Here is a 69,973-nt window from a genome sequence, read left to right on the forward strand (position 1 = left end):
TGTGGATATGTGTGTTCTTGTTTTTTGTGTATGTGTGTTCTTGTGGTTTAGATATGTGTGTTCTTGTAGTGTGGATATGTGTGTTCTTGTAGTTTGGATATGTGTTATCTTGTAGGTTGGGTATGTGTGTTTTTGTAGTTTGGATATTTGTGTTCTTGTAGTGTGGATATGTGTGTTCTTGTAGTTTGGATATTTGTGTTGTTGTAGGTTGGGTATGTGTGTTCTTGTAGTTTGGATATGTGTGTTGTTGTAGGTTGGATATGTGTGTTCTTGTAGGTTGGATATGTGTGTTGTTGTAGTTTGGATATATGTGTTCTTGTAGTTTGGGTATGTGTGTTCTTGTAGTTTGGATAGTTGTGTTCTTGTAGTGTGGATATGTGTGTTCTTGTAGTTTGGATATTTGTGTTGTTGTAGGTTGGGTATATGTGTTCTTGTAGTTTGGATATGTGTGTTGTTGTAGGTTGGATATGTGTGTTCTTGTAGGTTGGATATGTGTGTTGTTGTAGTTTGGATATGTGTTGTTGTAGTTTAGATGTGTGTGTTCTTTGTAGTTTGGATATGTATGTTGTTGTAGTTTGGATGTGTGTGTTCTTTGTAGTTTGGATATGTGTGTTCTTGTAGGTTGGATATGTGTGCTGTTGTATGTTGGGTATGTGTGTTCTTGTAATTTGGATATATGTGTTGTTGTAGTTTGGATGTGTGTGTTCTTTGTAGTTTGAATATGTGTGTTCTTGTAGGTTGGATATGTGTGTTCTTGTAGGTTGGATATGTGTGTTCTTGTAATTTGGATATGTGTGTTCTCGTAGTTTGGATGTGTGTGTTCTTGTAATTTGGATATGTGTGTTCTCGTAGTTTGGATGTGTGTGTTCTTGTAATTTGGATATATGTGTTCTTGTAGTTTGGATATGTGTGTTCTTGTAGGTTGGGAATGTGTGTTTGTGGTTTGGATATGTGTGTTCTTGTAGTGAGGATATGTGTGTTCTTGTAGTTTGGATATTTGTGTTCTTGTAGTGAGGATATGTGTGTTCTTGTAGTTTGGATATTTGTGTTGTTGTAGGTTGGTATGTGTGTTCTTGTAGTTTGGATATGTGTGTTGTTGTAGTTTGGATATGTTTGTTCTTGTAGTTTGGATATGTGTGTTCTTGTAGTTTTGATATGTGTGTTGTTGTAGTTTGGATGTGTGTGTTGTTGTAGTTTGGATATGTGTGTTGTTGTAGTTTGGATGTGTGTGTTCTTTGTAGTTTGGACATGTGTGTTGTTGTAGTTTGGATGTGTGTGTTCTTTGTAGTTTGGATATGTGTGTTCTTGTAGGTTGGATATGTGTGTTCTTGTAGGTTGGATATGTGTGTTCTTGTAATTTGGATATGTGTGTTCTCGTAGTTTGGATGTGTGTGTTCTTGTAATTTGGATATGTGTGTTCTTGTAGTTTGGATGTGTGTGTTCTTGTAGTTTGGATGTGTGTGTTCTTGTAATTTGGATATGTGTGTTCTTGTAGTTTGGATATGTGTGTTCTTGTAGGTTGGGTATTTGTGTTCTTGTGGTTTGGATATGTGTGTTCTTGTGGGTTGGGTATGTGTGTTCTTGTCGTTTGGATATGTGTGTTCTTGTAGTGAGGATATGTGTGTTCTTGTAGTTTGGATATTTGTGTTCTTGTAGGTTGGTTATGTGTGTTCTTGTGGTTTGGATATGTGTGTTCTTGTAGTGTGGATATGTGTGTTCTTGTAGTTTGGATATGTGTGTTCTTGTAGGTTGGGTATGTGTGTTCTTGTAGTTTGAATATTTGTGTTCTTGTAGTGTGGATATGTGTGTTCTTGTAGTTTGAATATTTGTGTTCTTGTAGTGTGGGTATGTGTGTTCTTGTAGTTTGGATATGTGTGTTGTTGTAGGTTGGATATGTGTGTTGCTGTAGGTTGGATATGTGTGTTGTTGTAGTTTGGATATGTGTGTTGTTGTAAGTTGGATATGTGTGTTGTTGTAGTTTGGCTGTGTGTGTTCTTTGTAGTTTGGATATGTGTGTTGTTGTAGTTTGGATGTGTGTGTTCTTGTAGGTTGGATATGTGTGTTCTTGTAGGTTGGGTATGTGTATTCTTGTAATTTGGATATGTGTGCTTTTGTAGTTTGGATATGTGTGTTCTTGTAGGTTGGATATGTGTTGTTGTAGTTTGGATATTTGTGTTTTTGTAGGTTGGGTATGTGTGTTCTTGTAGTTTGGATATGTGTGTTGTTGTAGTTTGGATATGTGTGTTCTTGTAGGTTGGATATGTGTGTTGTTGTAGTTTGGGTATATGTGTTGTTGTAGTTTGGATATGTGTGTTCTTGTAGTTTGGATATGTGTGTTGTAGTTTGGATGTGTGTGTTCTTTGTAGTTTGGATATGTGTGTTGTTGTAGTTTGGATGTGTGTTCTTGTAGGTTGGATATGTGCGTTGTTGTAGTGTGGATATGTGTGTTCTTGTAGGTTGGGTATGTGTGTTCTTGTGGTTTGGATATGTGTGTTCTTGTAGTGTGGATATGTGTGTTCTTGTAGTGTGGATATGTGTGTTCTTGTAGTTTGGATATTTTTGTTGTTGTAGGTTGGGTATGTGTGTTGTTGTAGTTTGGATGTGTGTGTTCTTTGTAGTCTGGATATGTGTGTTGTTGTAGTTTGGATGTGTGTGTTCTTTGTAGTCTGGATATGTGTGTTGTTGTAGTTTGGATGTGTGTGTTCTTGTAGGTTGGATATGTGTGTTATTGTAGCGTGGATATGTGTGTTCTTGTAGGTTGGGTATGTGTGTTCTTGTCGTTTGCATATGTGTGTTCTTGTAGGTTGGGTATGTGTGTTCTTGTAGGTTGGGTATGTGTGTTCTTGTAGTTTGGATATGTGTGTTGTTGTAGTTTGGATGTGTGTTCTTGTAGGTTGGATATGTGTGTTCTTGTAGTGTGTACATGTGTGTTCTTGTAGGTTGGGTATTTGTGTTCTTGTGGTTTGGATATGTGTGCTCTTGTAGTGTGGATATGTTTGTTCTTGTAGTGTGTATATGTGTGTTCTTGTAGGTTGGGTATTTTTGTTCTTGTAGTTTGGATGTGTGTGTTCTTGTAATTTGGATATATGTGTTCTTGTAGTTTGGATGTGTGTGTTCTTGTAGTTTGGATGTGTGTGTTATTGTAATTTGGATATGTGTGTTCTTGTAGTTTGGATGTGTGTGTTCTTGTAATTTGGACATGTGTGTTCTTGTAGTTTGGATATGTGTTTTCTTGTAGGTTGGGAATGTGTGTTCTTGTGGTTTGGATATGTGTGTTCTTGTGGGTTGGGTATGTGTGTTCTTGTAGTTTGGATATGTGTGTTCTTGTAGTGAGGATATGTGTGTTCTTGTAGTTTGGATATTTGTGTTGTTGTAGGTTGGTATGTGTGTTCTTGTAGTTTGGATATGTGTGTTGTTGTAGTTTGGATATGTTTGTTCTTGTAGTTTGGATATGTGTGTTCTTGTAGTTTTGATATGTGTGTTGTTGTAGTTTGGATGTGTGTGTTGTTGTAGTTTGGATATGTGTGTTGTTGTAGTTTGGATGTGTGTGTTCTTTGTAGTTTGGATATGTGTGTTGTTGTAGTTTGGATGTGTGTGTTCTTTGTAGTTTGGATATGTGTGTTCTTGTAGGTTGGATATGTGTGTTCTTGTAGGTTGGATATGTGTGTTCTTGTAATTTGGATATGTGTGTTCTCGTAGTTTAGATGTGTGTGTTCTTGTAATTTGGATATGTGTGTTCTTGTAGTTTGGATGTGTGTGTTCTTGTAGTTTGGATGTGTGTGTTCTTGTAATTTGGATATGTGTGTTATGTAGTTTGGATATGTGTGTTTTTGTAGGTTGGGTATGTGTGTTCTTGTGGTTTGGATATGTGTGTTCTTGTGGGTTGGGTATGTGTGTTCTTGTAGTTTGGATATGTGTGTTCTTGTAGTGAGGATATGTGTGTTCTTGTAGTTTGGATATTTGTGTTGTTGTAGGTTGGTATGTGTGTTCTTGTAGTTTGGATATGTGTGTTGTTGTAGTTTGGATATGTGTGTTCTTGTAGTTTGGATTTAGGTGTTCTTGTAGTTTGGATATGTGTGTTCTTGTAGGTTGGGTATGTGTGTTCTTGTAGGTTGGATATGTGTGTTGTTGTAGTTTGGATATTTGTGTTCTTGTAGGTTGGATATGTGTGTTGTTGTAGTTTGGATGTGTGTGTTCTTTGTAGTTTGGATATGTGTGTTGTTGTAGTTTGGATGTGTGTGTTCTTGTAGGTTGGATATGTGTGCTCTTGTAGGTTGGGTATGTGTGTTCTTGTAGTTTGGATTTATGTGTTCTTGTAGTTTGGATATGTGTGTTCTTGTAGGTTGGGTATGTGTGTTCTTGTAGGTTGGATATGTGTGTTGTTGTAGTTTGGATATTTGTGTTCTTGTAGGTTGGATATGTGTGTTGCTGTAGGTTGGATATGTGTGTTGTTGTAGTTTGGATATGTGTGTTGTTGTAAGTTGGATATGCGTGTTGTTGTAGTTTGGCTGTGTGTGTTCTTTGTAGTTTGGATATGTGTGTTGTTGTAGTTTGGATATGTGTGTTCTTGTAGGTTGGATATGTGTGTTCTTGTAGGTTGGGTATGTGTATTCTTGTAATTTGGATATGTGTGCTTTTGTAGTTTGGATATGTGTTCTTGTAGGTTGGATATGTGTTGTTGTAGTTTGGATATTTGTGTTTTTGTAGGTTGGGTATGTGTGTTCTTGTAGTTTGGATATGTGTGTTGTTGTAGTTTGGATATGTGTGTTCTTGTAGGTTGGATATGTGTGTTGTTGTAGTTTGGGTATATGTGTTGTTGTAGTTTGGATATGTGTGTTCTTGTAGTTTGGATATGTGTGTTGTAGTTTGGATGTGTGTGTTCTTTGTAGTTTGGATATGTGTGTTGTTGTAGTTTGGATGTGTGTTGTTGTAGGTTGGATATGTGCGTTGTTGTAGTGTGGATATGTGTGTTCTTGTAGGTTGGGTATGTGTGTTCTTGTGGTTTGGATATGTGTGTTCTTGTAGTGTGGATATGTGTGTTCTTGTAGTGTGGATATGTGTGTTCTTGTAGTTTGGATATTTTTGTTGTTGTAGGTTGGGTATGTGTGTTGTTGTAGTTTGGATGTGTGTGTTCTTTGTAGTCTGGATATGTGTGTTGTTGTAGTTTGGATGTGTGTGTTCTTTGTAGTCTGGATATGTGTGTTGTTGTAGTTTGGATGTGTGTGTTCTTGTAGGTTGGGTATGTGTGTTCTTGTCGTTTGCATATGTGTGTTCTTGTAGGTTGGGTATGTGTGTTCTTGTAGGTTGGGTATGTGTGTTCTTGTAGTTTGGATATGTGTGTTGTTGTAGTTTGGATGTGTGTTCTTGTAGGTTGGATATGTGTGTTCTTGTAGTGTGTACATGTGTGTTCTTGTAGGTTGGGTATTTGTGTTCTTGTGGTTTGGATATGTGTGCTCTTGTAGTGTGGATATGTTTGTTCTTGTAGTGTGTACATGTGTGTTCTTGTAGGTTGGGTATTTTTGTTCTTGTAGTTTGGATGTGTGTGTTCTTGTAATTTGGATATATGTGTTCTTGTAGTTTGGATGTGTGTGTTCTTGTAGTTTGGATGTGTGTGTTATTGTAATTTGGATATGTGTGTTCTTGTAGTTTGGATGTGTGTGTTCTTGTAATTTGGACATGTGTGTTCTTGTAGTTTGGATATGTGTGTTCTTGTAGGTTGGGAATGTGTGTTCTTGTGGTTTGGATATGTGTGTTCTTGTGGGTTGGGTATGTGTGTTCTTGTAGTTTGGATATGTTTGTTCTTGTAGTGAGGATATGTGTGTTCTTGTAGTTTGGATATTTGTGTTGTTGTAGGTTGGTATGTGTGTTCTTGTAGTTTGGATATGTGTGTTGTTGTAGTTTGGATATGTTTGTTCTTGTAGTTTGGATATGTGTGTTCTTGTAGTTTTGATATGTGTGTTGTTGTAGTTTGGATGTGTGTGTTGTTGTAGTTTGGATATGTGTGTTGTTGTAGTTTGGATGTGTGTGTTCTTTGTAGTTTGGATATGTGTGTTGTTGTAGTTTGGATGTGTGTGTTCTTTGTAGTTTGGATATGTGTGTTCTTGTAGGTTGGATATGTGTGTTCTTGTAGGTTGGATATGTGTGTTCTTGTAATTTGGATATGTGTGTTCTCGTAGTTTAGATGTGTGTGTTCTTGTAATTTGGATATGTGTGTTCTTGTAGTTTGGATGTGTGTGTTCTTGTAGTTTGGATGTGTGTGTTCTTGTAATTTGGATATGTGTGTTATGTAGTTTGGATATGTGTGTTTTTGTAGGTTGGGTATGTGTGTTCTTGTGGTTTGGATATGTGTGTTCTTGTGGGTTGGGTATGTGTGTTCTTGTAGTTTGGATATGTGTGTTCTTGTAGTGAGGATATGTGTGTTCTTGTAGTTTGGATATTTGTGTTGTTGTAGGTTGGTATGTGTGTTCTTGTAGTTTGGATATGTGTGTTGTTGTAGTTTGGATATGTGTGTTCTTGTAGTTTGGATTTAGGTGTTCTTGTAGTTTGGATATGTGTGTTCTTGTAGGTTGGGTATGTGTGTTCTTGTAGGTTGGATATGTGTGTTGTTGTAGTTTGGATATTTGTGTTCTTGTAGGTTGGATATGTGTGTTGTTGTAGTTTGGATGTGTGTGTTCTTTGTAGTTTGGATATGTGTGTTGTTGCAGTTTGGATGTGTGTGTTCTTGTAGATTGGATATGTGTGCTCTTGTAGGTTGGGTATGTGTGTTCTTGTAGTTTGGATTTATGTGTTCTTGTAGTTTGGATATGTGTGTTCTTGTAGGTTGGGTATGTGTGTTCTTGTAGGTTGGATATGTGTGTTGTTGTAGTTTGGATATTTGTGTTCTTGTAGGTTGGATATGTGTGTTGTTGTAGTTTGGATGTGTGTGTTCTTTGTAGTTTGGATATGTGTGTTGTTGTAGTTTGGATGTGTGTGTTCTTGTAGGTTGGATATGTGTGTTCTTGTAGTTTGGATATGTGTGTTCTTGTAGGTTGGATATGTGTGTTCTTGTAGTTTGGATATGTGTGTTTTTGTAGTTTGGATATGTGTGTTCTTGTAGTTTGGATATGTGTGTTCTTGTAGTTTGGATGTGTGTGTTCTTTGTAGTTTGGATATGTGTGTTTTTGTAGTTTGGATGTGTGTGTTCTTGTAGTTTGGATATGTGTGTTCTTGTAGTGTGGATATGTGTGTTCTTGTTTTTTGTGTATGTGTGTTCTTGTGGTTTAGATATGTGTGTTCTTGTAGTGTGGATATGTGTGTTCTTGTAGTTTGGATATGTGTTATCTTGTAGGTTGGGTATGTGTGTTCTTGTAGTTTGGATATTTGTGTTCTTGTAGTGTGGATATGTGTGTTCTTGTAGTTTGGATATTTGTGTTGTTGTAGGTTGGGTATGTGTGTTCTTGTAGTTTGGATATGTGTGTTGTTGTAGGTTGGATATGTGTGTTCTTGTAGGTTGGATATGTGTGTTGTTGTAGTTTGGATATATGTGTTCTTGTAGTTTGGGTATGTGTGTTCTTGTAGTTTGGATAGTTGTGTTCTTGTAGTGTGGATATGTGTGTTCTTGTAGTTTGGACATGTGTGTTGTTGTAGTTTGGATGTGTGTGTTCTTTGTAGTTTGGATATGTGTGTTCTTGTAGGTTGGATATGTGTGTTCTTGTAGGTTGGATATGTGTGTTCTTGTAATTTGGATATGTGTGTTCTCGTAGTTTGGATGTGTGTGTTCTTGTAATTTGGATATGTGTGTTCTTGTAGTTTGGATGTGTGTGTTCTTGTAGTTTGGATGTGTGTGTTCTTGTAATTTGGATATGTGTGTTCTTGTAGTTTGGATATGTGTGTTCTTGTAGGTTGGGTATTTGTGTTCTTGTGGTTTGGATATGTGTGTTCTTGTGGGTTGGGTATGTGTGTTCTTGTCGTTTGGATATGTGTGTTCTTGTAGTGAGGATATGTGTGTTCTTGTAGTTTGGATATTTGTGTTCTTGTAGGTTGGTTATGTGTGTTCTTGTGGTTTGGATATGTGTGTTCTTGTAGTGTGGATATGTGTGTTCTTGTAGTTTGGATATGTGTGTTCTTGTAGGTTGGGTATGTGTGTTCTTGTAGTTTGGATATTTGTGTTCTTGTAGTGTGGATATGTGTGTTCTTGTAGTTTGTATATTTGTGTTGTTGTAGGTTGGGTATGTGTGTTCTTGTAGTTTGGATATGTGTGTTGTTGTAGGTTGGATATGTGTGTTCCTGTAGGTTGGATATGTGTGTTGTTGTAGTTTGGATATGTGTGTTGTTGTAAGTTGGATATGTGTGTTGTTGTAGTTTGGCTGTGTGTGTTCTTTGTAGTTTGGATATGTGTGTTGTTGTAGTTTGGATGTGTGTGTTCTTGTAGGTTGGATATGTGTGTTCTTGTAGGTTGGGTATGTGTATTCTTGTAATTTGGATATGTGTGCTTTTGTAGTTTGGATATGTGTGTTCTTGTAGGTTGGATATGTGTTGTTGTAGTTTGGATATTTGTGTTTTTGTAGGTTGGGTATGTGTGTTCTTGTAGTTTGGATATGTGTGTTGTTGTAGTTTGGATATGTGTGTTCTTGTAGGTTGGATATGTGTGTTGTTGTAGTTTGGGTATATGTGTTGTTGTAGTTTGGATATGTGTGTTCTTGTAGTTTGGATATGTGTGTTGTAGTTTGGATGTGTGTGTTCTTTGTAGTTTGGATATGTGTGTTGTTGTAGTTTGGATGTGTGTTCTTGTAGGTTGGATATGTGCGTTGTTGTAGTGTGGATATGTGTGTTCTTGTAGGTTGGGTATGTGTGTTCTTGTGGTTTGGATATGTGTGTTCTTGTAGTGTGGATATGTGTGTTCTTGTAGTGTGGATATGTGTGTTCTTGTAGTTTGGATATTTTTGTTGTTGTAGGTTGGGTATGTGTGTTGTTGTAGTTTGGATGTGTGTGTTCTTTGTAGTCTGGATATGTGTGTTGTTGTAGTTTGGATATTTGTGTTCTTGTAGGTTGGATATGTGTGTTGTTGTAGTTTGGATGTGTGTGTTCTTTGTAGTTTGGATATGTGTGTTGTTGTAGTTTGGATGTGTGTGTTCTTGTAGGTTGGATATGTGTGCTCTTGTAGGTTGGGTATGTGTGTTCTTGTAGTTTGGATTGATGTGTTCTTGTAGTTTGGATATGTGTGTTCTTGTAGGTTGGGTATGTGTGTTCTTGTAGGTTGGATATGTGTGTTGTTGTAGTTTGGATATTTGTGTTCTTGTAGGTTGGATATGTGTGTTGTTGTAGTTTGGATGTGTGTGTTCTTTGTAGTTTGGATATGTGTGTTGTTGTAGTTTGGATGTGTGTGTTCTTGTAGGTTGGATATGTGTGTTCTTGTAGTTTGGATATGTGTGTTCTTGTAGGTTGGATATGTGTGTTCTTGTAGATTGGATATGTGTGTTCTTGTAGTTTGGATATGTGTGTTCTTGTAGTTTGGATATGTGTGTTCTTGTAGTTTGGATGTGTGTGTTCTTTGTAGTTTGGATATGTGTGTTTTTGTAGTTTGGATGTGTGTGTTCTTGTAGTTTGGATATGTGTGTTCTTGTAGTGTGGATATGTGTGTTCTTGTTTTTTGTGTATGTGTGTTCTTGTGGTTTAGATATGTGTGTTCTTGTAGTGTGGATATGTGTGTTCTTGTAGTTTGGATATGTGTTATCCTGTAGGTTGGGTATGTGTGTTCTTGTAGTTTGGATATTTGTGTTCTTGTAGTGTGGATATGTGTGTTCTTGTAGTTTGGATATTTGTGTTGTTGTAGGTTGGGTATGTGTGTTCTTGTAGTTTGGATATGTGTGTTGTTGTAGGTTGGATATGTGTGTTCTTGTAGGTTGGATATGTGTGTTGTTGTAGTTTGGATATATGTGTTCTTGTAGTTTGGGTATGTGTGTTCTTGTAGTTTGGATAGTTGTGTTCTTGTAGTGTGGATATGTGTGTTCTTGTAGTTTGGACATGTGTGTTGTTGTAGTTTGGATGTGTGTGTTCTTTGTAGTTTGGATATGTGTGTTCTTGTAGGTTGGATATGTGTGTTCTTGTAGGTTGGATATGTGTGTTCTTGTAATTTGGATATGTGTGTTCTTGTAGGTTGGGTATGTGTGTTCTTGTAGTTTGGATATTTGTGTTCTTGTAGTGTGGATATGTGTGTTCTTGTAGTTTGTATATTTGTGTTGTTGTAGGTTGGGTATGTGTGTTCTTGTAGTTTGGATATGTGTGTTGTTGTAGGTTGGATATGTGTGTTCCTGTAGGTTGGATATGTGTGTTGTTGTAGTTTGGATATGTGTGTTGTTGTAAGTTGGATATGTGTGTTGTTGTAGTTTGGCTGTGTGTGTTCTTTGTAGTTTGGATATGTGTGTTGTTGTAGTTTGGATGTGTGTGTTCTTGTAGGTTGGATATGTGTGTTCTTGTAGGTTGGGTATGTGTATTCTTGTAATTTGGATATGTGTGCTTTTGTAGTTTGGATATGTGTGTTCTTGTAGGTTGGATATGTGTTGTTGTAGTTTGGATATTTGTGTTTTTGTAGGTTGGGTATGTGTGTTCTTGTAGTTTGGATATGTGTGTTGTTGTAGTTTGGATATGTGTGTTCTTGTAGGTTGGATATGTGTGTTGTTGTAGTTTGGGTATATGTGTTGTTGTAGTTTGGATATGTGTGTTCTTGTAGTTTGGATATGTGTGTTGTAGTTTGGATGTGTGTGTTCTTTGTAGTTTGGATATGTGTGTTGTTGTAGTTTGGATGTGTGTTCTTGTAGGTTGGATATGTGCGTTGTTGTAGTGTGGATATGTGTGTTCTTGTAGGTTGGGTATGTGTGTTCTTGTGGTTTGGATATGTGTGTTCTTGTAGTGTGGATATGTGTGTTCTTGTAGTGTGGATATGTGTGTTCTTGTAGTTTGGATATTTTTGTTGTTGTAGGTTGGGTATGTGTGTTGTTGTAGTTTGGATGTGTGTGTTCTTTGTAGTCTGGATATGTGTGTTGTTGTAGTTTGGATGTGTGTGTTCTTTGTAGTCTGGATATGTGTGTTGTTGTAGTTTGGATGTGTGTGTTCTTGTAGGTTGGATATGTGTGTTATTGTATCGTGGATATGTGTGTTCTTGTAGGTTGGGTATGTGTGTTCTTGTCGTTTGCATATGTGTGTTCTTGTAGGTTGGGTATGTGTGTTCTTGTAGGTTGGGTATGTGTGTTCTTGTAGTTTGGATATGTGTGTTGTTGTAGTTTGGATGTGTGTTCTTGTGGGTTGGATATGTGTGTTCTTGTAGTGTGTACATGTGTGTTCTTGTAGGTTGGGTATTTGTGTTCTTGTGGTTTGGATATGTGTGTTCTTGTAGTGTGGATATGTGTGTTCTTGTAGTGTGTACATGTGTGTTCTTGTAGGTTGGGTATTTGTGTTCTTGTAGTTTGGATGTGTGTGTTCTTGTAATTTGGATATATGTGTTCTTGTAGTTTGGATGTGTGTGTTCTTGTAGTTTGGATGTGTGTGTTATTGTAATTTGGACATGTGTGTTCTTGTAGTTTGGATGTGTGTTTTCTTGTAGGTTGGGTATGTGTGTTATTGTATCGTGGATATGTGTGTTCTTGTAGGTTGGGTATGTGTGTTCTTGTCGTTTGCATATGTGTGTTCTTGTAGGTTGGGTATGTGTGTTCTTGTAGGTTGGGTATGTGTGTTCTTGTAGTTTGGATATGTGTGTTGTTGTAGTTTGGATGTGTGTTCTTGTAGGTTGGATATGTGTGTTCTTGTAGTGTGTACATGTGTGTTCTTGTAGGTTGGGTATTTGTGTTCTTGTGGTTTGGATATGTGTGTTCTTGTAGTGTGGATATGTGTGTTCTTGTAGTTTGGATGTGTGTGTTCTTGTAATTTGGATATATGTGTTCTTGTAGTTTGGATGTGTGTGTTCTTGTAGTTTGGATGTGTGTGTTATTGTAATTTGTATATGTGTGTTCTTGTAGTTTGGATGTGTGTGTTCTTGTAATTTGGACATGTGTGTTCTTGTAGTTTGGATATGTGTGTTCTTGTAGGTTGGGAATGTGTGTTCTTGTGGTTTGGATATGTGTGTTCTTGTGGGTTGGGTATGTGTGTTCTTGTAGTTTGGATATGTGTGTTCTTGTAGTGAGGATATGTGTGTTCTTGTAGTTTGGATATTTGTGTTGTTGTAGGTTGGTATGTGTGTTCTTGTAGTTTGGATATGTGTGTTGTTGTAGTTTGGATATGTTTGTTCTTGTAGTTTGGATATGTGTGTTCTTGTAGTTTTGATATGTGTGTTGTTGTAGTTTGGATGTGTGTGTTGTTGTAGTTTGGATATGTGTGTTGTTGTAGTTTGGATGTGTGTGTTCTTTGTAGTTTGGATATGTGTGTTGTTGTAGTTTGGATGTGTGTGTTCTTTGTAGTTTGGATATGTGTGTTCTTGTAGGTTGGATATGTGTGTTCTTGTAGGTTGGATATGTGTGTTCTTGTAATTTGGATATGTGTGTTCTCGTAGTTTGGATGTGTGTGTTCTTGTAATTTGGATATGTGTGTTCTTGTAGTTTGGATGTGTGTGTTCTTGTAGTTTGGATGTGTGTTTTCTTGTAATTTGGATATGTGTGTTATGTAGTTTGGATATGTGTGTTTTTGTAGGTTGGGTATGTGTGTTCTTGTGGTTTGGATATGTGTGTTCTTGTGGGTCGGGTATGTGTGTTCTTGTAGTTTGGATATGTGTGTTCTTGTAGTGAGGATATGTGTGTTCTTGTAGTTTGGATATTTGTGTTGTTGTAGGTTGGTATGTGTGTTCTTGTAGTTTGGATATGTGTGTTGTTGTAGTTTGGATATTTGTGTTCTTGTAGGTTGGATATGTGTGTTGTTGTAGTTTGGATGTGTGTGTTCTTTGTAGTTTGGATATGTGTGTTGTTGTAGTTTGGATGTGTGTGTTCTTTGTAGTTTGGATATGTGTGTTGTTGTAGTTTGGATGTGTGTTCTTGTAGGTTGGATATGTGCGTTGTTGTAGTGTGGATATGTGTGTTCTTGTAGGTTGGGTATGTGTGTTCTTGTGGTTTGGATATGTGTGTTCTTGTAGTGTGGATATGTGTGTTCTTGTAGTGTGGATATGTGTGTTCTTGTAGTTTGGATATTTTTGTTGTTGTAGGTTGGGTATGTGTGTTGTTGTAGTTTGGATGTGTGTGTTCTTTGTAGTCTGGATATGTGTGTTGTTGTAGTTTGGATGTGTGTGTTCTTTGTAGTCTGGATATGTGTGTTGTTGTAGTTTGGATGTGTGTGTTCTTGTAGGTTGGATATGTGTGTTATTGTATCGTGGATATGTGTGTTCTTGTAGGTTGGGTATGTGTGTTCTTGTCGTTTGCATATGTGTGTTCTTGTAGGTTGGGTATGTGTGTTCTTGTAGGTTGGGTATGTGTGTTCTTGTAGTTTGGATATGTGTGTTGTTGTAGTTTGGATGTGTGTTCTTGTAGGTTGGATATGTGTGTTCTTGTAGTGTGTACATGTGTGTTCTTGTAGGTTGGGTATTTGTGTTCTTGTGGTTTGGATATGTGTGTTCTTGTAGTGTGGATATGTGTGTTCTTGTAGTTTGGATGTGTGTGTTCTTGTAATTTGGATATATGTGTTCTTGTAGTTTGGATGTGTGTGTTCTTGTAGTTTGGATGTGTGTGTTATTGTAATTTGTATATGTGTGTTCTTGTAGTTTGGATGTGTGTGTTCTTGTAATTTGGACATGTGTGTTCTTGTAGTTTGGATATGTGTGTTCTTGTAGGTTGGGAATGTGTGTTCTTGTGGTTTGGATATGTGTGTTCTTGTGGGTTGGGTATGTGTGTTCTTGTAGTTTGGATATGTGTGTTCTTGTAGTGAGGATATGTGTGTTCTTGTAGTTTGGATATTTGTGTTGTTGTAGGTTGGTATGTGTGTTCTTGTAGTTTGGATATGTGTGTTGTTGTAGTTTGGATATGTTTGTTCTTGTAGTTTGGATATGTGTGTTCTTGTAGTTTTGATATGTGTGTTGTTGTAGTTTGGATGTGTGTGTTGTTGTAGTTTGGATATGTGTGTTGTTGTAGTTTGGATGTGTGTGTTCTTTGTAGTTTGGATATGTGTGTTGTTGTAGTTTGGATGTGTGTGTTCTTTGTAGTTTGGATATGTGTGTTCTTGTAGGTTGGATATGTGTGTTCTTGTAGGTTGGATATGTGTGTTCTTGTAATTTGGATATGTGTGTTCTCGTAGTTTGGATGTGTGTGTTCTTGTAATTTGGATATGTGTGTTCTTGTAGTTTGGATGTGTGTGTTCTTGTAGTTTGGATGTGTGTTTTCTTGTAATTTGGATATGTGTGTTATGTAGTTTGGATATGTGTGTTTTTGTAGGTTGGGTATGTGTGTTCTTGTGGTTTGGATATGTGTGTTCTTGTGGGTCGGGTATGTGTGTTCTTGTAGTTTGGATATGTGTGTTCTTGTAGTGAGGATATGTGTGTTCTTGTAGTTTGGATATTTGTGTTGTTGTAGGTTGGTATGTGTGTTCTTGTAGTTTGGATATGTGTGTTGTTGTAGTTTGGATATTTGTGTTCTTGTAGGTTGGATATGTGTGTTGTTGTAGTTTGGATGTGTGTGTTCTTTGTAGTTTGGATATGTGTGTTGTTGTAGTTTGGATGTGTGTGTTCTTTGTAGTTTGGATATGTGTGTTGTTGTAGTTTGGATGTGTGTTCTTGTAGGTTGGATATGTGCGTTGTTGTAGTGTGGATATGTGTGTTCTTGTAGGTTGGGTATGTGTGTTCTTGTGGTTTGGATATGTGTGTTCTTGTAGTGTGGATATGTGTGTTCTTGTAGTGTGGATATGTGTGTTCTTGTAGTTTGGATATTTTTGTTGTTGTAGGTTGGGTATGTGTGTTGTTGTAGTTTGGATGTGTGTGTTCTTTGTAGTCTGGATATGTGTGTTGTTGTAGTTTGGATGTGTGTGTTCTTTGTAGTCTGGATATGTGTGTTGTTGTAGTTTGGATGTGTGTGTTCTTGTAGGTTGGATATGTGTGTTATTGTATCGTGGATATGTGTGTTCTTGTAGGTTGGGTATGTGTGTTCTTGTCGTTTGCATATGTGTGTTCTTGTAGGTTGGGTATGTGTGTTCTTGTAGGTTGGGTATGTGTGTTCTTGTAGTTTGGATATGTGTGTTGTTGTAGTTTGGATGTGTGTTCTTGTAGGTTGGATATGTGTGTTCTTGTAGTGTGTACATGTGTGTTCTTGTAGGTTGGGTATTTGTGTTCTTGTGGTTTGGATATGTGTGTTCTTGTAGTGTGGATATGTGTGTTCTTGTAGTGTGTACATGTGTGTTCTTGTAGGTTGGGTATTTGTGTTCTTGTAGTTTGGATGTGTGTGTTCTTGTAATTTGGATATATGTGTTCTTGTAGTTTGGATGTGTGTGTTCTTGTAGTTTGGATGTGTGTGTTATTGTAATTTGGATATGTGTGTTCTTGTAGTTTGGATGTGTGTGTTCTTGTAATTTGGACATGTGTGTTCTTGTAGTTTGGATATGTGTGTTCTTGTAGGTTGGGAATGTGTGTTCTTGTGGTTTGGATATGTGTGTTCTTGTGGGTTGGGTATGTGTGTTCTTGTAGTTTGGATATGTGTGTTCTTGTAGTGAGGATATGTGTGTTCTTGTAGTTTGGATATTTGTGTTGTTGTAGGTTGGTATGTGTGTTCTTGTAGTTTGGATATGTGTGTTGTTGTAGTTTGGATATGTTTGTTCTTGTAGTTTGGATATGTGTGTTCTTGTAGTTTTGATATGTGTGTTGTTGTAGTTTGGATGTGTGTGTTGTTGTAGTTTGGATATGTGTGTTGTTGTAGTTTGGATGTGTGTGTTCTTTGTAGTTTGGATATGTGTGTTGTTGTAGTTTGGATGTGTGTGTTCTTTGTAGTTTGGATATGTGTGTTCTTGTAGGTTGGATATGTGTGTTCTTGTAGGTTGGATATGTGTGTTCTTGTAATTTGGATATGTGTGTTCTCGTAGTTTGGATGTGTGTGTTCTTGTAATTTGGATATGTGTGTTCTTGTAGTTTGGATGTGTGTGTTCTTGTAGTTTGGATGTGTGTTTTCTTGTAATTTGGATATGTGTGTTATGTAGTTTGGATATGTGTGTTTTTGTAGGTTGGGTATGTGTGTTCTTGTGGTTTGGATATGTGTGTTCTTGTGGGTCGGGTATGTGTGTTCTTGTAGTTTGGATATGTGTGTTCTTGTAGTGAGGATATGTGTGTTCTTGTAGTTTGGATATTTGTGTTGTTGTAGGTTGGTATGTGTGTTCTTGTAGTTTGGATATGTGTGTTGTTGTAGTTTGGATATTTGTGTTCTTGTAGGTTGGATATGTGTGTTGTTGTAGTTTGGATGTGTGTGTTCTTTGTAGTTTGGATATGTGTGTTGTTGTAGTTTGGATGTGTGTGTTCTTGTAGGTTGGATATGTGTGTTCTTGTAGGTTGGGTATGTGTGTTCTTGTAGTTTGGATTTATGTGTTCTTGTAGTTTGGATATGTGTGTTCTTGTAGGTTGGATATGTGTGTTCTTGTAGGTTGGATATGTGTGTTGTTGTAGTTTGGATATTTGTGTTCTTGTAGGTTGGATATGTGTGTTGTTGTAGTTTGGATGTGTGTGTTCTTTGTAGTTTGGATATGTGTGTTCTTTTTTTTGTGTATGTGTGTTCTTGTGGTTTAGATATGTGTGTTCTTGTAGTGTGGATATGTGTGTTCTTGTAGTTTGGATATGTGTTATCTTGTAGGTTGGGTATGTGTGTTCTTGTAGTTTGGAAATTTGTGTTCTTGTAGTGTGGATATGTGTGTTCTTGTAGTTTGGATATTTGTGTTGTTGTAGGTTGGGTATGTGTGTTCTTGTAGTTTGGATATGTGTGTTGTTGTAGGTTGGATATGTGTGTTCTTGTAGGTTGGATATGTGTGTTGTTGTAGTTTGGATATATGTGTTCTTGTAGTTTGGGTATGTGTGTTTTTGTAGTTTGGATAGTTGTGTTCTTGTAGTGTGGATATGTGTGTTCTTGTAGTTTGGATATTTGTGTTGTTGTAGGTTGGGTATATGTGTTCTTGTAGTTTGGATATGTGTTGTTGTAGTTTAGATGTGTGTGTTCTTTGTAGTTTGGATATGTGTGTTGTTGTAGTTTGGATGTGTGTGTTCTTTGTAGTTTGGATATGTGTGTTCTTGTAGGTTGGATATGTGTGTTGTTGTATGTTGGCTATGTGTGTTCTTGTAATTTGGATATGTGTGTTCTTGTAGTTTGGATGTGTGTGTTCTTGTAATTTGGATATATGTGTTCTTGTAGTTTGGATGTGTGTTCTTGTAGTTTGGATATGTGTGTGTTATTGTAATTTGGATATGTGTGTTCTTGTAGTTTGGATGTGTGTATTCTTGTAATTTGGACATGTGTGTTCTTGTAGTTTGGATATGTGTGTTCTTGTAGGTTGGGAATGTGTGTTCTTGTGGTTTGGATATGTGTGTTCTTGTAGTGAGGATATGTGTGTTCTTGTAGTTTGGATATTTGTGTTCTTGTAGTGAGGATATGTGTGTTCTTGTAGTTTGGATATTTGTGTTGTTGTAGTTTGGATAAGTTTGTTCTTGTAGTTTGGATATGTGTGTTCTTGTAGTTTTGATATGTGTGTTGTTGTAGTTTGGATGTGTGTGTTGTTGTAGTTTGGATATGTGTGTTCTTGTAGGTTGGATATGTGTGTTCTTGTAGGTTGGACATATGTGTTCTTGTAATTTGGATATGTGTGTTCTCGTAGTTTGGATGTGTGTGTTCTTGTAATTTGGATATGTGTGTTCTTGTAGTTTGGATGTGTGTGTTCTTGTAGTTTGGATGTGTGTGTTCTTGTAATTTGGATATGTGTGTTCTTGTAGTTTGGATATGTGTGTTCTTGTAGGTTGGGTATTTGTGTTCTTGTGGTTTGGATATGTGTGTTCTTGTGGGTTGGGTATGTGTGTTCTTGTCGTTTGGATATGTGTGTTCTTGTAGTGAGGATATGTGTGTTCTTGTAGTTTGGATATTTGTGTTCTTGTAGGTTGGTTATGTGTGTTCTTGTGGTTTGGATATGTGTGTTCTTGTAGTGTGGATATGTGTGTTCTTGTAGTTTGGATATGTGTGTTCTTGTAGGTTGGGTATGTGTGTTCTTGTAGTTTGGATATTTGTGTTCTTGTAGTGTGGATATGTGTGTTCTTGTAGTTTGTATATTTGTGTTGTTGTAGGTTGGGTATGTGTGTTCTTGTAGTTTGGATATGTGTGTTGTTGTAGGTTGGATATGTGTGTTCCTGTAGGTTGGATATGTGTGTTGTTGTAGGTTGGGTATGTGTGTTCTTGTAGTTTGGATAGTTGTGTTGTTGTAGGTTGGTATGTGTGTTCTTGTAGTTTGGATATGTGTGTTGTTGTAGTTTGGATATGTTTGTTCTTGTAGTTTGGATATGTGTGTTCTTGTAGTTTTGATATGTGTGTTGTTGTAGTTTGGATGTGTGTGTTGTTGTAGTTTGGATATGTGTGTTGTTGTAGTTTGGATGTGTGTGTTCTTTGTAGTTTGGATATGTGTGTTGTTGTAGTTTGGATGTGTGTGTTCTTTGTAGTTTGGATATGTGTGTTCTTGTAGGTTGGATATGTGTGTTCTTGTAGGTTGGATATGTGTGTTCTTGTAATTTGGATATGTGTGTTCTCGTAGTTTGGATGTGTGTGTTCTTGTAATTTGGATATGTGTGTTCTTGTAGTTTGGATGTGTGTGTTCTTGTAGTTTGGATGTGTGTTTTCTTGTAATTTGGATATGTGTGTTATGTAGTTTGGATATGTGTGTTTTTGTAGGTTGGGTATGTGTGTTCTTGTGGTTTGGATATGTGTGTTCTTGTGGGTCGGGTATGTGTGTTCTTGTAGTTTGGATATGTGTGTTCTTGTAGTGAGGATATGTGTGTTCTTGTAGTTTGGATATTTGTGTTGTTGTAGGTTGGTATGTGTGTTCTTGTAGTTTGGATATGTGTGTTGTTGTAGTTTGGATATTTGTGTTCTTGTAGGTTGGATATGTGTGTTGTTGTAGTTTGGATGTGTGTGTTCTTTGTAGTTTGGATATGTGTGTTGTTGTAGTTTGGATGTGTGTGTTCTTTGTAGTTTGGATATGTGTGTTGTTGTAGTTTGGATGTGTGTTCTTGTAGGTTGGATATGTGCGTTGTTGTAGTGTGGATATGTGTGTTCTTGTAGGTTGGGTATGTGTGTTCTTGTGGTTTGGATATGTGTGTTCTTGTAGTGTGGATATGTGTGTTCTTGTAGTGTGGATATGTGTGTTCTTGTAGTTTGGATATTTTTGTTGTTGTAGGTTGGGTATGTGTGTTGTTGTAGTTTGGATGTGTGTGTTCTTTGTAGTCTGGATATGTGTGTTGTTGTAGTTTGGATGTGTGTGTTCTTTGTAGTCTGGATATGTGTGTTGTTGTAGTTTGGATGTGTGTGTTCTTGTAGGTTGGATATGTGTGTTATTGTATCGTGGATATGTGTGTTCTTGTAGGTTGGGTATGTGTGTTCTTGTCGTTTGCATATGTGTGTTCTTGTAGGTTGGGTATGTGTGTTCTTGTAGGTTGGGTATGTGTGTTCTTGTAGTTTGGATATGTGTGTTGTTGTAGTTTGGATGTGTGTTCTTGTAGGTTGGATATGTGTGTTCTTGTAGTGTGTACATGTGTGTTCTTGTAGGTTGGGTATTTGTGTTCTTGTGGTTTGGATATGTGTGTTCTTGTAGTGTGGATATGTGTGTTCTTGTAGTTTGGATGTGTGTGTTCTTGTAATTTGGATATATGTGTTCTTGTAGTTTGGATGTGTGTGTTCTTGTAGTTTGGATGTGTGTGTTATTGTAATTTGGATATGTGTGTTCTTGTAGTTTGGATGTGTGTGTTCTTGTAATTTGGACATGTGTGTTCTTGTAGTTTGGATATGTGTGTTCTTGTAGGTTGGGAATGTGTGTTCTTGTGGTTTGGATATGTGTGTTCTTGTGGGTTGGGTATGTGTGTTCTTGTAGTTTGGATATGTGTGTTCTTGTAGTGAGGATATGTGTGTTCTTGTAGTTTGGATATTTGTGTTGTTGTAGGTTGGTATGTGTGTTCTTGTAGTTTGGATATGTGTGTTGTTGTAGTTTGGATATGTTTGTTCTTGTAGTTTGGATATGTGTGTTCTTGTAGTTTTGATATGTGTGTTGTTGTAGTTTGGATGTGTGTGTTGTTGTAGTTTGGATATGTGTGTTGTTGTAGTTTGGATGTGTGTGTTCTTTGTAGTTTGGATATGTGTGTTGTTGTAGTTTGGATGTGTGTGTTCTTTGTAGTTTGGATATGTGTGTTCTTGTAGGTTGGATATGTGTGTTCTTGTAGGTTGGATATGTGTGTTCTTGTAATTTGGATATGTGTGTTCTCGTAGTTTGGATGTGTGTGTTCTTGTAATTTGGATATGTGTGTTCTTGTAGTTTGGATGTGTGTGTTCTTGTAGTTTGGATGTGTGTTTTCTTGTAATTTGGATATGTGTGTTATGTAGTTTGGATATGTGTGTTTTTGTAGGTTGGGTATGTGTGTTCTTGTGGTTTGGATATGTGTGTTCTTGTGGGTCGGGTATGTGTGTTCTTGTAGTTTGGATATGTGTGTTCTTGTAGTGAGGATATGTGTGTTCTTGTAGTTTGGATATTTGTGTTGTTGTAGGTTGGTATGTGTGTTCTTGTAGTTTGGATATGTGTGTTGTTGTAGTTGGGATATTTGTGTTCTTGTAGGTTGGATATGTGTGTTGTTGTAGTTTGGATGTGTGTGTTCTTTGTAGTTTGGATATGTGTGTTGTTGTAGTTTGGATGTGTGTGTTCTTTGTAGTTTGGATATGTGTGTTGTTGTAGTTTGGATGTGTGTTCTTGTAGGTTGGATATGTGCGTTGTTGTAGTGTGGATATGTGTGTTCTTGTAGGTTGGGTATGTGTGTTCTTGTGGTTTGGATATGTGTGTTCTTGTAGTGTGGATATGTGTGTTCTTGTAGTGTGGATATGTGTGTTCTTGTAGTTTGGATATTTTTGTTGTTGTAGGTTGGGTATGTGTGTTGTTGTAGTTTGGATGTGTGTGTTCTTTGTAGTCTGGATATGTGTGTTGTTGTAGTTTGGATGTGTGTGTTCTTTGTAGTCTGGATATGTGTGTTGTTGTAGTTTGGATGTGTGTGTTCTTGTAGGTTGGATATGTGTGTTATTGTATCGTGGATATGTGTGTTCTTGTAGGTTGGGTATGTGTGTTCTTGTCGTTTGCATATGTGTGTTCTTGTAGGTTGGGTATGTGTGTTCTTGTAGGTTGGGTATGTGTGTTCTTGTAGTTTGGATATGTGTGTTGTTGTAGTTTGGATGTGTGTTCTTGTAGGTTGGATATGTGTGTTCTTGTAGTGTGTACATGTGTGTTCTTGTAGGTTGGGTATTTGTGTTCTTGTGGTTTGGATATGTGTGTTCTTGTAGTGTGGATATGTGTGTTCTTGTAGTGTGTACATGTGTGTTCTTGTAGGTTGGGTATTTGTGTTCTTGTAGTTTGGATGTGTGTGTTCTTGTAATTTGGATATATGTGTTCTTGTAGTTTGGATGTGTGTGTTCTTGTAGTTTGGATGTGTGTGTTATTGTAATTTGGATATGTGTGTTCTTGTAGTTTGGATGTGTGTGTTCTTGTAATTTGGACATGTGTGTTCTTGTAGTTTGGATATGTGTGTTCTTGTAGGTTGGGAATGTGTGTTCTTGTGGTTTGGATATGTTTGTTCTTGTGGGTTGGGTATGTGTGTTCTTGTAGTTTGGATATGTGTGTTCTTGTAGTGAGGATATGTGTGTTCTTGTAGTTTGGATATTTGTGTTGTTGTAGGTTGGTATGTGTGTTCTTGTAGTTTGGATATGTGTGTTGTTGTAGTTTGGATATGTTTGTTCTTGTAGTTTGGATATGTGTGTTCTTGTAGTTTTGATATGTGTGTTGTTGTAGTTTGGATGTGTGTGTTGTTGTAGTTTGGATATGTGTGTTGTTGTAGTTTGGATGTGTGTGTTCTTTGTAGTTTGGATATGTGTGTTGTTGTAGTTTGGATGTGTGTGTTCTTTGTAGTTTGGATATGTGTGTTCTTGTAGGTTGGATATGTGTGTTCTTGTAGGTTGGATATGTGTGTTCTTGTAATTTGGATATGTGTGTTCTCGTAGTTTGGATGTGTGTGTTCTTGTAATTTGGATATGTGTGTTCTTGTAGTTTGGATGTGTGTGTTCTTGTAGTTTGGATGTGTGTTTTCTTGTAATTTGGATATGTGTGTTATGTAGTTTGGATATGTGTGTTTTTGTAGGTTGGGTATGTGTGTTCTTGTGGTTTGGATATGTGTGTTCTTGTGGGTCGGGTATGTGTGTTCTTGTAGTTTGGATATGTGTGTTCTTGTAGTGAGGATATGTGTGTTCTTGTAGTTTGGATATTTGTGTTGTTGTAGGTTGGTATGTGTGTTCTTGTAGTTTGGATATGTGTGTTGTTGTAGTTTGGATATTTGTGTTCTTGTAGGTTGGATATGTGTGTTGTTGTAGTTTGGATGTGTGTGTTCTTTGTAGTTTGGATATGTGTGTTGTTGTAGTTTGGATGTGTGTGTTCTTGTAGGTTGGATATGTGTGTTCTTGTAGGTTGGGTATGTGTGTTCTTGTAGTTTGGATTTATGTGTTCTTGTAGTTTGGATATGTGTGTTCTTGTAGGTTGGGTATGTGTGTTCTTGTAGGTTGGATATGTGTGTTGTTGTAGTTTGGATATTTGTGTTCTTGTAGGTTGGATATGTGTGTTGTTGTAGTTTGGATGTGTGTGTTCTTTGTAGTTTGGATATGTGTGTTCTTTTTTTTTGTGTATGTGTGTTCTTGTGGTTTAGATATGTGTGTTCTTGTAGTGTGGATATGTGTGTTCTTGTAGTTTGGATATGTGTTATCTTGTAGGTTGGGTATGTGTGTTCTTGTAGTTTGGAAATTTGTGTTCTTGTAGTGTGGATATGTGTGTTCTTGTAGTTTGGATATTTGTGTTGTTGTAGGTTGGGTATGTGTGTTCTTGTAGTTTGGATATGTGTGTTGTTGTAGGTTGGATATGTGTGTTCTTGTAGGTTGGATATGTGTGTTGTTGTAGTTTGGATATATGTGTTCTTGTAGTTTGGGTATGTGTGTTTTTGTAGTTTGGATAGTTGTGTTCTTGTAGTGTGGATATGTGTGTTCTTGTAGTTTGGATATTTGTGTTGTTGTAGGTTGGGTATATGTGTTCTTGTAGTTTGGATATGTGTTGTTGTAGTTTAGATGTGTGTGTTCTTTGTAGTTTGGATATGTGTGTTGTTGTAGTTTGGATGTGTGTGTTCTTTGTAGTTTGGATATGTGTGTTCTTGTAGGTTGGATATGTGTGTTGTTGTATGTTGGCTATGTGTGTTCTTGTAATTTGGATATGTGTGTTCTTGTAGTTTGGATGTGTGTGTTCTTGTAATTTGGATATATGTGTTCTTGTAGTTTGGATGTGTGTTCTTGTAGTTTGGATATGTGTGTGTTATTGTAATTTGGATATGTGTGTTCTTGTAGTTTGGATGTGTGTATTCTTGTAATTTGGACATGTGTGTTCTTGTAGTTTGGATATGTGTGTTCTTGTAGGTTGGGAATGTGTGTTCTTGTGGTTTGGATATGTGTGTTCTTGTAGTGAGGATATGTGTGTTCTTGTAGTTTGGATATTTGTGTTCTTGTAGTGAGGATATGTGTGTTCTTGTAGTTTGGATATTTGTGTTGTTGTAGTTTGGATAAGTTTGTTCTTGTAGTTTGGATATGTGTGTTCTTGTAGTTTTGATATGTGTGTTGTTGTAGTTTGGATGTGTGTGTTGTTGTAGTTTGGATATGTGTGTTCTTGTAGGTTGGATATGTGTGTTCTTGTAGGTTGGATATGTGTGTTCTTGTAATTTGGATATGTGTGTTCTCGTAGTTTGGATGTGTGTGTTCTTGTAATTTGGATATGTGTGTTCTTGTAGTTTGGATGTGTGTGTTCTTGTAGTTTGGATGTGTGTGTTCTTGTAATTTGGATATGTGTGTTCTTGTAGTTTGGATATGTGTGTTCTTGTAGGTTGGGTATTTGTGTTCTTGTGGTTTGGATATGTGTGTTCTTGTGGGTTGGGTATGTGTGTTCTTGTCGTTTGGATATGTGTGTTCTTGTAGTGAGGATATGTGTGTTCTTGTAGTTTGGATATTTGTGTTCTTGTAGGTTGGTTATGTGTGTTCTTGTGGTTTGGATATGTGTGTTCTTGTAGTGTGGATATGTGTGTTCTTGTAGTTTGGATATGTGTGTTCTTGTAGGTTGGGTATGTGTGTTCTTGTAGTTTGGATATTTGTGTTCTTGTAGTGTGGATATGTGTGTTCTTGTAGTTTGTATATTTGTGTTGTTGTAGGTTGGGTATGTGTGTTCTTGTAGTTTGGATATGTGTGTTGTTGTAGGTTGGATATGTGTGTTCCTGTAGGTTGGATATGTGTGTTGTTGTAGGTTGGGTATGTGTGTTCTTGTAGTTTGGATAGTTGTGTTCTTGTAGTGTGGATATGTGTGTTCTTGTAGTTTGGACATGTGTGTTGTTGTAGTTTGGATGTGTGTGTTCTTTGTAGTTTGGATATGTGTGTTCTTGTAGGTTGGATATGTGTGTTCTTGTAGGTTGGATATGTGTGTTCTTGTAATTTGGATATGTGTGTTCTTGTAGGTTGGGTATGTGTGTTCTTGTAGTTTGGATATTTGTGTTCTTGTAGTGTGGATATGTGTGTTCTTGTAGTTTGTATATTTGTGTTGTTGTAGGTTGGGTATGTGTGTTCTTGTAGTGAGGATATGTGTGTTCTTGTAGTTTGGATATTTGTGTTGTTGTAGTTTGGATAAGTTTGTTCTTGTAGTTTGGATATGTGTGTTCTTGTAGTTTTGATATGTGTGTTGTTGTAGTTTGGATGTGTGTGTTGTTGTAGTTTGGATATGTGTGTTCTTGTAGGTTGGATATGTGTGTTCTTGTAGGTTGGATATGTGTGTTCTTGTAATTTGGATATGTGTGTTCTCGTAGTTTGGATGTGTGTGTTCTTGTAATTTGGATATGTGTGTTCTTGTAGTTTGGATGTGTGTGTTCTTGTAGTTTGGATGTGTGTGTTCTTGTAATTTGGATATGTGTGTTCTTGTAGTTTGGATATGTGTGTTCTTGTAGGTTGGGTATTTGTGTTCTTGTGGTTTGGATATGTGTGTTCTTGTGGGTTGGGTATGTGTGTTCTTGTCGTTTGGATATGTGTGTTCTTGTAGTGAGGATATGTGTGTTCTTGTAGTTTGGATATTTGTGTTCTTGTAGGTTGGTTATGTGTGTTCTTGTGGTTTGGATATGTGTGTTCTTGTAGTGTGGATATGTGTGTTCTTGTAGTTTGGATATGTGTGTTCTTGTAGGTTGGGTATGTGTGTTCTTGTAGTTTGGATATTTGTGTTCTTGTAGTGTGGATATGTGTGTTCTTGTAGTTTGTATATTTGTGTTGTTGTAGGTTGGGTATGTGTGTTCTTGTAGTTTGGATATGTGTGTTGTTGTAGGTTGGATATGTGTGTTCCTGTAGGTTGGATATGTGTGTTGTTGTAGGTTGGGTATGTGTGTTCTTGTAGTTTGGATAGTTGTGTTCTTGTAGTGTGGATATGTGTGTTCTTGTAGTTTGGACATGTGTGTTGTTGTAGTTTGGATGTGTGTGTTCTTTGTAGTTTGGATATGTGTGTTCTTGTAGGTTGGATATGTGTGTTCTTGTAGGTTGGATATGTGTGTTCTTGTAATTTGGATATGTGTGTTCTTGTAGGTTGGGTATGTGTGTTCTTGTAGTTTGGATATTTGTGTTCTTGTAGTGTGGATATGTGTGTTCTTGTAGTTTGTATATTTGTGTTGTTGTAGGTTGGGTATGTGTGTTCTTGTAGTTTGGATATGTGTGTTGTTGTAGGTTGGATATGTGTGTTCCTGTAGGTTGGATATGTGTGTTGTTGTAGTTTGGATATGTGTGTTGTTGTAAGTTGGATATGTGTGTTGTTGTAGTTTGGCTGTGTGTGTTCTTTGTAGTTTGGATATGTGTGTTGTTGTAGTTTGGATGTGTGTGTTCTTGTAGGTTGGATATGTGTGTTCTTGTAGGTTGGGTATGTGTATTCTTGTAATTTGGATATGTGTGCTTTTGTAGTTTGGATATGTGTGTTCTTGTAGGTTGGATATGTGTTGTTGTAGTTTGGATATTTGTGTTTTTGTAGGTTGGGTATGTGTGTTCTTGTAGTTTGGATATGTGTGTTGTTGTAGTTTGGATATGTGTGTTCTTGTAGGTTGGATATGTGTGTTGTTGTAGTTTGGGTATATGTGTTGTTGTAGTTTGGATATGTGTGTTCTTGTAGTTTGGATATGTGTGTTGTAGTTTGGATGTGTGTGTTCTTTGTAGTTTGGATATGTGTGTTGTTGTAGTTTGGATGTGTGTTCTTGTAGGTTGGATATGTGCGTTGTTGTAGTGTGGATATGTGTGTTCTTGTAGGTTGGGTATGTGTGTTCTTGTGGTTTGGATATGTGTGTTCTTGTAGTGTGGATATGTGTGTTCTTGTAGTGTGGATATGTGTGTTCTTGTAGTTTGGATATTTTTGTTGTTGTAGGTTGGGTATGTGTGTTGTTGTAGTTTGGATGTGTGTGTTCTTTGTAGTCTGGATATGTGTGTTGTTGTAGTTTGGATGTGTGTGTTCTTTGTAGTCTGGATATGTGTGTTGTTGTAGTTTGGATGTGTGTGTTCTTGTAGGTTGGATATGTGTGTTATTGTATCGTGGATATGTGTGTTCTTGTAGGTTGGGTATGTGTGTTCTTGTCGTTTGCATATGTGTGTTCTTGTAGGTTGGGTATGTGTGTTCTTGTAGGTTGGGTATGTGTGTTCTTGTAGTTTGGATATGTGTGTTGTTGTAGTTTGGATGTGTGTTCTTGTGGGTTGGATATGTGTGTTCTTGTAGTGTGTACATGTGTGTTCTTGTAGGTTGGGTATTTGTGTTCTTGTGGTTTGGATATGTGTGTTCTTGTAGTGTGGATATGTGTGTTCTTGTAGTGTGTACATGTGTGTTCTTGTAGGTTGGGTATTTGTGTTCTTGTAGTTTGGATGTGTGTGTTCTTGTAATTTGGATATATGTGTTCTTGTAGTTTGGATGTGTGTGTTCTTGTAGTTTGGATGTGTGTGTTATTGTAATTTGGACATGTGTGTTCTTGTAGTTTGGATGTGTGTGTTCTTGTAGGTTGGATATGTGTGTTATTGTATCGTGGATATGTGTGTTCTTGTAGGTTGGGTATGTGTGTTCTTGTCGTTTGCATATGTGTGTTCTTGTAGGTTGGGTATGTGTGTTCTTGTAGGTTGGGTATGTGTGTTCTTGTAGTTTGGATATGTGTGTTGTTGTAGTTTGGATGTGTGTTCTTGTAGGTTGGATATGTGTGTTCTTGTAGTGTGTACATGTGTGTTCTTGTAGGTTGGGTATTTGTGTTCTTGTGGTTTGGATATGTGTGTTCTTGTAGTGTGGATATGTGTGTTCTTGTAGTTTGGATGTGTGTGTTCTTGTAATTTGGATATATGTGTTCTTGTAGTTTGGATGTGTGTGTTCTTGTAGTTTGGATGTGTGTGTTATTGTAATTTGTATATGTGTGTTCTTGTAGTTTGGATGTGTGTGTTCTTGTAATTTGGACATGTGTGTTCTTGTAGTTTGGATATGTGTGTTCTTGTAGGTTGGGAATGTGTGTTCTTGTGGTTTGGATATGTGTGTTCTTGTGGGTTGGGTATGTGTGTTCTTGTAGTTTGGATATGTGTGTTCTTGTAGTGAGGATATGTGTGTTCTTGTAGTTTGGATATTTGTGTTGTTGTAGGTTGGTATGTGTGTTCTTGTAGTTTGGATATGTGTGTTGTTGTAGTTTGGATATGTTTGTTCTTGTAGTTTGGATATGTGTGTTCTTGTAGTTTTGATATGTGTGTTGTTGTAGTTTGGATGTGTGTGTTGTTGTAGTTTGGATATGTGTGTTGTTGTAGTTTGGATGTGTGTGTTCTTTGTAGTTTGGATATGTGTGTTGTTGTAGTTTGGATGTGTGTGTTCTTTGTAGTTTGGATATGTGTGTTCTTGTAGGTTGGATATGTGTGTTCTTGTAGGTTGGATATGTGTGTTCTTGTAATTTGGATATGTGTGTTCTCGTAGTTTGGATGTGTGTGTTCTTGTAATTTGGATATGTGTGTTCTTGTAGTTTGGATGTGTGTGTTCTTGTAGTTTGGATGTGTGTTTTCTTGTAATTTGGATATGTGTGTTATGTAGTTTGGATATGTGTGTTTTTGTAGGTTGGGTATGTGTGTTCTTGTGGTTTGGATATGTGTGTTCTTGTGGGTCGGGTATGTGTGTTCTTGTAGTTTGGATATGTGTGTTCTTGTAGTGAGGATATGTGTGTTCTTGTAGTTTGGATATTTGTGTTGTTGTAGGTTGGTATGTGTGTTCTTGTAGTTTGGATATGTGTGTTGTTGTAGTTTGGATATTTGTGTTCTTGTAGGTTGGATATGTGTGTTGTTGTAGTTTGGATGTGTGTGTTCTTTGTAGTTTGGATATGTGTGTTGTTGTAGTTTGGATGTGTGTGTTCTTTGTAGTTTGGATATGTGTGTTGTTGTAGTTTGGATGTGTGTTCTTGTAGGTTGGATATGTGCGTTGTTGTAGTGTGGATATGTGTGTTCTTGTAGGTTGGGTATGTGTGTTCTTGTGGTTTGGATATGTGTGTTCTTGTAGTGTGGATATGTGTGTTCTTGTAGTGTGGATATGTGTGTTCTTGTAGTTTGGATATTTTTGTTGTTGTAGGTTGGGTATGTGTGTTGTTGTAGTTTGGATGTGTGTGTTCTTTGTAGTCTGGATATGTGTGTTGTTGTAGTTTGGATGTGTGTGTTCTTTGTAGTCTGGATATGTGTGTTGTTGTAGTTTGGATGTGTGTGTTCTTGTAGGTTGGATATGTGTGTTATTGTATCGTGGATATGTGTGTTCTTTTAGGTTGGGTATGTGTGTTCTTGTCGTTTGCATATGTGTGTTCTTGTAGGTTGGGTATGTGTGTTCTTGTAGGTTGGGTATGTGTGTTCTTGTAGTTTGGATATGTGTGTTGTTGTAGTTTGGATGTGTGTTCTTGTAGGTTGGATATGTGTGTTCTTGTAGTGTGTACATGTGTGTTCTTGTAGGTTGGGTATTTGTGTTCTTGTGGTTTGGATATGTGTGTTCTTGTAGTGTGGATATGTGTGTTCTTGTAGTGTGTACATGTGTGTTCTTGTAGGTTGGGTATTTGTGTTCTTGTAGTTTGGATGTGTGTGTTCTTGTAATTTGGATATATGTGTTCTTGTAGTTTGGATGTGTGTGTTCTTGTAGTTTGGATGTGTGTGTTATTGTAATTTGGATATGTGTGTTCTTGTAGTTTGGATGTGTGTGTTCTTGTAATTTGGACATGTGTGTTCTTGTAGTTTGGATATGTGTGTTCTTGTAGGTTGGGAATGTGTGTTCTTGTGGTTTGGATATGTGTGTTCTTGTGGGTTGGGTATGTGTGTTCTTGTAGTTTGGATATGTGTGTTCTTGTAGTGAGGATATGTGTGTTCTTGTAGTTTGGATATTTGTGTTGTTGTAGGTTGGTATGTGTGTTCTTGTAGTTTGGATATGTGTGTTGTTGTAGTTTGGATATGTTTGTTCTTGTAGTTTGGATATGTGTGTTCTTGTAGTTTTGATATGTGTGTTGTTGTAGTTTGGATGTGTGTGTTGTTGTAGTTTGGATATGTGTGTTGTTGTAGTTTGGATGTGTGTGTTCTTTGTAGTTTGGATATGTGTGTTGTTGTAGTTTGGATGTGTGTGTTCTTTGTAGTTTGGATATGTGTGTTCTTGTAGGTTGGATATGTGTGTTCTTGTAGGTTGGATATGTGTGTTCTTGTAATTTGGATATGTGTGTTCTCGTAGTTTGGATGTGTGTGTTCTTGTAATTTGGATATGTGTGTTCTTGTAGTTTGGATGTGTGTGTTCTTGTAGTTTGGATGTGTGTTTTCTTGTAATTTGGATATGTGTGTAATGTAGTTTGGATATGTGTGTTTTTGTAGGTTGGGTATGTGTGTTCTTGTGGTTTGGATATGTGTGTTCTTGTGGGTCGGGTATGTGTGTTCTTGTAGTTTGGATATGTGTGTTCTTGTAGTGAGGATATGTGTGTTCTTGTAGTTTGGATATTTGTGTTGTTGTAGGTTGGTATGTGTGTTCTTGTAGTTTGGATATGTGTGTTGTTGTAGTTTGGATATTTGTGTTCTTGTAGGTTGGATATGTGTGTTCTTGTAGTGAGGATATGTGTGTTCTTGTAGTTTGGATATTTGTGTTGTTGTAGGTTGGTATGTGTGTTCTTGTAGTGAGGATATGTGTGTTCTTGTAGTTTGGATATTTGTGTTGTTGTAGTTTGGATAAGTTTGTTCTTGTAGTTTGGATATGTGTGTTCTTGTAGTTTTGATATGTGTGTTGTTGTAGTTTGGATGTGTGTGTTGTTGTAGTTTGGATATGTGTGTTCTTGTAGGTTGGATATGTGTGTTCTTGTAGGTTGGATATGTGTGTTCTTGTAATTTGGATATGTGTGTTCTCGTAGTTTGGATGTGTGTGTTCTTGTAATTTGGATATGTGTGTTCTTGTAGTTTGGATGTGTGTGTTCTTGTAGTTTGGATGTGTGTGTTCTTGTAATTTGGATATGTGTGTTCTTGTAGTTTGGATATGTGTGTTCTTGTAGGTTGGGTATTTGTGTTCTTGTGGTTTGGATATGTGTGTTCTTGTGGGTTGGGTATGTGTGTTCTTGTCGTTTGGATATGTGTGTTCTTGTAGTGAGGATATGTGTGTTCTTGTAGTTTGGATATTTGTGTTCTTGTAGGTTGGTTATGTGTGTTCTTGTGGTTTGGATATGTGTGTTCTTGTAGTGTGGATATGTGTGTTCTTGTAGTTTGGATATGTGTGTTCTTGTAGGTTGGGTATGTGTGTTCTTGTAGTTTGGATATTTGTGTTCTTGTAGTGTGGATATGTGTGTTCTTGTAGTTTGTATATTTGTGTTGTTGTAGGTTGGGTATGTGTGTTCTTGTAGTTTGGATATGTGTGTTGTTGTAGGTTGGATATGTGTGTTCCTGTAGGTTGGATATGTGTGTTGTTGTAGGTTGGGTATGTGTGTTCTTGTAGTTTGGATAGTTGTGTTCTTGTAGTGTGGATATGTGTGTTCTTGTAGTTTGGACATGTGTGTTGTTGTAGTTTGGATGTGTGTGTTCTTTGTAGTTTGGATATGTGTGTTCTTGTAGGTTGGATATGTGTGTTCTTGTAGGTTGGATATGTGTGTTCTTGTAATTTGGATATGTGTGTTCTTGTAGGTTGGGTATGTGTGTTCTTGTAGTTTGGATATTTGTGTTCTTGTAGTGTGGATATGTGTGTTCTTGTAGTTTGTATATTTGTGTTGTTGTAGGTTGGGTATGTGTGTTCTTGTAGTGAGGATATGTGTGTTCTTGTAGTTTGGATATTTGTGTTGTTGTAGTTTGGATAAGTTTGTTCTTGTAGTTTGGATATGTGTGTTCTTGTAGTTTTGATATGTGTGTTGTTGTAGTTTGGATGTGTGTGTTGTTGTAGTTTGGATATGTGTGTTCTTGTAGGTTGGATATGTGTGTTCTTGTAGGTTGGATATGTGTGTTCTTGTAATTTGGATATGTGTGTTCTCGTAGTTTGGATGTGTGTGTTCTTGTAATTTGGATATGTGTGTTCTTGTAGTTTGGATGTGTGTGTTCTTGTAGTTTGGATGTGTGTGTTCTTGTAATTTGGATATGTGTGTTCTTGTAGTTTGGATATGTGTGTTCTTGTAGGTTGGGTATTTGTGTTCTTGTGGTTTGGATATGTGTGTTCTTGTGGGTTGGGTATGTGTGTTCTTGTCGTTTGGATATGTGTGTTCTTGTAGTGAGGATATGTGTGTTCTTGTAGTTTGGATATTTGTGTTCTTGTAGGTTGGTTATGTGTGTTCTTGTGGTTTGGATATGTGTGTTCTTGTAGTGTGGATATGTGTGTTCTTGTAGTTTGGATATGTGTGTTCTTGTAGGTTGGGTATGTGTGTTCTTGTAGTTTGGATATTTGTGTTCTTGTAGTGTGGATATGTGTGTTCTTGTAGTTTGTATATTTGTGTTGTTGTAGGTTGGGTATGTGTGTTCTTGTAGTTTGGATATGTGTGTTGTTGTAGGTTGGATATGTGTGTTCCTGTAGGTTGGATATGTGTGTTGTTGTAGGTTGGGTATGTGTGTTCTTGTAGTTTGGATAGTTGTGTTCTTGTAGTGTGGATATGTGTGTTCTTGTAGTTTGGACATGTGTGTTGTTGTAGTTTGGATGTGTGTGTTCTTTGTAGTTTGGATATGTGTGTTCTTGTAGGTTGGATATGTGTGTTCTTGTAGGTTGGATATGTGTGTTCTTGTAATTTGGATATGTGTGTTCTTGTAGGTTGGGTATGTGTGTTCTTGTAGTTTGGATATTTGTGTTCTTGTAGTGTGGATATGTGTGTTCTTGTAGTTTGTATATTTGTGTTGTTGTAGGTTGGGTATGTGTGTTCTTGTAGTTTGGATATGTGTGTTGTTGTAGGTTGGATATGTGTGTTCCTGTAGGTTGGATATGTGTGTTGTTGTAGTTTGGATATGTGTGTTGTTGTAAGTTGGATATGTGTGTTGTTGTAGTTTGGCTGTGTGTGTTCTTTGTAGTTTGGATATGTGTGTTGTTGTAGTTTGGATGTGTGTGTTCTTGTAGGTTGGATATGTGTGTTCTTGTAGGTTGGGTATGTGTATTCTTGTAATTTGGATATGTGTGCTTTTGTAGTTTGGATATGTGTGTTCTTGTAGGTTGGATATGTGTTGTTGTAGTTTGGATATTTGTGTTTTTGTAGGTTGGGTATGTGTGTTCTTGTAGTTTGGATATGTGTGTTGTTGTAGTTTGGATATGTGTGTTCTTGTAGGTTGGATATGTGTGTTGTTGTAGTTTGGGTATATGTGTTGTTGTAGTTTGGATATGTGTGTTCTTGTAGTTTGGATATGTGTGTTGTAGTTTGGATGTGTGTGTTCTTTGTAGTTTGGATATGTGTGTTGTTGTAGTTTGGATGTGTGTTCTTGTAGGTTGGATATGTGCGTTGTTGTAGTGTGGATATGTGTGTTCTTGTAGGTTGGGTATGTGTGTTCTTGTGGTTTGGATATGTGTGTTCTTGTAGTGTGGATATGTGTGTTCTTGTAGTGTGGATATGTGTGTTCTTGTAGTTTGGATATTTTTGTTGTTGTAGGTTGGGTATGTGTGTTGTTGTAGTTTGGATGTGTGTGTTCTTTGTAGTCTGGATATGTGTGTTGTTGTAGTTTGGATGTGTGTGTTCTTTGTAGTCTGGATATGTGTGTTGTTGTAGTTTGGATGTGTGTGTTCTTGTAGGTTGGATATGTGTGTTATTGTATCGTGGATATGTGTGTTCTTGTAGGTTGGGTATGTGTGTTCTTGTCGTTTGCATATGTGTGTTCTTGTAGGTTGGGTATGTGTGTTCTTGTAGGTTGGGTATGTGTGTTCTTGTAGTTTGGATATGTGTGTTGTTGTAGTTTGGATGTGTGTTCTTGTGGGTTGGATATGTGTGTTCTTGTAGTGTGTACATGTGTGTTCTTGTAGGTTGGGTATTTGTGTTCTTGTGGTTTGGATATGTGTGTTCTTGTAGTGTGGATATGTGTGTTCTTGTAGTGTGTACATGTGTGTTCTTGTAGGTTGGGTATTTGTGTTCTTGTAGTTTGGATGTGTGTGTTCTTGTAATTTGGATATATGTGTTCTTGTAGTTTGGATGTGTGTGTTCTTGTAGTTTGGATGTGTGTGTTCTTGTAGTTTGGATGTGTGTTTTCTTGTAATTTGGATATGTGTGTTATGTAGTTTGGATATGTGTGTTTTTGTAGGTTGGGTATGTGTGTTCTTGTGGTTTGGATATGTGTGTTCTTGTGGGTCGGGTATGTGTGTTCTTGTAGTTTGGATATGTGTGTTCTTGTAGTGAGGATATGTGTGTTCTTGTAGTTTGGATATTTGTGTTGTTGTAGGTTGGTATGTGTGTTCTTGTAGTTTGGATATGTGTGTTGTTGTAGTTTGGATATTTGTGTTCTTGTAGGTTGGATATGTGTGTTGTTGTAGTTTGGATGTGTGTGTTCTTTGTAGTTTGGATATGTGTGTTGTTGTAGTTTGGATGTGTGTGTTCTTTGTAGTTTGGATATGTGTGTTGTTGTAGTTTGGATGTGTGTTCTTGTAGGTTGGATATGTGCGTTGTTGTAGTGTGGATATGTGTGTTCTTGTAGGTTGGGTATGTGTGTTCTTGTGGTTTGGATATGTGTGTTCTTGTAGTGTGGATATGTGTGTTCTTGTAGTGTGGATATGTGTGTTCTTGTAGTTTGGATATTTTTGTTGTTGTAGGTTGGGTATGTGTGTTGTTGTAGTTTGGATGTGTGTGTTCTTTGTAGTCTGGATATGTGTGTTGTTGTAGTTTGGATGTGTGTGTTCTTTGTAGTCTGGATATGTGTGTTGTTGTAGTTTGGATGTGTGTGTTCTTGTAGGTTGGATATGTGTGTTATTGTATCGTGGATATGTGTGTTCTTTTAGGTTGGGTATGTGTGTTCTTGTCGTTTGCATATGTGTGTTCTTGTAGGTTGGGTATGTGTGTTCTTGTAGGTTGGGTATGTGTGTTCTTGTAGTTTGGATATGTGTGTTGTTGTAGTTTGGATGTGTGTTCTTGTAGGTTGGATATGTGTGTTCTTGTAGTGTGTACATGTGTGTTCTTGTAGGTTGGGTATTTGTGTTCTTGTGGTTTGGATATGTGTGTTCTTGTAGTGTGGATATGTGTGTTCTTGTAGTGTGTACATGTGTGTTCTTGTAGGTTGGGTATTTGTGTTCTTGTAGTTTGGATGTGTGTGTTCTTGTAATTTGGATATATGTGTTCTTGTAGTTTGGATGTGTGTGTTCTTGTAGTTTGGATGTGTGTGTTATTGTAATTTGGATATGTGTGTTCTTGTAGTTTGGATGTGTGTGTTCTTGTAATTTGGACATGTGTGTTCTTGTAGTTTGGATATGTGTGTTCTTGTAGGTTGGGAATGTGTGTTCTTGTGGTTTGGATATGTGTGTTCTTGTGGGTTGGGTATGTGTGTTCTTGTAGTTTGGATATGTGTGTTCTTGTAGTGAGGATATGTGTGTTCTTGTAGTTTGGATATTTGTGTTGTTGTAGGTTGGTATGTGTGTTCTTGTAGTTTGGATATGTGTGTTGTTGTAGTTTGGATATGTTTGTTCTTGTAGTTTGGATATGTGTGTTCTTGTAGTTTTGATATGTGTGTTGTTGTAGTTTGGATGTGTGTGTTGTTGTAGTTTGGATATGTGTGTTGTTGTAGTTTGGATGTGTGTGTTCTTTGTAGTTTGGATATGTGTGTTGTTGTAGTTTGGATGTGTGTGTTCTTTGTAGTTTGGATATGTGTGTTCTTGTAGGTTGGATATGTGTGTTCTTGTAGGTTGGATATGTGTGTTCTTGTAATTTGGATATGTGTGTTCTCGTAGTTTGGATGTGTGTGTTCTTGTAATTTGGATATGTGTGTTCTTGTAGTTTGGATGTGTGTGTTCTTGTAGTTTGGATGTGTGTTTTCTTGTAATTTGGATATGTGTGTAATGTAGTTTGGATATGTGTGTTTTTGTAGGTTGGGTATGTGTGTTCTTGTGGTTTGGATATGTGTGTTCTTGTGGGTCGGGTATGTGTGTTCTTGTAGTTTGGATATGTGTGTTCTTGTAGTGAGGATATGTGTGTTCTTGTAGTTTGGATATTTGTGTTGTTGTAGGTTGGTATGTGTGTTCTTGTAGTTTGGATATGTGTGTTGTTGTAGTTTGGATATTTGTGTTCTTGTAGGTTGGATATGTGTGTTCTTGTAGTGAGGATATGTGTGTTCTTGTAGTTTGGATATTTGTGTTGTTGTAGGTTGGTATGTGTGTTCTTGTAGTGAGGATATGTGTGTTCTTGTAGTTTGGATATTTGTGTTGTTGTAGTTTGGATAAGTTTGTTCTTGTAGTTTGGATATGTGTGTTCTTGTAGTTTTGATATGTGTGTTGTTGTAGTTTGGATGTGTGTGTTGTTGTAGTTTGGATATGTGTGTTCTTGTAGGTTGGATATGTGTGTTCTTGTAGGTTGGATATGTGTGTTCTTGTAATTTGGATATGTGTGTTCTCGTAGTTTGGATGTGTGTGTTCTTGTAATTTGGATATGTGTGTTCTTGTAGTTTGGATGTGTGTGTTCTTGTAGTTTGGATGTGTGTGTTCTTGTAATTTGGATATGTGTGTTCTTGTAGTTTGGATATGTGTGTTCTTGTAGGTTGGGTATTTGTGTTCTTGTGGTTTGGATATGTGTGTTCTTGTGGGTTGGGTATGTGTGTTCTTGTCGTTTGGATATGTGTGTTCTTGTAGTGAGGATATGTGTGTTCTTGTAGTTTGGATATTTGTGTTCTTGTAGGTTGGTTATGTGTGTTCTTGTGGTTTGGATATGTGTGTTCTTGTAGTGTGGATATGTGTGTTCTTGTAGTTTGGATATGTGTGTTCTTGTAGGTTGGGTATGTGTGTTCTTGTAGTTTGGATATTTGTGTTCTTGTAGTGTGGATATGTGTGTTCTTGTAGTTTGTATATTTGTGTTGTTGTAGGTTGGGTATGTGTGTTCTTGTAGTTTGGATATGTGTGTTGTTGTAGGTTGGATATGTGTGTTCCTGTAGGTTGGATATGTGTGTTGTTGTAGGTTGGGTATGTGTGTTCTTGTAGTTTGGATAGTTGTGTTCTTGTAGTGTGGATATGTGTGTTCTTGTAGTTTGGACATGTGTGTTGTTGTAGTTTGGATGTGTGTGTTCTTTGTAGTTTGGATATGTGTGTTCTTGTAGGTTGGATATGTGTGTTCTTGTAGGTTGGATATGTGTGTTCTTGTAATTTGGATATGTGTGTTCTTGTAGGTTGGGTATGTGTGTTCTTGTAGTTTGGATATTTGTGTTCTTGTAGTGTGGATATGTGTGTTCTTGTAGTTTGTATATTTGTGTTGTTGTAGGTTGGGTATGTGTGTTCTTGTAGTGAGGATATGTGTGTTCTTGTAGTTTGGATATTTGTGTTGTTGTAGTTTGGATAAGTTTGTTCTTGTAGTTTGGATATGTGTGTTCTTGTAGTTTTGATATGTGTGTTGTTGTAGTTTGGATGTGTGTGTTGTTGTAGTTTGGATATGTGTGTTCTTGTAGGTTGGATATGTGTGTTCTTGTAGGTTGGATATGTGTGTTCTTGTAATTTGGATATGTGTGTTCTCGTAGTTTGGATGTGTGTGTTCTTGTAATTTGGATATGTGTGTTCTTGTAGTTTGGATGTGTGTGTTCTTGTAGTTTGGATGTGTGTGTTCTTGTAATTTGGATATGTGTGTTCTTGTAGTTTGGATATGTGTGTTCTTGTAGGTTGGGTATTTGTGTTCTTGTGGTTTGGATATGTGTGTTCTTGTGGGTTGGGTATGTGTGTTCTTGTCGTTTGGATATGTGTGTTCTTGTAGTGAGGATATGTGTGTTCTTGTAGTTTGGATATTTGTGTTCTTGTAGGTTGGTTATGTGTGTTCTTGTGGTTTGGATATGTGTGTTCTTGTAGTGTGGATATGTGTGTTCTTGTAGTTTGGATATGTGTGTTCTTGTAGGTTGGGTATGTGTGTTCTTGTAGTTTGGATATTTGTGTTCTTGTAGTGTGGATATGTGTGTTCTTGTAGTTTGTATATTTGTGTTGTTGTAGGTTGGGTATGTGTGTTCTTGTAGTTTGGATATGTGTGTTGTTGTAGGTTGGATATGTGTGTTCCTGTAGGTTGGATATGTGTGTTGTTGTAGGTTGGGTATGTGTGTTCTTGTAGTTTGGATAGTTGTGTTCTTGTAGTGTGGATATGTGTGTTCTTGTAGTTTGGACATGTGTGTTGTTGTAGTTTGGATGTGTGTGTTCTTTGTAGTTTGGATATGTGTGTTCTTGTAGGTTGGATATGTGTGTTCTTGTAGGTTGGATATGTGTGTTCTTGTAATTTGGATATGTGTGTTCTTGTAGGTTGGGTATGTGTGTTCTTGTAGTTTGGATATTTGTGTTCTTGTAGTGTGGATATGTGTGTTCTTGTAGTTTGTATATTTGTGTTGTTGTAGGTTGGGTATGTGTGTTCTTGTAGTTTGGATATGTGTGTTGTTGTAGGTTGGATATGTGTGTTCCTGTAGGTTGGATATGTGTGTTGTTGTAGTTTGGATATGTGTGTTGTTGTAAGTTGGATATGTGTGTTGTTGTAGTTTGGCTGTGTGTGTTCTTTGTAGTTTGGATATGTGTGTTGTTGTAGTTTGGATGTGTGTGTTCTTGTAGGTTGGATATGTGTGTTCTTGTAGGTTGGGTATGTGTATTCTTGTAATTTGGATATGTGTGCTTTTGTAGTTTGGATATGTGTGTTCTTGTAGGTTGGATATGTGTTGTTGTAGTTTGGATATTTGTGTTTTTGTAGGTTGGGTATGTGTGTTCTTGTAGTTTGGATATGTGTGTTGTTGTAGTTTGGATATGTGTGTTCTTGTAGGTTGGATATGTGTGTTGTTGTAGTTTGGGTATATGTGTTGTTGTAGTTTGGATATGTGTGTTCTTGTAGTTTGGATATGTGTGTTGTAGTTTGGATGTGTGTGTTCTTTGTAGTTTGGATATGTGTGTTGTTGTAGTTTGGATGTGTGTTCTTGTAGGTTGGATATGTGCGTTGTTGTAGTGTGGATATGTGTGTTCTTGTAGGTTGGGTATGTGTGTTCTTGTGGTTTGGATATGTGTGTTCTTGTAGTGTGGATATGTGTGTTCTTGTAGTGTGGATATGTGTGTTCTTGTAGTTTGGATATTTTTGTTGTTGTAGGTTGGGTATGTGTGTTGTTGTAGTTTGGATGTGTGTGTTCTTTGTAGTCTGGATATGTGTGTTGTTGTAGTTTGGATGTGTGTGTTCTTTGTAGTCTGGATATGTGTGTTGTTGTAGTTTGGATGTGTGTGTTCTTGTAGGTTGGATATGTGTGTTATTGTATCGTGGATATGTGTGTTCTTGTAGGTTGGGTATGTGTGTTCTTGTCGTTTGCATATGTGTGTTCTTGTAGGTTGGGTATGTGTGTTCTTGTAGGTTGGGTATGTGTGTTCTTGTAGTTTGGATATGTGTGTTGTTGTAGTTTGGATGTGTGTTCTTGTGGGTTGGATATGTGTGTTCTTGTAGTGTGTACATGTGTGTTCTTGTAGGTTGGGTATTTGTGTTCTTGTGGTTTGGATATGTGTGTTCTTGTAGTGTGGATATGTGTGTTCTTGTAGTGTGTACATGTGTGTTCTTGTAGGTTGGGTATTTGTGTTCTTGTAGTTTGGATGTGTGTGTTCTTGTAATTTGGATATATGTGTTCTTGTAGTTTGGATGTGTGTGTTCTTGTAGTTTGGATGTGTGTGTTATTGTAATTTGGACATGTGTGTTCTTGTAGTTTGGATGTGTGTGTTCTTGTAGGTTGGATATGTGTGTTATTGTATCGTGGATATGTGTGTTCTTGTAGGTTGGGTATGTGTGTTCTTGTCGTTTGCATATGTGTGTTCTTGTAGGTTGGGTATGTGTGTTCTTGTAGGTTGGGTATGTGTGTTCTTGTAGTTTGGATATGTGTGTTGTTGTAGTTTGGATGTGTGTTCTTGTAGGTTGGATATGTGTGTTCTTGTAGTGTGTACATGTGTGTTCTTGTAGGTTGGGTATTTGTGTTCTTGTGGTTTGGATATGTGTGTTCTTGTAGTGTGGATATGTGTGTTCTTGTAGTTTGGATGTGTGTGTTCTTGTAATTTGGATATATGTGTTCTTGTAGTTTGGATGTGTGTGTTCTTGTAGTTTGGATGTGTGTGTTATTGTAATTTGTATATGTGTGTTCTTGTAGTTTGGATGTGTGTGTTCTTGTAATTTGGACATGTGTGTTCTTGTAGTTTGGATATGTGTGTTCTTGTAGGTTGGGAATGTGTGTTCTTGTGGTTTGGATATGTGTGTTCTTGTGGGTTGGGTATGTGTGTTCTTGTAGTTTGGATATGTGTGTTCTTGTAGTGAGGATATGTGTGTTCTTGTAGTTTGGATATTTGTGTTGTTGTAGGTTGGTATGTGTGTTCTTGTAGTTTGGATATGTGTGTTGTTGTAGTTTGGATATGTTTGTTCTTGTAGTTTGGATATGTGTGTTCTTGTAGTTTTGATATGTGTGTTGTTGTAGTTTGGATGTGTGTGTTGTTGTAGTTTGGATATGTGTGTTGTTGTAGTTTGGATGTGTGTGTTCTTTGTAGTTTGGATATGTGTGTTGTTGTAGTTTGGATGTGTGTGTTCTTTGTAGTTTGGATATGTGTGTTCTTGTAGGTTGGATATGTGTGTTCTTGTAGGTTGGATATGTGTGTTCTTGTAATTTGGATATGTGTGTTCTCGTAGTTTGGATGTGTGTGTTCTTGTAATTTGGATATGTGTGTTCTTGTAGTTTGGATGTGTGTGTTCTTGTAGTTTGGATGTGTGTTTTCTTGTAATTTGGATATGTGTGTTATGTAGTTTGGATATGTGTGTTTTTGTAGGTTGGGTATGTGTGTTCTTGTGGTTTGGATATGTGTGTTCTTGTGGGTCGGGTATGTGTGTTCTTGTAGTTTGGATATGTGTGTTCTTGTAGTGAGGATATGTGTGTTCTTGTAGTTTGGATATTTGTGTTGTTGTAGGTTGGTATGTGTGTTCTTGTAGTTTGGATATGTGTGTTGTTGTAGTTTGGATATTTGTGTTCTTGTAGGTTGGATATGTGTGTTGTTGTAGTTTGGATGTGTGTGTTCTTTGTAGTTTGGATATGTGTGTTGTTGTAGTTTGGATGTGTGTGTTCTTTGTAGTTTGGATATGTGTGTTGTTGTAGTTTGGATGTGTGTTCTTGTAGGTTGGATATGTGCGTTGTTGTAGTGTGGATATGTGTGTTCTTGTAGGTTGGGTATGTGTGTTCTTGTGGTTTGGATATGTGTGTTCTTGTAGTGTGGATATGTGTGTTCTTGTAGTGTGGATATGTGTGTTCTTGTAGTTTGGATATTTTTGTTGTTGTAGGTTGGGTATGTGTGTTGTTGTAGTTTGGATGTGTGTGTTCTTTGTAGTCTGGATATGTGTGTTGTTGTAGTTTGGATGTGTGTGTTCTTTGTAGTCTGGATATGTGTGTTGTTGTAGTTTGGATGTGTGTGTTCTTGTAGGTTGGATATGTGTGTTATTGTATCGTGGATATGTGTGTTCTTTTAGGTTGGGTATGTGTGTTCTTGTCGTTTGCATATGTGTGTTCTTGTAGGTTGGGTATGTGTGTTCTTGTAGGTTGGGTATGTGTGTTCTTGTAGTTTGGATATGTGTGTTGTTGTAGTTTGGATGTGTGTTCTTGTAGGTTGGATATGTGTGTTCTTGTAGTGTGTACATGTGTGTTCTTGTAGGTTGGGTATTTGTGTTCTTGTGGTTTGGATATGTGTGTTCTTGTAGTGTGGATATGTGTGTTCTTGTAGTGTGTACATGTGTGTTCTTGTAGGTTGGGTATTTGTGTTCTTGTAGTTTGGATGTGTGTGTTCTTGTAATTTGGATATATGTGTTCTTGTAGTTTGGATGTGTGTGTTCTTGTAGTTTGGATGTGTGTGTTATTGTAATTTGGATATGTGTGTTCTTGTAGTTTGGATGTGTGTGTTCTTGTAATTTGGACATGTGTGTTCTTGTAGTTTGGATATGTGTGTTCTTGTAGGTTGGGAATGTGTGTTCTTGTGGTTTGGATATGTGTGTTCTTGTGGGTTGGGTATGTGTGTTCTTGTAGTTTGGATATGTGTGTTCTTGTAGTGAGGATATGTGTGTTCTTGTAGTTTGGATATTTGTGTTGTTGTAGGTTGGTATGTGTGTTCTTGTAGTTTGGATATGTGTGTTGTTGTAGTTTGGATATGTTTGTTCTTGTAGTTTGGATATGTGTGTTCTTGTAGTTTTGATATGTGTGTTGTTGTAGTTTGGATATGTGTGTTCTTGTAGGTTGGGTATTTGTGTTCTTGTGGTTTGGATATGTGTGTTCTTGTGGGTTGGGTATGTGTGTTCTTGTCGTTTGGATATGTGTGTTCTTGTAGTGAGGATATGTGTGTTCTTGTAGTTTGGATATTTGTGTTCTTGTAGGTTGGTTATGTGTGTTCTTGTGGTTTGGATATGTGTGTTCTTGTAGTGTGGATATGTGTGTTCTTGTAGTTTGGATATGTGTGTTCTTGTAGGTTGGGTATGTGTGTTCTTGTAGTTTGGATATTTGTGTTCTTGTAGTGTGGATATGTGTGTTCTTGTAGTTTGTATATTTGTGTTGTTGTAGGTTGGGTATGTGTGTTCTTGTAGTTTGGATATGTGTGTTGTTGTAGGTTGGATATGTGTGTTCCTGTAGGTTGGATATGTGTGTTGTTGTAGGTTGGGTATGTGTGTTCTTGTAGTTTGGATAGTTGTGTTCTTGTAGTGTGGATATGTGTGTTCTTGTAGTTTGGACATGTGTGTTGTTGTAGTTTGGATGTGTGTGTTCTTTGTAGTTTGGATATGTGTGTTCTTGTAGGTTGGATATGTGTGTTCTTGTAGGTTGGATATGTGTGTTCTTGTAATTTGGATATGTGTGTTCTTGTAGGTTGGGTATGTGTGTTCTTGTAGTTTGGATATTTGTGTTCTTGTAGTGTGGATATGTGTGTTCTTGTAGTTTGTATATTTGTGTTGTTGTAGGTTGGGTATGTGTGTTCTTGTAGTGAGGATATGTGTGTTCTTGTAGTTTGGATATTTGTGTTGTTGTAGTTTGGATAAGTTTGTTCTTGTAGTTTGGATATGTGTGTTCTTGTAGTTTTGATATGTGTGTTGTTGTAGTTTGGATGTGTGTGTTGTTGTAGTTTGGATATGTGTGTTCTTGTAGGTTGGATATGTGTGTTCTTGTAGGTTGGATATGTGTGTTCTTGTAATTTGGATATGTGTGTTCTCGTAGTTTGGATGTGTGTGTTCTTGTAATTTGGATATGTGTGTTCTTGTAGTTTGGATGTGTGTGTTCTTGTAGTTTGGATGTGTGTGTTCTTGTAATTTGGATATGTGTGTTCTTGTAGTTTGGATATGTGTGTTCTTGTAGGTTGGGTATTTGTGTTCTTGTGGTTTGGATATGTGTGTTCTTGTGGGTTGGGTATGTGTGTTCTTGTCGTTTGGATATGTGTGTTCTTGTAGTGAGGATATGTGTGTTCTTGTAGTTTGGATATTTGTGTTCTTGTAGGTTGGTTATGTGTGTTCTTGTGGTTTGGATATGTGTGTTCTTGTAGTGTGGATATGTGTGTTCTTGTAGTTTGGATATGTGTGTTCTTGTAGGTTGGGTATGTGTGTTCTTGTAGTTTGGATATTTGTGTTCTTGTAGTGTGGATATGTGTGTTCTTGTAGTTTGTATATTTGTGTTGTTGTAGGTTGGGTATGTGTGTTCTTGTAGTTTGGATATGTGTGTTGTTGTAGGTTGGATATGTGTGTTCCTGTAGGTTGGATATGTGTGTTGTTGTAGGTTGGGTATGTGTGTTCTTGTAGTTTGGATAGTTGTGTTCTTGTAGTGTGGATATGTGTGTTCTTGTAGTTTGGACATGTGTGTTGTTGTAGTTTGGATGTGTGTGTTCTTTGTAGTTTGGATATGTGTGTTCTTGTAGGTTGGATATGTGTGTTCTTGTAGGTTGGATATGTGTGTTCTTGTAATTTGGATATGTGTGTTCTTGTAGGTTGGGTATGTGTGTTCTTGTAGTTTGGATATTTGTGTTCTTGTAGTGTGGATATGTGTGTTCTTGTAGTTTGTATATTTGTGTTGTTGTAGGTTGGGTATGTGTGTTCTTGTAGTTTGGATATGTGTGTTGTTGTAGGTTGGATATGTGTGTTCCTGTAGGTTGGATATGTGTGTTGTTGTAGTTTGGATATGTGTGTTGTTGTAAGTTGGATATGTGTGTTGTTGTAGTTTGGCTGTGTGTGTTCTTTGTAGTTTGGATATGTGTGTTGTTGTAGTTTGGATGTGTGTGTTCTTGTAGGTTGGATATGTGTGTTCTTGTAGGTTGGGTATGTGTATTCTTGTAATTTGGATATGTGTGCTTTTGTAGTTTGGATATGTGTGTTCTTGTAGGTTGGATATGTGTTGTTGTAGTTTGGATATTTGTGTTTTTGTAGGTTGGGTATGTGTGTTCTTGTAGTTTGGATATGTGTGTTGTTGTAGTTTGGATATGTGTGTTCTTGTAGGTTGGATATGTGTGTTGTTGTAGTTTGGGTATATGTGTTGTTGTAGTTTGGATATGTGTGTTCTTGTAGTTTGGATATGTGTGTTGTAGTTTGGATGTGTGTGTTCTTTGTAGTTTGGATATGTGTGTTGTTGTAGTTTGGATGTGTGTTCTTGTAGGTTGGATATGTGCGTTGTTGTAGTGTGGATATGTGTGTTCTTGTAGGTTGGGTATGTGTGTTCTTGTGGTTTGGATATGTGTGTTCTTGTAGTGTGGATATGTGTGTTCTTGTAGTGTGGATATGTGTGTTCTTGTAGTTTGGATATTTTTGTTGTTGTAGGTTGGGTATGTGTGTTGTTGTAGTTTGGATGTGTGTGTTCTTTGTAGTCTGGATATGTGTGTTGTTGTAGTTTGGATGTGTGTGTTCTTTGTAGTCTGGATATGTGTGTTGTTGTAGTTTGGATGTGTGTGTTCTTGTAGGTTGGATATGTGTGTTATTGTATCGTGGATATGTGTGTTCTTGTAGGTTGGGTATGTGTGTTCTTGTCGTTTGCATATGTGTGTTCTTGTAGGTTGGGTATGTGTGTTCTTGTAGGTTGGGTATGTGTGTTCTTGTAGTTTGGATATGTGTGTTGTTGTAGTTTGGATGTGTGTTCTTGTGGGTTGGATATGTGTGTTCTTGTAGTGTGTACATGTGTGTTCTTGTAGGTTGGGTATTTGTGTTCTTGTGGTTTGGATATGTGTGTTCTTGTAGTGTGGATATGTGTGTTCTTGTAGTGTGTACATGTGTGTTCTTGTAGGTTGGGTATTTGTGTTCTTGTAGTTTGGATGTGTGTGTTCTTGTAATTTGGATATATGTGTTCTTGTAGTTTGGATGTGTGTGTTCTTGTAGTTTGGATGTGTGTGTTATTGTAATTTGGACATGTGTGTTCTTGTAGTTTGGATGTGTGTGTTCTTGTAGGTTGGATATGTGTGTTATTGTATCGTGGATATGTGTGTTCTTGTAGGTTGGGTATGTGTGTTCTTGTCGTTTGCATATGTGTGTTCTTGTAGGTTGGGTATGTGTGTTCTTGTAGGTTGGGTATGTGTGTTCTTGTAGTTTGGATATGTGTGTTGTTGTAGTTTGGATGTGTGTTCTTGTAGGTTGGATATGTGTGTTCTTGTAGTGTGTACATGTGTGTTCTTGTAGGTTGGGTATTTGTGTTCTTGTGGTTTGGATATGTGTGTTCTTGTAGTGTGGATATGTGTGTTCTTGTAGTTTGGATGTGTGTGTTCTTGTAATTTGGATATATGTGTTCTTGTAGTTTGGATGTGTGTGTTCTTGTAGTTTGGATGTGTGTGTTATTGTAATTTGTATATGTGTGTTCTTGTAGTTTGGATGTGTGTGTTCTTGTAATTTGGACATGTGTGTTCTTGTAGTTTGGATATGTGTGTTCTTGTAGGTTGGGAATGTGTGTTCTTGTGGTTTGGATATGTGTGTTCTTGTGGGTTGGGTATGTGTGTTCTTGTAGTTTGGATATGTGTGTTCTTGTAGTGAGGATATGTGTGTTCTTGTAGTTTGGATATTTGTGTTGTTGTAGGTTGGTATGTGTGTTCTTGTAGTTTGGATATGTGTGTTGTTGTAGTTTGGATATGTTTGTTCTTGTAGTTTGGATATGTGTGTTCTTGTAGTTTTGATATGTGTGTTGTTGTAGTTTGGATGTGTGTGTTGTTGTAGTTTGGATATGTGTGTTGTTGTAGTTTGGATGTGTGTGTTCTTTGTAGTTTGGATATGTGTGTTGTTGTAGTTTGGATGTGTGTGTTCTTTGTAGTTTGGATATGTGTGTTCTTGTAGGTTGGATATGTGTGTTCTTGTAGGTTGGATATGTGTGTTCTTGTAATTTGGATATGTGTGTTCTCGTAGTTTGGATGTGTGTGTTCTTGTAATTTGGATATGTGTGTTCTTGTAGTTTGGATGTGTGTGTTCTTGTAGTTTGGATGTGTGTTTTCTTGTAATTTGGATATGTGTGTTATGTAGTTTGGATATGTGTGTTTTTGTAGGTTGGGTATGTGTGTTCTTGTGGTTTGGATATGTGTGTTCTTGTGGGTCGGGTATGTGTGTTCTTGTAGTTTGGATATGTGTGTTCTTGTAGTGAGGATATGTGTGTTCTTGTAGTTTGGATATTTGTGTTGTTGTAGGTTGGTATGTGTGTTCTTGTAGTTTGGATATGTGTGTTGTTGTAGTTTGGATATTTGTGTTCTTGTAGGTTGGATATGTGTGTTGTTGTAGTTTGGATGTGTGTGTTCTTTGTAGTTTGGATATGTGTGTTGTTGTAGTTTGGATGTGTGTGTTCTTTGTAGTTTGGATATGTGTGTTGTTGTAGTTTGGATGTGTGTTCTTGTAGGTTGGATATGTGCGTTGTTGTAGTGTGGATATGTGTGTTCTTGTAGGTTGGGTATGTGTGTTCTTGTGGTTTGGATATGTGTGTTCTTGTAGTGTGGATATGTGTGTTCTTGTAGTGTGGATATGTGTGTTCTTGTAGTTTGGATATTTTTGTTGTTGTAGGTTGGGTATGTGTGTTGTTGTAGTTTGGATGTGTGTGTTCTTTGTAGTCTGGATATGTGTGTTGTTGTAGTTTGGATGTGTGTGTTCTTTGTAGTCTGGATATGTGTGTTGTTGTAGTTTGGATGTGTGTGTTCTTGTAGGTTGGATATGTGTGTTATTGTATCGTGGATATGTGTGTTCTTTTAGGTTGGGTATGTGTGTTCTTGTCGTTTGCATATGTGTGTTCTTGTAGGTTGGGTATGTGTGTTCTTGTAGGTTGGGTATGTGTGTTCTTGTAGTTTGGATATGTGTGTTGTTGTAGTTTGGATGTGTGTTCTTGTAGGTTGGATATGTGTGTTCTTGTAGTGTGTACATGTGTGTTCTTGTAGGTTGGGTATTTGTGTTCTTGTGGTTTGGATATGTGTGTTCTTGTAGTGTGGATATGTGTGTTCTTGTAGTGTGTACATGTGTGTTCTTGTAGGTTGGGTATTTGTGTTCTTGTAGTTTGGATGTGTGTGTTCTTGTAATTTGGATATATGTGTTCTTGTAGTTTGGATGTGTGTGTTCTTGTAGTTTGGATGTGTGTGTTATTGTAATTTGGATATGTGTGTTCTTGTAGTTTGGATGTGTGTGTTCTTGTAATTTGGACATGTGTGTTCTTGTAGTTTGGATATGTGTGTTCTTGTAGGTTGGGAATGTGTGTTCTTGTGGTTTGGATATGTGTGTTCTTGTGGGTTGGGTATGTGTGTTCTTGTAGTTTGGATATGTGTGTTCTTGTAGTGAGGATATGTGTGTTCTTGTAGTTTGGATATTTGTGTTGTTGTAGGTTGGTATGTGTGTTCTTGTAGTTTGGATATGTGTGTTGTTGTAGTTTGGATATGTTTGTTCTTGTAGTTTGGATATGTGTGTTCTTGTAGTTTTGATATGTGTGTTGTTGTAGTTTGGATGTGTGTGTTGTTGTAGTTTGGATATGTGTGTTGTTGTAGTTTGGATGTGTGTGTTCTTTGTAGTTTGGATATGTGTGTTGTTGTAGTTTGGATGTGTGTGTTCTTTGTAGTTTGGATATGTGTGTTCTTGTAGGTTGGATATGTGTGTTCTTGTAGGTTGGATATGTGTGTTCTTGTAATTTGGATATGTGTGTTCTCGTAGTTTGGATGTGTGTGTTCTTGTAATTTGGATATGTGTGTTCTTGTAGTTTGGATGTGTGTGTTCTTGTAGTTTGGATGTGTGTTTTCTTATAATTTGGATATGTGTGTTATGTAGTTTGGATATGTGTGTTTTTGTAGGTTGGGTATGTGTGTTCTTGTGGTTTGGATATGTGTGTTCTTGTGGGTCGGGTATGTGTGTTCTTGTAGTTTGGATATGTGTGTTCTTGTAGTGAGGATATGTGTGTTCTTGTAGTTTGGATATTTGTGTTGTTGTAGGTTGGTATGTGTGTTCTTGTAGTTTGGATATGTGTGTTGTTGTAGTTTGGATATTTGTGTTCTTGTAGGTTGGATATGTGTGTTGTTGTAGTTTGGATGTGTGTGTTCTTTGTAGTTTGGATATGTGTGTTGTTGTAGTTTGGATGTGTGTGTTCTTGTAGGTTGGATATGTGTGTTCTTGTAGGTTGGGTATGTGTGTTCTTGTAGTTTGGATTTATGTGTTCTTGTAGTTTGGATATGTGTGTTCTTGTAGGTTGGGTATGTGTGTTCTTGTAGGTTGGATATGTGTGTTGTTGTAGTTTGGATATTTGTGTTCTTGTAGGTTGGATATGTGTGTTGTTGTAGTTTGGATGTGTGTGTTCTTTGTAGTTTGGATATGTGTGTTCTTTTTTTTTGTGTATGTGTGTTCTTGTGGTTTAGATATGTGTGTTCTTGTAGTGTGGATATGTGTGTTCTTGTAGTTTGGATATGTGTTATCTTGTAGGTTGGGTATGTGTGTTCTTGTAGTTTGGAAATTTGTGTTCTTGTAGTGTGGATATGTGTGTTCTTGTAGTTTGGATATTTGTGTTGTTGTAGGTTGGGTATGTGTGTTCTTGTAGTTTGGATATGTGTGTTGTTGTAGGTTGGATATGTGTGTTCTTGTAGGTTGGATATGTGTGTTGTTGTAGTTTGGATATATGTGTTCTTGTAGTTTGGGTATGTGTGTTTTTGTAGTTTGGATAGTTGTGTTCTTGTAGTGTGGATATGTGTGTTCTTGTAGTTTGGATATTTGTGTTGTTGTAGGTTGGGTATATGTGTTCTTGTAGTTTGGATATGTGTTGTTGTAGTTTAGATGTGTGTGTTCTTTGTAGTTTGGATATGTGTGTTGTTGTAGTTTGGATGTGTGTGTTCTTTGTAGTTTGGATATGTGTGTTCTTGTAGGTTGGATATGTGTGTTGTTGTATGTTGGCTATGTGTGTTCTTGTAATTTGGATATGTGTGTTCTTGTAGTTTGGATGTGTGTGTTCTTGTAATTTGGATATATGTGTTCTTGTAGTTTGGATGTGTGTTCTTGTAGTTTGGATGTGTGTGTTATTGTAATTTGGATATGTGTGTTCTTGTAGTTTGGATGTGTGTATTCTTGTAATTTGGACATGTGTGTTCTTGTAGTTTGGATATGTGTGTTCTTGTAGGTTGGGAATGTGTGTTCTTGTGGTTTGGATATGTGTGTTCTTGTAGTGAGGATATGTGTGTTCTTGTAGTTTGGATATTTGTGTTCTTGTAGTGAGGATATGTGTGTTCTTGTAGTTTGGATATTTGTGTTGTTGTAGTTTGGATAAGTTTGTTCTTGTAGTTTGGATATGTGTGTTCTTGTAGTTTTGATATGTGTGTTGTTGTAGTTTGGATGTGTGTGTTGTTGTAGTTTGGATATGTGTGTTCTTGTAGGTTGGATATGTGTGTTCTTGTAGGTTGGATATGTGTGTTCTTGTAATTTGGATATGTGTGTTCTCGTAGTTTGGATGTGTGTGTTCTTGTAATTTGGATATGTGTGTTATTGTAGTTTGGATGTGTGTGTTCTTGTAGTTTGGATGTGTGTGTTCTTGTAATTTGGATATGTGTGTTCTTGTAGTTTGGATATGTGTGTTCTTGTAGGTTGGGTATTTGTGTTCTTGTGGTTTGGATATGTGTGTTCTTGTGGGTTGGGTATGTGTGTTCTTGTCGTTTGGATATGTGTGTTCTTGTAGTGAGGATATGTGTGTTCTTGTAGTTTGGATATTTGTGTTCTTGTAGGTTGGTTATGTGTGTTCTTGTGGTTTGGATATGTGTGTTCTTGTAGTGTGGATATGTGTGTTCTTGTAGTTTGGATATGTGTGTTCTTGTAGGTTGGGTATGTGTGTTCTTGTAGTTTGGATATTTGTGTTCTTGTAGTGTGGATATGTGTGTTCTTGTAGTTTGTATATTTGTGTTGTTGTAGGTTGGGTATGTGTGTTCTTGTAGTTTGGATATGTGTGTTGTTGTAGGTTGGATATGTGTGTTCCTGTAGGTTGGATATGTGTGTTGTTGTAGTTTGGATATGTGTGTTGTTGTAAGTTGGATATGTGTGTTGTTGTAGTTTGGCTGTGTGTGTTCTTTGAAGTTTGGATATGTGTGTTGTTGTAGTTTGGATGTGTGTGTTCTTGTAGGTTGGATATGTGTGTTCTTGTAGGTTGGGTATGTGTATTCTTGTAATTTGGATATGTGTGCTTTTGTAGTTTGGATATGTGTGTTCTTGTAGGTTGGATATGTGTTGTTGTAGTTTGGATATTTGTGTTTTTGTAGGTTGGGTATGTGTGTTCTTGTAGTTTGGATATGTGTGTTGTTGTAGCTTGGATATGTGTGTTCTTGTAGGTTGGATATGTGTGTTGTTGTAGTTTGGGTATATGTGTTGTTGTAGTTTGGATATGTGTGTTCTTGTAGTTTGGATATGTGTGTTGTAGTTTGGATGTGTGTGTTCTTTGTAGTTTGGATATGTGTGTTGTTGTAGTTTGGATGTGTGTTCTTGTAGGTTGGATATGTGCGTTGTTGTAGTGTGGATATGTGTGTTCTTGTAGGTTGGGTATGTGTGTTCTTGTGGTTTGGATATGTGTGTTCTTGTAGTGTGGATATGTGTGTTCTTGTAGTGTGGATATGTGTGTTCTTGTAGTTTGGATATTTTTGTTGTTGTAGGTTGGGTATGTGTGTTGTTGTAGTTTGGATGTGTGTGTTCTTTGTAGTCTGGATATGTGTGTTGTTGTAGTTTGGATGTGTGTGTTCTTTGTAGTCTGGATATGTGTGTTGTTGTAGTTTGGATGTGTGTGTTCTTGTAGGTTGGATATGTGTGTTCTTGTAGTGTGTACATGTGTGTTCTTGTAGGTTGGGTATTTGTGTTCTTGTAGTTTGGATGTGTGTGTTCTTGTAATTTGGATATATGTGTTCTTGTAGTTTGGATGTGTGTGTTCTTGTAGTTTGGATGTGTGTGTTATTGTAATTTGGATATGTGTGTTCTTGTAGTTTGGATGTGTGTGTTCTTGTAATTTGGACATGTGTGTTCTTGTAGTTTGGATATGTGTGTTCTTGTAGGTTGGGAATGTGTGTTCTTGTGGTTTGGATATGTGTGTTCTTGTGGGTTGGGTATGTGTGTTCTTGTAGTTTGGATATGTGTGTTCTTGTAGTGAGGATATGTGTGTTCTTGTAGTTTGGATATTTGTGTTGTTGTAGGTTGGTATGTGTGTTCTTGTAGTTTGGATATGTGTGTTGTTGTAGTTTGGATATGTTTGTTCTTGTAGTTTGGATATGTGTGTTCTTGTAGTTTTGATATGTGTGTTGTTGTAGTTTGGATGTGTGTGTTGTTGTAGTTTGGATATGTGTGTTGTTGTAGTTTGGATGTGTGTGTTCTTTGTAGTTTGGATATGTGTGTTGTTGTAGTTTGGATATGTGTGTTCTTTGTAGTTTGGATATGTGTGTTCTTGTAGGTTGGATATGTGTGTTCTTGTAGGTTGGATATGTGTGTTCTTGTAATTTGGATATGTGTGTTCTCGTAGTTTGGATGTGTGTGTTCTTGTAATTTGGATATGTGTGTTCTTGTAGTTTGGATGTGTGTGTTCTTGTAGTTTGGATGTGTGTTTTCTTGTAATTTGGATATGTGTGTTATGTAGTTTGGATATGTGTGTTTTTGTAGGTTGGGTATGTGTGTTCTTGTGGTTTGGATATGTGTGTTCTTGTGGGTCGGGTATGTGTGTTCTTGTAGTTTGGATATGTGTGTTCTTGTAGTGAGGATATGTGTGTTCTTGTAGTTTGGATATTTGTGTTGTTGTAGGTTGGTATGTGTGTTCTTGTAGTTTGGATATGTGTGTTGTTGTAGTTTGGATATTTGTGTTCTTGTAGGTTGGATATGTGTGTTGTTGTAGTTTGGATGTGTGTGTTCTTTGTAGTTTGGATATGTGTGTTGTTGTAGTTTGGATGTGTGTGTTCTTGTAGGTTGGATATGTGTGTTCTTGTAGGTTGGGTATGTGTGTTCTTGTAGTTTGGATTTATGTGTTCTTGTAGTTTGGATATGTGTGTTCTTGTAGGTTGGGTATGTGTGTTCTTGTAGGTTGGATATGTGTGTTGTTGTAGTTTGGATATTTGTGTTCTTGTAGGTTGGATATGTGTGTTGTTGTAGTTTGGATGTGTGTGTTCTTTGTAGTTTGGATATGTGTGTTCTTTTTTTTTTGTGTATGTGTGTTCTTGTGGTTTAGATATGTGTGTTCTTGTAGTGTGGATATGTGTGTTCTTGTAGTTTGGATATGTGTTATCTTGTAGGTTGGGTATGTGTGTTCTTGTAGTTTGGAAATTTGTGTTCTTGTAGTGTGGATATGTGTGTTCTTGTAGTTTGGATATTTGTGTTGTTGTAGGTTGGGTATGTGTGTTCTTGTAGTTTGGATATGTGTGTTGTTGTAGGTTGGATATGTGTGTTCTTGTAGGTTGGATATGTGTGTTGTTGTAGTTTGGATATATGTGTTCTTGTAGTTTGGGTATGTGTGTTTTTGTAGTTTGGATAGTTGTGTTCTTGTAGTGTGGATATGTGTGTTCTTGTAGTTTGGATATTTGTGTTGTTGTAGGTTGGGTATATGTGTTCTTGTAGTTTGGATATGTGTTGTTGTAGTTTAGATGTGTGTGTTCTTTGTAGTTTGGATATGTGTGTTGTTGTAGTTTGGATGTGTGTGTTCTTTGTAGTTTGGATATGTGTGTTCTTGTAGGTTGGATATGTGTGTTGTTGTATGTTGGCTATGTGTGTTCTTGTAATTTGGATATGTGTGTTCTTGTAGTTTGGATGTGTGTGTTCTTGTAATTTGGATATATGTGTTCTTGTAGTTTGGATGTGTGTTCTTGTAGTTTGGATGTGTGTGTTATTGTAATTTGGATATGTGTGTTCTTGTAGTTTGGATGTGTGTATTCTTGTAATTTGGACATGTGTGTTCTTGTAGTTTGGATATGTGTGTTCTTGTAGGTTGGGAATGTGTGTTCTTGTGGTTTGGATATGTGTGTTCTTGTAGTGAGGATATGTGTGTTCTTGTAGTTTGGATATTTGTGTTCTTGTAGTGAGGATATGTGTGTTCTTGTAGTTTGGATATTTGTGTTGTTGTAGTTTGGATAAGTTTGTTCTTGTAGTTTGGATATGTGTGTTCTTGTAGTTTTGATATGTGTGTTGTTGTAGTTTGGATGTGTGTGTTGTTGTAGTTTGGATATGTGTGTTCTTGTAGGTTGGATATGTGTGTTCTTGTAGGTTGGATATGTGTGTTCTTGTAATTTGGATATGTGTGTTCTCGTAGTTTGGATGTGTGTGTTCTTGTAATTTGGATATGTGTGTTCTTGTAGTTTGGATGTGTGTGTTCTTGTAGTTTGGATGTGTGTGTTCTTGTAATTTGGATATGTGTGTTCTTGTAGTTTGGATATGTGTGTTCTTGTAGGTTGGGTATTTGTGTTCTTGTGGTTTGGATATGTGTGTTCTTGTGGGTTGGGTATGTGTGTTCTTGTCGTTTGGATATGTGTGTTCTTGTAGTGAGGATATGTGTGTTCTTGTAGTTTGGATATTTGTGTTCTTGTAGGTTGGTTATGTGTGTTCTTGTGGTTTGGATATGTGTGTTCTTGTAGTGTGGATATGTGTGTTCTTGTAGTTTGGATATGTGTGTTCTTGTAGGTTGGGTATGTGTGTTCTTGTAGTTTGGATATTTGTGTTCTTGTAGTGTGGATATGATTGTTCTTGTAGTTTGTATATTTGTGTTGTTGTAGGTTGGGTATGTGTGTTCTTGTAGTTTGGATATGTGTGTTGTTGTAGGTTGGATATGTGTGTTCCTGTAGGTTGGATATGTGTGTTGTTGTAGTTTGGATATGTGTGTTGTTGTAAGTTGGATATGTGTGTTGTTGTAGTTTGGCTGTGTGTGTTCTTTGAAGTTTGGATACGTGTGTTGTTGTAGTTTGGATGTGTGTGTTCTTGTAGGTTGGATATGTGTGTTCTTGTAGGTTGGGTATGTGTATTCTTGTAATTTGGATATGTGTGCTTTTGTAGTTTGGATATGTGTGTTCTTGTAGGTTGGATATGTGTTGTTGTAGTTTGGATATTTGTGTTTTTGTAGGTTGGGTATGTGTGTTCTTGTAGTTTGGATATGTGTGTTGTTGTAGCTTGGATATGTGTGTTCTTGTAGGTTGGATATGTGTGTTGTTGTAGTTTGGATATGTTTGTTCTTGTAGTTTGGATATGTGTGTTCTTGTAGTTTTGATATGTGTGTTGTTGTAGTTTGGATGTGTGTGTTGTTGTAGTTTGGATATGTGTGTTGTTGTAGTTTGGATGTGTGTGTTCTTTGTAGTTTGGATATGTGTGTTGTTGTAGTTTGGATGTGTGTGTTCTTTGTAGTTTGGATATGTGTGTTCTTGTAGGTTGGATATGTGTGTTCTTGTAGGTTGGATATGTGTGTTCTTGTAATTTGGATATGTGTGTTCTCGTAGTTTGGATGTGTGTGTTCTTGTAATTTGGATATGTGTGTTCTTGTAGTTTGGATGTGTGTGTTCTTGTAGTTTGGATGTGTGTTTTCTTGTAATTTGGATATGTGTGTTATGTAGTTTGGATATGTGTGTTTTTGTAGGTTGGGTATGTGTGTTCTTGTGGTTTGGATATGTGTGTTCTTGTGGGTCGGGTATGTGTGTTCTTGTAGTTTGGATATGTGTGTTCTTGTAGTGAGGATATGTGTGTTCTTGTAGTTTGGATATTTGTGTTGTTGTAGGTTGGTATGTGTGTTCTTGTAGTTTGGATATGTGTGTTGTTGTAGTTTGGATATTTGTGTTCTTGTAGGTTGGATATGTGTGTTGTTGTAGTTTGGATGTGTGTGTTCTTTGTAGTTTGGATATGTGTGTTGTTGTAGTTTGGATGTGTGTGTTCTTGTAGGTTGGATATGTGTGTTCTTGTAGGTTGGGTATGTGTGTTCTTGTAGTTTGGATTTATGTGTTCTTGTAGTTTGGATATGTGTGTTCTTGTAGGTTGGGTATGTGTGTTCTTGTAGGTTGGATATGTGTGTTGTTGTAGTTTGGATATTTGTGTTCTTGTAGGTTGGATATGTGTGTTGTTGTAGTTTGGATGTGTGTGTTCTTTGTAGTTTGGATATGTGTGTTCTTTTTTTTTTGTGTATGTGTGTTCTTGTGGTTTAGATATGTGTGTTCTTGTAGTGTGGATATGTGTGTTCTTGTAGTTTGGATATGTGTTATCTTGTAGGTTGGGTATGTGTGTTCTTGTAGTTTGGAAATTTGTGTTCTTGTAGTGTGGATATGTGTGTTCTTGTAGTTTGGATATTTGTGTTGTTGTAGGTTGGGTATGTGTGTTCTTGTAGTTTGGATATGTGTGTTGTTGTAGGTTGGATATGTGTGTTCTTGTAGGTTGGATATGTGTGTTGTTGTAGTTTGGATATATGTGTTCTTGTAGTTTGGGTATGTGTGTTTTTGTAGTTTGGATAGTTGTGTTCTTGTAGTGTGGATATGTGTGTTCTTGTAGTTTGGATATTTGTGTTGTTGTAGGTTGGGTATATGTGTTCTTGTAGTTTGGATATGTGTTGTTGTAGTTTAGATGTGTGTGTTCTTTGTAGTTTGGATATGTGTGTTGTTGTAGTTTGGATGTGTGTGTTCTTTGTAGTTTGGATATGTGTGTTCTTGTAGGTTGGATATGTGTGTTGTTGTATGTTGGCTATGTGTGTTCTTGTAATTTGGATATGTGTGTTCTTGTAGTTTGGATGTGTGTGTTCTTGTAATTTGGATATATGTGTTCTTGTAGTTTGGATGTGTGTTCTTGTAGTTTGGATGTGTGTGTTATTGTAATTTGGATATGTGTGTTCTTGTAGTTTGGATGTGTGTATTCTTGTAATTTGGACATGTGTGTTCTTGTAGTTTGGATATGTGTGTTCTTGTAGGTTGGGAATGTGTGTTCTTGTGGTTTGGATATGTGTGTTCTTGTAGTGAGGATATGTGTGTTCTTGTAGTTTGGATATTTGTGTTCTTGTAGTGAGGATATGTGTGTTCTTGTAGTTTGGATATTTGTGTTGTTGTAGTTTGGATAAGTTTGTTCTTGTAGTTTGGATATGTGTGTTCTTGTAGTTTTGATATGTGTGTTGTTGTAGTTTGGATGTGTGTGTTGTTGTAGTTTGGATATGTGTGTTCTTGTAGGTTGGATATGTGTGTTCTTGTAGGTTGGATATGTGTGTTCTTGTAATTTGGATATGTGTGTTCTCGTAGTTTGGATGTGTGTGTTCTTGTAATTTGGATATGTGTGTTCTTGTAGTTTGGATGTGTGTGTTCTTGTAGTTTGGATGTGTGTGTTCTTGTAATTTGGATATGTGTGTTCTTGTAGTTTGGATATGTGTGTTCTTGTAGGTTGGGTATTTGTGTTCTTGTGGTTTGGATATGTGTGTTCTTGTGGGTTGGGTATGTGTGTTCTTGTCGTTTGGATATGTGTGTTCTTGTAGTGAGGATATGTGTGTTCTTGTAGTTTGGATATTTGTGTTCTTGTAGGTTGGTTATGTGTGTTCTTGTGGTTTGGATATGTGTGTTCTTGTAGTGTGGATATGTGTGTTCTTGTAGTTTGGATATGTGTGTTCTTGTAGGTTGGGTATGTGTGTTCTTGTAGTTTGGATATTTGTGTTCTTGTAGTGTGGATATGATTGTTCTTGTAGTTTGTATATTTGTGTTGTTGTAGGTTGGGTATGTGTGTTCTTGTAGTTTGGATATGTGTGTTGTTGTAGGTTGGATATGTGTGTTCCTGTAGGTTGGATATGTGTGTTGTTGTAGTTTGGATATGTGTGTTGTTGTAAGTTGGATATGTGTGTTGTTGTAGTTTGGCTGTGTGTGTTCTTTGAAGTTTGGATACGTGTGTTGTTGTAGTTTGGATGTGTGTGTTCTTGTAGGTTGGATATGTGTGTTCTTGTAGGTTGGGTATGTGTATTCTTGTAATTTGGATATGTGTGCTTTTGTAGTTTGGATATGTGTGTTCTTGTAGGTTGGATATGTGTTGTTGTAGTTTGGATATTTGTGTTTTTGTAGGTTGGGTATGTGTGTTCTTGTAGTTTGGATATGTGTGTTGTTGTAGCTTGGATATGTGTGTTCTTGTAGGTTGGATATGTGTGTTGTTGTAGTTTGGGTATATGTGTTGTTGTAGTTTGGATATGTGTGTTCTTGTAGTTTGGATATGTGTGTTGTAGTTTGGATGTGTGTGTTCTTTGTAGTTTGGATATGTGTGTTGTTGTAGTTTGGATGTGTGTTCTTGTAGGTTGGATATGTGCGTTGTTGTAGTGTGGATATGTGTGTTCTTGTAGGTTGGGTATGTGTGTTCTTGTGGTTTGGATATGTGTGTTCTTGTAGTGTGGATATGTGTGTTCTTGTAGTGTGGATATGTGTGTTCTTGTAGTTTGGATATTTTTGTTGTTGTAGGTTGGGTATGTGTGTTGTTGTAGTTTGGATGTGTGTGTTCTTTGTAGTCTGGATATGTGTGTTGTTGTAGTTTGGATGTGTGTGTTCTTTGTAGTCTGGATATGTGTGTTGTTGTAGTTTGGATGTGTGTGTTCTTGTAGGTTGGATATGTGTGTTATTGTAGCGTGGATATGTGTGTTCTTGTAGGTTGGGTATGTGTGTTCTTGTCGTTTGCATATATGTGTTCTTGTAGGTTGGGTATGTGAGTTCTTGTAGGTTGGGTATGTGTGTTCTTGTAGTTTGGATATGTGTGTTGTTGTAGTTTGGATGTGTGTTCTTGTAGGTTGGATATGTGTGCTCTTGTAGTGTGTACATGTGTGTTCTTGTAGGTTGGATATTTGTGTTCTTGTGGTTTGGATATGTGTGTTCTTGTAGTGTGGATATGTGTGTTCTTGTAGTGTGTACATGTGTGTTCTTGTAGGTTGGGTATTTGTGTTCTTGTAGTTTGGATGTGTGTGTTCTTGTAATTTGGATATATGTGTTCTTGTAGGTTGGGTATGTGTATTCTTGTAATTTGGATATGTGTGCTTTTGTAGTTTGGATATGTGTGTTCTTGTAGGTTGGATATGTGTTGTTGTAGTTTGGATATTTGTGTTTTTGTAGGTTGGGTATGTGTGTTCTTGTAGTTTGGATATGTGTGTTGTTGTAGCTTGGATATGTGTGTTCTTGTAGGTTGGATATGTGTGTTGTTGTAGTTTGGGTATATGTGTTGTTGTAGTTTGGATATGTGTGTTCTTGTAGTTTGGATATGTGTGTTGTAGTTTGGATGTGTGTGTTCTTTGTAGTTTGGATATGTGTGTTGTTGTAGTTTGGATGTGTGTTCTTGTAGGTTGGATATGTGCGTTGTTGTAGTGTGGATATGTGTGTTCTTGTAGGTTGGGTATGTGTGTTCTTGTGGTTTGGATATGTGTGTTCTTGTAGTGTGGATATGTGTGTTCTTGTAGTGTGGATATGTGTGTTCTTGTAGTTTGGATATTTTTGTTGTTGTAGGTTGGGTATGTGTGTTGTTGTAGTTTGGATGTGTGTGTTCTTTGTAGTCTGGATATGTGTGTTGTTGTAGTTTGGATGTGTGTGTTCTTTGTAGTCTGGATATGTGTGTTGTTGTAGTTTGGATGTGTGTGTTCTTGTAGGTTGGATATGTGTGTTATTGTAGCGTGGATATGTGTGTTCTTGTAGGTTGGGTATGTGTGTTCTTGTCGTTTGCATATATGTGTTCTTGTAGGTTGGGTATGTGAGTTCTTGTAGGTTGGGTATGTGTGTTCTTGTAGTTTGGATATGTGTGTTGTTGTAGTTTGGATGTGTGTTCTTGTAGGTTGGATATGTGTGCTCTTGTAGTGTGTACATGTGTGTTCTTGTAGGTTGGATATTTGTGTTCTTGTGGTTTGGATATGTGTGTTCTTGTAGTGTGGATATGTGTGTTCTTGTAGTGTGTACATGTGTGTTCTTGTAGGTTGGGTATTTGTGTTCTTGTAGTTTGGATGTGTGTGTTCTTGTAATTTGGATATATGTGTTCCTGTAGTTTGGATGTGTGTGTTATCTTAGTTTGGATGTGTGTGTTATTGTAGCGTGGATATGTGTGTTCTTGTAGGTTGGGTATTTGTGTTCTTGTGGTTTGGATATGTGTGTTCTTGTATTGTGGATATGTGTGTTCTTGTAGTTTGGATATGTGTATTCTTGTAGTTTGGATATTTGTGTTGTTGTAGGTTGGGTATGTGTGTTCTTGTAGGTTGGATATGTGTGTTGTTGTAGTTTGGATATGTGTGTTGTTGTAGTTTGGATATGTGTGTTCTTGTAGGTTGGATATGTGTGTTCTTGTAGTGTGGATATGTGTGTTCTTGTAGGTTGGATATGTGTGTTGTTGTAGTTTGGATATTTGTGTTTTTGTAGGTTGGGTATGTGTGTTCTTGTAGTTTGGATATGTGTGTTGTTGTAGTTTGGATATGTGTGTTCTTGTAGGTTGGATATGTGTGTTGTTGTAGTTTGGGTATATGTGTTGTTGTAGTTTGGATATGTGTGTTCTTGTAGTTTGGATATGTGTGTTGTAGTTTGGATGTGTGTGTTCTTGTAATTTGGATATGTGTGTTCTTGTAGTTTGGATATGTGTGTTCTTGTAGGTTGGGTATGTGTGTTCTTGTGGTTTGGATATGTGTGTTCTTGTGGGTTGGGTATGTGTGTTCCTGTAGGTTGGATATGTGTGTTGTTGTAGTTTGGATATGTGTGTTGTTGTAGTTTGGCTGTGTGTGTTCTTTGTAGTTTGGATATGTGTGTTGTTGTAGTTTGGATGTGTGTGTTGTAGTTTGGATGTGTGTGTTCTTGTAGGTTGGATATGTGTGTTGTTGTAGTTTGGGTATATGTGTTGTTGTAGTTTGGATATGTGTGTTCTTGTAGTTTGGATATGTGTGTTGTAGTTTGGATGTGTGTGTTCTTTGTAGTTTGGATATGTGTGTTGTTGTAGTTTGGATGTGTGTTCTTGTAGGTTGGATATGTGCATTGTTGTAGTGTGGATATGTGTGTTCTTGTAGGTTGGGTATGTGTGTTCTTGTGGTTTGGATATGTGTGTTCTTGTAGTGTGGATATGTGTGTTCTTGTACTGTGGATATGTGTGTTCTTGTAGTTTGGATATTTGTGTTGTTGTAGGTTGGATATGTGTGTTGTTGTAGTTTGGATGTGTGTGTTCTTTGTAGTCTGGATATGTGTGTTGTTGTAGTTTGGATGTGTGTGTTCTTTGTAGTCTGGATATGTGTGTTGTTGTAGTTTGGATGTGTGTGTTCTTGTAGGTTGGATATGTGTGTTATTGTAGCGTGGATATGTGTGTTCTTGTAGGTTGGGTATGTGTGTTCTTGTCGTTTGCATATGTGTGTTCTTGTAGGTTGGGTATGTGTGTTCTTGTAGGTTGGGTATGTGTGTTCTTGTAGTTTGGATATGTGTGTTGTTGTAGTTTGGATGTGTGTTCTTGTAGGTTGGATATGTCTGTTCTTGTAGTGTGTACATGTGTGTTCTTGTAGGTTGGGTATTTGTGTTCTTGTGGTTTGGATATGTGTGTTCTTGTAGTGTGGATATGTGTGTTCTTGTAGTTTGGATATGTGTATTCTTGTAGTTTGGATATTTGTGTTGTTGTAGGTTGGGTATGTGTGTTCTTGTAGGTTGGATATGTGTGTTGTTGTAGTTTGGATATGTGTGTTGTTGTAGTTTGGATGTGTGTGTTCTTGTAGGTTGGATATGTGTGTTATTGTAGCGTGGATATGTGTGTTCTTGTAGGTTGGGTATGTGTGTTCTTGTCGTTTGCATATGTGTGTTCTTGTAGGTTGGGTATGTGTGTTCTTGTAGGTTGGGTATGTGTGTTCTTGTAGTTTGGATATGTGTGTTGTTGTAGTTTGGATGTGTGTTCTTGTAGGTTGGATATGTCTGTTCTTGTAGTGTGTACATGTGTGTTCTTGTAGGTTGGGTATTTGTGTTCTTGTGGTTTGGATATGTGTGTTCTTGTATTGTGGATATGTGTGTTCTTGTAGTTTGGATATGTGTATTCTTGTAGTTTGGATATTTGTGTTGTTGTAGGTTGGGTATGTGTGTTCTTGTAGGTTGGATATGTGTGTTGTTGTAGTTTGGATATGTGTGTTGTTGTAGTTTGGATATGTGTGTTCTTGTAGGTTGGATATGTGTGTTCTTGTAGTGTGGATATGTGTGTTCTTGTAGGTTGGATATGTGTGCTGTTGTAGTTTGGATATTTGTGTTTTTGTAGGTTGGGTATGTGTGTTCTTGTAGTTTGGATATGTGTGTTGTTGTAGTTTGGATATGTGTGTTCTTGTAGGTTGGATATGTGTGTTGTTGTAGTTTGGGTATATGTGTTGTTGTAGTTTTGATATGTGTGTTCTTGTAGTTTGGATATGTGTGTTGTAGTTTGGATCTGTGTGTTCTTGTAATTTGGATATGTGTGTTCTTGTAGTTTGGATATGTGTGTTCTTGTAGGTTGGGTATGTGTGTTCTTGTGGTTTGGATATGTGTGTTCTTGTGGGTTGGGTATGTGTGTTCTTGTCGTTTGGATATGTGTGTTCTTGTAGTGAGGATATGTGTGTTCTTGTAGTTTGGATATTTGTGTTGTTGTAGGTTGGTATGTGTGTTCTTGTAGTTTGGATATGTGTGTTGTTGTAGTTTGGATATGTGTGTTCTTGTAGTTTGGATTTATTAGTTCTTGTAGTTTGGATATGTGTGTTCTTGTAGGTTGGGTATGTGTGTTCTTGTAGGTTGGATATGTGTGTTGTTGTAGTTTGAATATTTGTGTTCTTGTAGGTTGGATATGTGTGTTGTTGTAGTTTGGATGTGTGTGTTCTTTGTAGTTTGGATATGTGTGTTGTTGTAGTTTGGATGTGTGTGTTCTTGTAGGTTGGATATGTGTGTTCTTGTAGGTTGGGTATGTGTGTTCTTGTAGTTTGGATTTATGTGTTCTTGTAGTTTGGATATGTGTGTTCTTGTAGGTTGGGTATGTGTGTTCTTGTAGTTTGGATATGTGTGTTGTTGTAGGTTGGATATGTGTGTTCTTTTAGGTTGGATATGTGTGTTGTTGTAGTTTGGATATGTGTGTTGTTGTAAGTTGGATATGTGTGTTCTTGTAGTTTGGATGTGTGTGTTCTTGTAGTTTGGATGTGTGTGTTCTTGTAATTTGGATATGTGTGTTCTTGTAGTTTGGATATGTGTGTTCTTGTAGGTTGGGTATTTGTGTTCTTGTGGTTTGGATATGTGTGTTCTTGTGGGTTGGGTATGTGTGTTCTTGTCGTTTGGATATGTGTGTTCTTGTAGTGAGGATATGTGTGTTCTTGTAGTTTGGATATTTGTGTTGTTGTAGGTTGGTATGTGTGTTCTTGTAGTTTGGATATGTGTGTTGTTGTAGTTTGGATATGTGTGTTCTTGTAGTTTGGATTTATTAATTCTTGTAGTTTGGATATGTGTGTTCTTGTAGGTTGGGTATGTGTGTTCTTGTAGGTTGGATATGTGTGTTGTTGTAGTTTGAATATTTGTGTTCTTGTAGGTTGGATATGTGTGTTGTTGTAGTTTCGATGTGTGTGTTCTTTGTAGTTTGGATATGTGTGTTGTTGTAGTTTGGATGTGTGTGTTCTTGTAGGTTGGATATGTTTGTTCTTGTAGGTTGGGTATGTGTGTTCTTGTAGTTTGGATTTATGTGTTCTTGTAGTTTGGATATGTGTGTTCTTGTAGGTTGGGTATGTGTGTTCTTGTAGGTTGGATATGTGTGTTGTTGTAGTTTGGATATTTGTGTTCTTGTAGGTTGGATATGTGTGTTGTTGTAGTTTGGATGTGTGTGTTCTTTGTAGTTTGGATATGTGTGTTGTTGTAGTTTGGATGTGTGTGTTCTTGTAGGTTGGATATGTGTGTTCTTGTAGGTTGGGTATGTGTGTTCTTGTAGGTTGGATATGTGTGTTCTTGTAGGTTGGATATGTGTGTTGTTGTAGTTTGGATATGTGTGTTGTTGTAGTTTGGATGTGTGTGTTCTTGTAGGTTGGATATGTGTGTTATTGTAGCGTGGATATGTGTGTTCTTGTAGGTTGGGTATGTGTGTTCTTGTCGTTTGCATATGTGTGTTCTTGTAGGTTGGGTATGTGTGTTCTTGTAGGTTGGGTATGTGTGTTCTTGTAGTTTGGATATGTGTGTTGTTGTAGTTTGGATGTGTGTTCTTGTAGGTTGGATATGTCTGTTCTTGTAGTGTGTACATGTGTGTTCTTGTAGGTTGGGTATTTGTGTTCTTGTGGTTTGGATATGTGTGTTCTTGTATTGTGAATATGTGTGTTCTTGTAGTTTGGATATGTGTATTCTTGTAGTTTGGATATTTGTGTTGTTGTAGGTTGGGTATGTGTGTTCTTGTAGGTTGGATATGTGTGTTGTTGTAGTTTGGATATGTGTGTTGTTGTAGTTTGGATATGTGTGTTCTTGTAGGTTGGATATGTGTGTTCTTGTAGTGTGGATATGTGTGTTCTTGTAGGTTGGATATGTGTGTTGTTGTAGTTTGGATATTTGTGTTTTTGTAGGTTGGGTATGTGTGTTCTTGTAGTTTGGATATGTGTGTTCTTGTAGGTTGGGTATGTGTGTTCTTGTAGGTTGGATATGTGTGTTGTTGTAGTTTGGATATGTGTGTTGTTGTAGTTTGGATATGTGTGTTCTTGTAGGTTGGATATGTGTGTTGTTGTAGTTTGCGTATATGTGTTGTTGTAGTTTGGATATGTGTGTTCTTGTAGTTTGGATATGTGTGTTGTAGTTTGGATGTGTGTGTTCTTTGTAGTTTGGATATGTGTGTTGTTGTAGTTTGGATGTGTGTTCTTGTAGGTTGGATATGTGCGTTGTTGTAGTGTGGATATGTGTGTTCTTGTAGGTTGGCTTTGTGTGTTCTTGTGGTTTGGATATGTGTGTTCTTGTAGTGTGGATATGTGTGTTCTTGTAGTGTGGATATGTGTGTTCTTGTAGTTTGGATATTTTTGTTGTTGTAGGTTGGGTATGTGTGTTGTTGTAGTTTGGATGTGTGTGTTCTTTGTAGTCTGGATATGTGTGTTGTTGTAGTTTGGATGTGTGTGTTCTTTGTAGTCTGGATATGTGTGTTGTTGTAGTTTGGATGTGTGTGTTCTTGTAGGTTGGATATGTGTGTTATTGTAGCGTGGATATGTGTGCTCTTGTAGGTTGGGTATGTGTGTTCTTGTCGTTTGCATATGTGTGTTCTTGTAGGTTGGGTATGTGTGTTCTTGTAGGTTGGGTATGTGTGTTCTTGTAGTTTGGATATGTGTGTTGTTGTAGTTTGGATGTGTGTTCTTGTAGGTTGGATATGTGTGTTCTTGTAGTGTGTACATGTGTGTTCTTGTAGGATGGGTATTTGTGTTCTTGTGGTTTGGATATGTGTGTTCTTGTAGTGTGGATATGTGTGTTCTTGTAGTGTGTACATGTGTGTTCTTGTAGGTTGGGTATTTGTGTTCTTGTAGTTTGGATGTGTGTGTTCTTGTAATTTGGATATATGTGTTCTTGTAGTTTGGATGTGTGTGTTCTTGTAGTTTGGATGTGTGTGTTATTGTAATTTGGATATGTGTGCTCTTGTAGTTTGGATGTGTGTGTTCTTGTAATTTGGACATGTGTGTTCTTGTAGTTTGGATATGTGTGTTCTTGTAGGTTGGGAATGTGTGTTCTTGTGGTTTGGATATGTGTGTTCTTGTGGGTTGGGTATGTGTGTTCTTGTAGTTTGGATATGTGTGTTCTTGTAGTGAGGATATGTGTGTTCTTGTAGTTTGGATATTTGTGTTGTTGTAGGTTGGTATGTGTGTTCTTGTAGTTTGGATATGTGTGTTGTTGTAGTTTGGATGTGTGTGTTGTTGTAGTTTGGATGTGTGTGTTCTTTGTAGTTTGGATATGTGTGTTGTTGTAGTTTGGATGTGTGTGTTCTTTGTAGTTTGGATATGTGTGTTCTTGTAGTGAGGATATGTGTGTTCTTGTAGTTTGGATATTTGTGTTGTTGTAGGTTGGTATGTGTGTTCTTGTAGTTTGGATATGTGTGTTGTTGTAGTTTGGGTATGTGTGTTCTTGTAGTTTGGATTTAGGTGTTCTTGTAGTTTGGATATGTGTGTTCTTGTAGGTTGGGTATGTGTGTTCTTGTAGGTTGGATATGTGTGTTGTTGTAGTTTGGATATGTGTGTTGTTGTAGTTTGGATATGTGTGTTCTTGTAGGTTGGATATGTGTGTTGTTGTAGTTTGCGTATATGTGTTGTTGTAGTTTGGATATGTGTGTTCTTGTAGTTTGGATATGTGTGTTGTAGTTTGGATGTGTGTGTTCTTTGTAGTTTGGATATGTGTGTTGTTGTAGTTTGGATGTGTGTTCTTGTAGGTTGGATATGTGCGTTGTTGTAGTGTGGATATGTGTGTTCTTGTAGGTTGGCTTTGTGTGTTCTTGTGGTTTGGATATGTGTGTTCTTGTAGTGTGGATATGTGTGTTCTTGTAGTTTGGATATTTTTGTTGTTGTAGGTTGGGTATGTGTGTTGTTGTAGTTTGGATGTGTGTGTTCTTTGTAGTCTGGATATGTGTGTTGTTGTAGTTTGGATGTGTGTGTTCTTTGTAGTCTGGATATGTGTGTTGTTGTAGTTTGGATGTGTGTGTTCTTGTAGGTTGGATATGTGTGTTATTGTAGCGTGGATATGTGTGTTCTTGTAGGTTGGGTATGTGTGTTCTTGTCGTTTGCATATGTGTGTTCTTGTAGGTTGGGTATGTGTGTTCTTGTAGGTTGGGTATGTGTGTTCTTGTAGTTTGGATATGTGTGTTGTTGTAGTTTGGATGTGTGTTCTTGTAGGTTGGATATGTGTGTTCTTGTAGTGTGTACATGTGTGTTCTTGTAGGTTGGGTATTTGTGTTCTTGTGGTTTGGATATGTGTGTTCTTGTAGTGTGGATATGTGTGTTCTTGTAGTGTGTACATGTGTGTTCTTGTAGGTTGGGTATTTGTGTTCTTGTAGTTTGGATTTGTGTGTTCTTGTAATTTGGATATATGTGTTCTTGTAGTTTGGATGTGTGTGTTCTTGTAGTTTGGATGTGTGTGTTCTTGTAGGTTGGATATGTGTGTTGTTGTAGTTTGGATGTGTGTGTTCTTGTAATTTGGACATGTGTGTTCTTGTAGTTTGGATATGTGTGTTCTTGTAGGTTGGGAATGTGTGTTCTTGTGGTTTGGATATGTGTGTTCTTGTGGGTTGGGTATGTGTGTTCTTGTAGTTTGGATATGTGTGTTCTTGTAGTGAGGATATGTGTGTTCTTGTAGTTTGGATATTTGTGTTGTTGTAGGTTGGTATGTGTGTTCTTGTAGTTTGGATATGTGTGTTGTTGTAGTTTGGATGTGTGTGTTGTTGTAGTTTGGATGTGTGTGTTCTTTGTAGTTTGGATATGTGTGTTGTTGTAGTTTGGATGTGTGTGTTCTTTGTAGTTTGGATATGTGTGTTCTTGTAGTGAGGATATGTGTGTTCTTGTAGTTTGGATATTTGTGTTGTTGTAGGTTGGTATGTGTGTTCTTGTAGTTTGGATATGTGTGTTGTTGTAGTTTGGGTATGTGTGTTCTTGTAGTTTGGATTTAGGTGTTCTTGTAGTTTGGATATGTGTGTTCTTGTAGGTTGGGTATGTGTGTTCTTGTAGGTTGGATATGTGTGTTGTTGTAGTTTGGATATTTGTGTTCTTGTAGGTTGGATATATGTGTTGTTGTAGTTTGGATGTGTGTGTTCTTTGTAGTTTGGATATGTGTGTTGTTGTAGTTTGGATGTGTGTGTTCTTGTAGGTTGGATATGTGTGTTCTTGTAGGTTAGGTATGTGTGTTCTTGTAGTTTGGATTTATGTGTTCTTGTAGTTTGGATATGTGTGTTCTTTTAGGTTGGGTATGTGTGTTCTTGTAGGTTGGATATGTGTGTTGTTGTAGTTTGGATATTTGTGTTCTTGTAGGTTGGATATGTGTGTTGTTGTAGTTTGGATGTGTGTGTTCTTTGTAGTTTGGATATGTGTGTTGTGGTAGTTTGGATGTGTGTGTTCTTGTAGGTTGGATATGTGTGTTCTTGTAGTTTGGATATGTGTGTTCTTGTAGGTTGGGTATGTGTGTTCTTGTAGTTTGGATATTTGTGTTCTTGTAGTGTGGATATGTGTGTTCTTGTAGTCTGGATATTTGTGTTGTTGTAGGTTGGGTATGTGTGTTCTTGTAGTTTGGATATGTGTGTTGTTGTAGGCTGGATATGTGTGTTCCTGTAGGTTGGATATGTGTGTTCCTGTAGGTTGGATATGTGTGTTGTTGTAAGTTGGATATGTGTGTTGTTGTAGTTTGGCTGTGTGTGTTCTTTGTAGTTTGGATATGTGTGTTGTTGTAGTTTGGATGTGTGTGTTCTTTGTAGTTTGGATATGTGTGTTGTTGTATTTTGGATGTGTGTGTTCTTGTAGGTTGGATATGTGTGTTCTTGTAGGTTGGGTATGTGTATTCTTGTAATTTGGATATGTGTGCTTTTGTAGTTTGGATATGTGTGTTCTTGTAGGTTGGATATGTGTGTTGTTGTAGTTTGGATATTTGTGTTTTTGTAGGTTGGGTATGTGTGTTCTTGTAGTTTGGATATGTGTGTTGTTGTAGTTTGGATATGTGTGTTCTTGTAGGTTGGACATGTGTGTTGTTGTAGTTTGGGTATATGTGTTGTTGTAGTTTGGATATGTGTGTTCTTGTAGTTTGAATATGTGTGTTGTTGTAGTTTGGATGTGTGTTCTTGTAGGTTGGATATGTGCATTGTTGTAGTGTGGATATGTGTGTTCTTGTAGGTTGGGTATGTGTGTTCTTGTGGTTTGGATATGTGTGTTCTTGTAGTATGGATATGTGTGTTCTTGTACTGTGGATATGTGTGTTCTTGTAGTTTGGATATTTGTGTTGTTGTAGGTTGGATATGTGTGTTGTTGTAGTTTGGATGTGTGTGTTCTTTGTAGTCTGGATATGTGTGTTGTTGTAGTTTGGATGTGTGTGTTGTTTGTACTCTGGATATGTGTGTTGTTGTAGTTTGGATGTGTGTGTTCTTGTAGGTTGGATATGTGTGTTATTGTAGCGTGGATATGTGTGTTCTTGTAGGTTGGGTATGTGTGTTCTTGTCGTTTGCATATGTGTGTTCTTGTAGGTTGGGTATGTGTGTTCTTGTAGGTTGGGTATGTGTGTTCTTGTAGTTTGGATATGTGTGTTGTTGTAGTTTGGATGTGTGTTCTTGTAGGTTGGATATGTCTGTTCTTGTAGTGTGTACATGTGTGTTCTTGTAGGTTGGGTATTTGTGTTCTTGTGGTTTGGATATGTGTGTTCTTGTAGTGTGGATATGTTTGTTCTTGTAGTTTGGATATGTGTATTCTTGTAGTTTGGATATTTGTGTTGTTGTAGGTTGGGTATGTGTGTTCTTGTAGGTTGGATATGTGTGTTGTTGTAGTTTGGATATGTGTGTTGTTGTAGTTTGGATATGTGTGTTCTTGTAGGTTGGATATGTGTGTTCTTGTAGTGTGGATATGTGTGTTCTTGTAGGTTGGGTATGTGTGTTCTTGTGGTTTGCATATGTGTGTTCTTGTAGGTTGGGTATGTGTGTTCTTGTAGGTTGGGTATGTGTGTTCTTGTAGTTTGGATATGTGTGTTCTTGTAGTTTGGATGTGTGTTCTTGTAGGTTGGATATGTGTGTTCTTGTAGTTTGGATGTGTGTTCTTGTAGGTTGGGTATGTGTGTTCTTGTAGGTTGGGTATGTGTGTTCTTGTAGTTTGGATATGTGTGTTCTTGTAGGTTGGATATGTGTGTTCTTGTAGTGTGGATATGTGTGTTCTTGTAGGTTGGGTATGTGTGTTCTTGTGGTTTGGATATGTGTGTTCTTGTGGTTTGGATATGTGTGTTCTTGTAGTGTGGATATGTGTGTTCTTGTAGTGTGTATATGTGTATTCTTGTAGTTTGGATATTTGTGTTGTTGTAGGTTGGGTATGTGTGTTGTTGTAGTTTGGATGTGTGTGTTCTTTGTAGTTTGGATATGTGTGTTGTTGTAGTTTGGATGTGTGTGTTCTTGTAGGTTGGATATGTGTGTTCTTGTAGTGTGGATATGTGTGTTCTTGTGGGTTGGGTATGTGTGTTCTTGTGGTTTGGATATGTGTGTTCTTGTAGGTTGGGTATGTGTGTTCTTGTAGTTTGGATATGTGTGTTGTTGTAGTTTGGATATGTGTGTTCTTGTAGGTTGGACATGTGTGTTGTTGTAGTTTGGGTATATGTGTTGTTGTAGTTTGGATATGTGTGTTCTTGTAGTTTGAATATGTGTGTTGTTGTAGTTTGGATGTGTGTTCTTGTAGGTTGGATATGTGCATTGTTGTAGTGTGGATATGTGTGTTCTTGTAGGTTGGGTATGTGTGTTCTTGTGGTTTGGATATGTGTGTTCTTGTAGTATGGATATGTGTGTTCTTGTACTGTGGATATGTGTGTTCTTGTAGTTTGGATATTTGTGTTGTTGTAGGTTGGATATGTGTGTTGTTGTAGTTTGGATGTGTGTGTTCTTTGTAGTCTGGATATGTGTGTTGTTGTAGTTTGGATGTGTGTGTTGTTTGTACTCTGGATATGTGTGTTGTTGTAGTTTGGATGTGTGTGTTCTTGTAGGTTGGATATGTGTGTTATTGTAGCGTGGATATGTGTGTTCTTGTAGGTTGGGTATGTGTGTTCTTGTCGT

The sequence above is a fragment of the Lampris incognitus genome, chromosome 3, assembly GCF_029633865.1.
Source record: "Lampris incognitus isolate fLamInc1 chromosome 3, fLamInc1.hap2, whole genome shotgun sequence".
NCBI classification, from domain to species: Eukaryota; Metazoa; Chordata; class Actinopteri; order Lampriformes; family Lampridae; genus Lampris; species Lampris incognitus.